Raw genomic sequence first — 72,089 nt, 5'->3', positions numbered from 1 at the left:
AGTCACCTATTTGATGTGCCGGTAAACCACACACGCTCCACCGAACTATGACAAACATTGAGTCACCTTTTGCTACCTTTGCTTAGAACCATTTAGTGTGCCGGTAAACCACACACGCTCCACTAACGTCTTCGCAAGGGCACAAAGTGTAATTTCATGGAATTGCATCAATTCACTTTTGCCTAAGTAACTAAGATTGGGAATTTTATGAAAACATTTAGTTACTTTTAGTAATTCATTATACTTATAATTGAAGGTATCGTCCTATCCTACCCATTCGGCTAACGACCCTCCACTAGTCAAGAGTGCGGTGGGTAAGAGTGGATACCCATTCAATCGTCATTTTATAGGCAATTTCCTTAAACACCCCTTATAGACCAGCTTCGTGAATGAGGCCTACTAACGGTAAGACTGACTTTTACTCATACATATATATAATGTTAGACTTTTAATGTTATATATATAGTATAGGGTGTATTTTACACTTTTAAAATACTAGGTGGTTTAATTTAACAATTATACTTTTAATTTAATTAAATTGTTAACCTAAACTTTTATGGATTTATTAAACCTCTTTTAATTATACACCTTAATTAATTAATAAAACCATAAGGGAGTGATTTGAACTTTTCAAAACATTACTAGGGTTTTTAGAATTTAACATTCCTAATTAAACTTTTAATCAACTTTTAAATTCCAAAACTTGAGGGCAAGTTTTGAAACATTTCAAAACATTAGGTTTAGAATTTAAATATACATCAAAATTAAACTATTAATCAAAATTTAAAATCCAAAACTTGAGGGCAAGTTTTGAACCATTTCAAAACATTAGGGTTTCAACTATTTAAAATTCAAAACAACAAAACTTTTGAGGTCAAATTTAAACTATAAAACCTAAAGGGGAAAATATGAAACATTTCATAACACAAGGATCAAATAACAAATAATATAAATTAACATTTAATCATACAATTATCCATATTTGATTTATTTAATGATTTCTTGCAAAACAATTTACCAATTTATCAAAATAATTAATCAATTATCACATAAGGAAACAAATATTTTATTAATTGATAAATATCTTTAATTAGATCAAGAATATACTCATATATATCATAAAATCGGATTTATATCGATCTAATGTGATAAAGGCAAGTATCTCAAAGATAAACAACAAGAAATCCCGAAAATAGCTCCTTCTGACGCTCGAACTCGCCGAGTTGAGGCCTACTCGTCGAGTACACTTTGGTACTTGCCGAGTTCATCAGGTAGATGGCTCAAAATTCGATTTTGCAACTTGAATAAACACATAATGCATCAATACAATAGAAACCAATCAAGGCTCTGATACCACTGATGGGTTTTAGTCATAAGACATCCTATGTGCTCATACAAACCCTAATGCTTGGATCTAGGTTTGTCTATTGTACATGCAAGTTATCCAAGACTATAAATCCTAATTCTAGCATACAAGTAATCATATTAACATAAGAATGGGTTAAAGATATTACCTTGATTGTTATGTAGCAATAACAATCCCAAATCTCCTTGTATTGACTTTAGAAAGCTTAGAGTCACAATTGTCACTCCTCTAATGGTTCACAAACACCATAAGCAAGAGGATGAAGAGGAGAGAGGATGGAGGCTGCCCAAAAACGTGTGAAACCCTAGAACAAAGCTTAGCCACGTTTTTGGTCCTTAAGGGGTCTATATATAGTGAGGCCATTAGGGTTATCTAACAAGGAAACCCTGATTTGGATGCTTAAGCCCTAAGCAACCCATAGACTCCTTTAATTAAGGCCTTAGACGATTTCTTATGGGCTTCCCCATAGTATTCGTCCACCCCTTAATACAAGGCAATCCATGGCCCAAATTGCAATTATCTTATAATTACAATTCCAGTCCCTTAAGTTTAATTAATCTCTTTTAGTCACAAAAATAATTACCAATTAATTATTGACTAATATTAATTAAACAATATGATTTCTCCTTTAATATATTATTCTCATAATATATTAATAATTCATATTTAATCTTTTCTCTCCATAATTCATCCTATCAAGTTGTTTTGGCGAAGGCAACCCAAAAGGACCATGCACCATCGGGTCAAGTACATACCAAAATAGTTATGGACTTAGACACTAATCCAACATGTTTCTCATCATATATAATGTCTATTGTTTGTTTCTCATCACTCTGTTTCATGTTTGATTCTCATCATAGTATGTATTGACTCATGTATGAACCGACTCATTGTATGTTTCATTGTTCTAGTAATAGTATCTTCCTAAACTACCCCTATGGTAGCTTACTAGTAAAGTATGAACATGTTTGTATACCCTTGCTACCCAAGGGCATGGAATTGAATGCAAGAAATAACCTTTTATATCTATATACATATACATAATATATAACTAGGATTCAAACGACCTTTGGACAACTAACCTTGATACCCTAAGACCACAATCCAACAAGAACAGGAAGCAGGGTAGACTAGCAGTCCTAAGTCCTTTCAATCCTACTTATATAACTATATCTATACAGATACATAGAATATAAGTTTAAAAGAGTTTAAGTAAATGTATTTGACAATTAAAGGAGTTTGTAAGACAGTTTGAGGTAAAACAGTTTGATAAATAGTTTGGAAAGTAAAAAAAACCATTTGTTTGGTAGTCATTAATCACATGTGATTGATATAATAACTATAATTGTTCAACTTGTATCCCCCCCCATAAGAGCATTTAAAAACATTTCAAAGGTTAATTTAGGGGTATGAACTCACCTGTAGTGAGTGGTTCTGATGAAAATGTTGGATAAGTTGCTAAGTGCCAAGTGGTGACTTGAGTACACACGTGAATCCTATTTAGAATATATTGATACATATATGAATATAATTAGTGTTATGAACAACTAATTATTGAATTGGGACCACCTTAGGGACTAGTAAACACTTATATTGAAGTGTTACAACCATATATGATTGTACTAAGGGTTATAAGGCTATACAAGAGAGTGTATGGCCAAAATACACACTATATATGTGTGTGCGGCCAGCACGTGTGTGCGGCCATGTGTGCGGCTAGAAGGCGTGTGTTGCCATAACACATGGTGTTCTTGGTGAAAGATGTTACCTTTCCGGATGATACTTGAGAGGATTTTCGGGTCCTTGCTTTGTAGAAGTGTAAGAAATGATCAAAATGACCAAGGATAGTATAGATAGGAGGGTGAGTGCGGCTGGAGGGGTGTGCGGTTGGCCTGTGTGCGGCTGGCTGGCCGCACACACCTGGTTTGGTGTGTTTGGCCCGTTTTTTCGATGCTACACCCAATCTAACCCATCCTCCGACACGTATCTCAATTATACTAAGCTTTAAGCACTCTTTTAGACCCAAAACTTCATTATAAAATAGCAAAACAAAGTTAACTTTGATAAAAATGAAGAATGTAAGCTAGAAATTTCGGGTTGTCACATCGTGGCACCTATAGCCACGTCGTAGCGGTTCATTACAAGCCCACAACCCATAAAATATTGTCACGCTGTGGTGAGGATCCACCACTCCGTGGCCACCCTGAATAACATTTGACGTTTGTAAATTAAATTCATACCTGGAAACGGGTGTTACAAAATGGTCAATGTGTAAGAAAACATTATAGCAATGATCGAAAATACATAATTAATAAATTGTCGCCGCAACACACAATCACACATACACCCACTAGTTTTAAACCAATACAAAGCAAAGTAAGGTTATAAGAATATAAGTAAAGACATAAACCGCATACATAAACTAGGGGTGAGCATAGGTAGGTCCCCGCCCTAATTGTCTGGAACCGGAACCGGCGGTTCTTGAAAATTTGGAACCGGAACCGGAATCGGCTACATTGGTTCCTTAGATTTTGGAACCGGAACCGGAACCGTCGGGACCGGTTCCGATACCGGGTACCCGGTTTCTAATTAAGTTTCATAAAATTCAATCATTACAATCCCTAAAACTAACCATCCTTTTAATTTTATTAATAATCATTATTATTCACGGACATAACATATTAAAATTTAAGTTTAGTATTATTGTTGTACTCGTTAATACGTCTCTTTTGGCAGCATACTTCAAATATGAAGTGTATGAGAAAGAAAGGTAATTGTTTAAAAACTTGCTGTAACGATTTGATGCTTAACGTCTAACATTAAGAATAATAACATAAGAACCAAGTACCATCCATTTTTTGAATTTTACACACGTGAATACGAATACAAAGTGTTAATTATTTAAATGTGGTTTATAACCCATTGAAATTAAATATATTATTTAACATAAATCCATGATTATACGAGTTAGTTTATATATAAATCGGTTCTGGCGGTTACCCGACGGGTAACAGTTCTGAAAAAACGAGAACCGGAACCGGAACCGCTTAAGGCGGTTCCAAAACTTTAGGAACCGGAACCGGCAGTTCCGATGCGGTTCCGGTTCCGAAAGCGGGTACCCTATTCCGATGCTCACCCCTAACATATACAGGGCCAACCCTGACGGTGGACAACCCGAGCTACCGTCCAGGGCCTACGACTCTAGGGGGATTTTTTTAGAATATGTAGTCTCTCCCTCTCTCTCTCTCTCTTTATATATATATATATATATATATATATATATATATATAATTTTTATATATCTAAATGTTTGTTTAGGGGTCCAAACATTAGTCTAAAATCCTATTAGCCCAAATTTTTTAACAAAATGGGCTATAGAGCCTGATTGCTAAACGTGTTGAGTCTGGAAAGTTAGGAAAGGTTAAGAAAAGAAGTGGGAATGTGGGAATTATAGCCGATTAGGGAGCCATACGAATCGATAATCGAATTGACACCTTGATATTCAAATCATCTCTCTTTATATCTCATTTTTATCTCACGATCTTCTTCAGTAACTTCACTTAATCGCTGGTGGCTACAGTTCTGCTTTTGTCTCGATTCCACATCTAAATTCCAAATCTCACTATTGCATATTAAGATTTAATGTCGATGATATAAAGATGTCAATGTTATGATAATGAGTCTAATATGAAAGGGAAACATCAAGATGTTTAAAAAAAGAATGCTTGAAATTACTCCTAGAGCTGTCTTGTGCTTGCCATAGTCTTAACCTTACAGTTAATGATATTGTATTTTCTTGTGAAAAATCCGTTTTGTTTTTTGGAATTGTGCAACACCTTTATACATTATTTTCTAGTTCTACTAAAAGATGAAAAATATTGTTAGATAATGTTCCAACTTTAACTTTAAAATCGCCATCTAATACTCGTCGGGAAAGTAAGATTTAAAGTATAAAAACAATTAGATTTCAAGCTCCTCAAATAAATTTTCTTTTGCAAGAATTAAGTAAAGTATGTGATGACCCAAAATCAAAAAGTGAAGCTGTAAGTTTACTTAAATATTTTATGAAATTTGGATTTTTAATTGGTATGGTTATTTGGTATGATGTTTTATTTGCTATTAATATGATATGTAAAAAGTTACAATTTAAATTTATGTGTATTAATACTACTATTAACCAAATAGAAAATATTATGAAACTTTAAAAAAATATAAAAATGAAGTTTTTCCATCAAGTATAAATATTGCTAAAACAATTGCACTTGATATGGATGTAAAACCTATATTTACATCAAAATGTAAAACCTATATTTACATCAAAATGTCATGTTATTAGAGAAAAACAATTTGACGAAAGTGATCATGAAGAAGAAACACAATCAGTTGAAGAGTATTTTAAAATTAATTATTTTTTGGTTTTTGTGGATATGACAATTATTTCATTAAAAAATAGATTTGAACAATTAAAAGAACTTTGAAAGTACTTTTGGGTTTGTAAATGATTAAAAGAAATTAAAATTGTTAAACCAAAGTGAACTTAAAGAAATTTGTATAAAATTTGCTATTACTTTTTTCTAAATATAATGTTTTCGATGTGAATTCAAATGAACTTCTTGCAAAATTAAAAGTTTTGAAAATGACTTTACCTAATAATATAGTTTATGTTGATGAATTTTGGACTTTGTTAAAGTTGTTGATTGTTACCCAAATATTTTTATTGCATATAATATTTTGTTAACCATTTCTGTCATTGTTGCATCTGCAGTGAGAAGTTTTTTAAAGTTGAAGTTTTGAAGAATTATCTAAAATGGTCGATGTCGCAAGAAAGGTTAAACGGTTTGACAGTATAATGGATAGAGAAAGATATGTTAGATAAAATTGACATTGATAGTATCACTAATGATATTGCATCTAAAAATGCTAGGAAAAATATTTTTCTTTAAATTGGTTGTTTTTGTAATGTTGTGGTCATATATGTGTTTTTTTTTTAATACTAATAGTGAATTTTGTGAGTTTATAACGGTGGGTCTATATCGAATTATTTTTGTTATATTTATGACCTTGGGAGTCAATTTTTTCTTTTCACTATGGCCTGCTATATCTTTGGACCAATCATATACATAAATTTATACAAAAATGTGAGCTGGCTTGAAAATGTAATTTGGACCAAACCAACATATAGTATTATATGAACCAAAATTTACAACTTGCTTTAATATTATTCATATACCAATATAATACTTACAATATTAATTTCTATAAAACCTAATTGACATACTCTCATTAAAATTTATTTTCTATTGGTATTAAAATATTTTATTTTTTAAAATATCCTAATATTTATTTTGGAATTGTTATAAATTAATTTCCTATATTGAAATTCCCAATATGTTCTCATATTCCCACTAGAGAGACTATCTCACATAGGAATTATTGTGAATTCGATCTTATGCCACATATGTTCCTGTACAGTTGAGACTACTAGGCACCTTTTTGCAGGTTGTACCGAGCTGATTGAGATCTGGGCGCATATTGCTATTTGTGGGTATTCAGATTCCGGATCAAATTTCTGTTCACTTTTTATTACGTGGTCAGACCATGTTACGTTGAGAGGTGTACAATGTAAGGCCTTTGATGCAGTGAAAACAACTTCCTTTTGGTTTCTTTGGAATCTCCGAAATTCCTTGATTTTTGGAACAACTACCCATAGGAAACTACTTTTTTTGATGATATTGTTTATAGAGTATTTTTTTTTGGATTTGTAATATGTAGTAAAATCAAGATTAGTTGGAGTTATTGACTTCATAACCTTATTCCGCTACAATTTTACTACAATGTGTCTTTTCTTGCTTATTTATTTTTTATAATAATATCTCCACCGTTTTAATTTTTTTTTTACTTATATTGAAAAACAATAAAATGAATATTTTTTTAATAAAACCCTAAAATCATGAACTAGGCATATCTCATTTCATCTGTGTTTTAATTCAGCCCACATGTGATTTCATGGCCTGTATCTTCTACAGCCCATTAAGCAAATTAGGTTTTCAGTTGCGGCTTTGTATAAAACCAGAACCCAAGAGCATCGCCCATTCTTCATAGCAAACTAGGTTTTACAGAGCTCATCTTCTCCCCTCCTCTACCACAAACTGAATAGAAGAGGTTAAAGAGACGGCGCCGCCGCTGTCCGCCTTGGCTTAGCACCATCACCGCTCTGTCTTGGCCCTCGGTTTTGTAAACCACTATCATCTCTTCCATTCATTTAGGGTTTAGTTTCTTTCTTCAGTTTCACTAAAATGGGCAAAGTTTCAAAAGCCGATAAGAAGATTGCTTACGATCAGAAGCTCTGCCAGCTTCTTGATGACTACACTCAAGTCCTTGTTTCTGCCGCCGATAATGTCGGTTCCAAGCAACTTCAGAACATTCGTCATGGTCTTCGAGGGGATTCTGTTATCCTGATGGGGAAGAATACCATGATGAAGCGTTCAATCAGGATGCATTCCGAGAAAACCGGAAACAAGGCCTACCTCAATCTCATCCCTCTCCTTATTGTAAGTTGAACCTCACTTGTCCCGATTTCTACTTCTGTATTGTTAATTGTGATTAAACTATCTGTTTAGTTAACAAATTCTGTAAATAAAACCTAATTAGATCTGTTTCAGTACTGATTAATCTCTGTAAAAAAACGATTGTATATTTCTCGAAATTATGTTTCCGATTTACATGATTAATGAACGTTCTTCTCCCAAAATAATCCGTTTCTAAATGCTTATGTTGTCCATTGCTCCAATCGATATCAATTGTTCTTTGATTTTAGGGAAATGTTATCGATTCACTTGTAACTTATATCTTCGTATTCACAATGTTAGGGAAATGTCGGTCTGATCTTCACAAAAGGTGACTTGAAGGAAGTCAGTGAAGAGGTTGCGAAGTACAAGGTCGGAGCTCCTGCTCGTGTTGGACTGGTGGCTCCGGTGGATGTGGTTGTTCCACCCGGCAACACTGGTCTCGATCCATCTCAGACTTCTTTCTTCCAGGTTACAACACATCGCAAACCCCTTCCATTATCATCATCATCGTTTCATCTTCAAAATGTTTCTAACTTCAAACCTTAACAACCTCTGTAGGTTCTTAACATTCCGACTAAGATTAACAAGGGAACTGTTGAAATCATCACCCCTGTTGAGCTCATCAAGAAGGGAGACAAGGTCGGATCTTCTGAAGCTGCACTTCTAGCCAAGCTTGGCATCAGGCCATTCTCATATGGGCTTGTTGTTCTTACTGTTTACGACAATGGATCTGTATTCAGTCCCGAGGTTCTTGATTTGACTGAAGAAGACTTGATTGAAAAGTTCGCTCTTGGTGTCTCCATGGTTACATCTCTTGCTTTGGCCATCCACTACCCCACCATTGCTGCAGCTCCACACATGCTCATCAATGGCTACAAGAATGCTTTGTCTATTGCTGTTGCAACTGACTACACTTTCCCACTTGCTGATAAAGTGAAGGAGTATCTTGCTGTATGTTCATGATTCCGGATTCTTGTTTTCTTTCTTCTCCTTAAATTTTGATATTTTTTAGTTTTGATTGAATTTTGTTTGGGAAATGTTTTAGGATCCGAGCAAGTTTGCTGTTGCTGCTCCGGCTGCTGCTGCTGCTTCTGGTGGTGCTCCGGCTGCTACTGCTGCTGCTCCGGTGGAAGAGAAGAAGGAAGAGGAGGCAGAGGCTAGTGATGATGACATGGGATTTGGACTTTTTGATTAGATGATTGAGGTTTGGGTGTTGAAACTTTATGGTGCTTTCTTTCTTTTTGGTGATATTTTGGTTGTTTGTTGCTATGGACAATAGTTTATGTTTTTTATATGGTTTTGTAATGGAGTTGTCTCACTGATATTTATATTTTTAGCGATTTTGTTTTATGTTTAAATGATAGTTTTTAATCTTCAATGCATGATTTAATAGCATTAGTGTCTCCTTTATTTTAATTTTTAGCATTGTAATTACAAAGCACACTCTTTTTTAGAGATAAACATAATATCCCATCATTGATATCATCAATACTCTATATAAAAACCGTAAAATCATGAAAATTTCAAACCGAATTTTCTTACTCGTCTCAAAATATAAACTTTCATTGTTTTACAAAATGTATTGCTCTTATTTTGAACTAGAGGACTAATCGAAAATACCTATTAGTTGAAGTTTGAGAACGGAAGAAGAAATTGCGAAGCAGATTTCCAATTTTCGTTTAAGAATCAACGAAAATTTCTTTTATGATAAAAGGATGAGTCCCAAAATTTTCTTTTATGATAAGCTGAAAAGCTAGCTGTTAAATAAAAAACTAGCTAATAGCTGAAAAGCTAGCTGATAAAAAATAACGTTTGGTAAAACTAGCTGATAAGCTAGTTGAAATATATAGAATTATATAAAAGGACATGTAAGAATATGTGTTTCTATAATTAATTAAAGCTAGTTGTGGCGTGCCAAACAATGCCTTAAATTAAATCCAATCAAGCTTGTCAATTTTAAATAAAATTTAAAATATTTTCTTTCACATCTATTTGGAGTGGCACTTAAATTAAATCCAATCAAAGGAGGCTTAACAACCATAAGGTCATCCAGAACCTCCCAATCACTAAGTTCTGAAAGAGGGTATACGGCATGTTCGTACGTTCTTCAATATGTATCAATTTTATAAGCATCTATAGTCATATGCCCACAATAATCGTTTTTCAAGTGCGTTAAAACCATTATCACATGACCACATGGCAAACCAGTTAGTTGCCAATATCTGCAAGAACAAGTCTTTTCCCTCAAATTCACTATGCCGCCACTTTTGAAGTCATGCACTTGATATGTTGTATTGTTAACACCGGATACCAACCATCCTTGAATCCCCTCTTTATTTTTTTTAACCATATCTTCAACCCATTTCGTAAGTATTGTTGTACTTTTTTCTGTTAAAGCAAACATATATTATTATATATGACATTTATCATATAATTTAAAATTTAACATAATCATACCTGCAGCCATCCGCCGTTTGTAAAGCCATTTCTGCATAAGTGCACGAAAGAACTCAAGAAGTGGTAATATAGATAACTTCCTTGCTTTATTTGATACAACATTCATGGACCCCGCACTATTTGAGGTCATATAATCATACCTCGTGGTAGGGCAATACGCTCTGGTCCATTTCTCACGTGGAATTTGACTGAGATATGTCGCTACATCATCTCTTATATTACGAAGTCTCCCCCAATAGAATTCAAACTTAGTGGTTTTGTAAGCTCTTACCAGCTTCCAAAACAAAATTGCTGTTTTTTTGTTTTTTCCAAAGGTTTGGACTATGTTTCCTATTAGATAAAAACCACACAATCCATGTTGAGCATTTGGAAAAACATTTTGAATACTTACAACAATTACGGGTGCTTTATCTCTGACCATTGTCAGACCTTCCACATCACCAATGCATTCATGTAGTTTTTCAAGAAACCATGTCCAAGAATCTGTAGTCTCTTTTGGGCAAATTCCATACCCAATAGGCAAGATCTGATTGTTGCCATCCATGGCTACTGCATGCAAGATGGTGCCTTAGTACTTTCCCTTCAAATGAGCACCATCCATAATAATAACTTTTCTACAACACTCTCTGAAAGCACGTATCTGCGACAACAATATAAAAACCATTAATATATCAACAATATAAATTGTTTATAAACATTTAAGATAATAGCAAATATATTTAAAAATATATTACCGCGCATCCAATAGCAAAAAAGCAATACTCAAAACGATCATCCGAATCAGTTTTTATGTACGCCACAGTACCAAGATTATGTTTCTTCAGATTGTGAAAATAAATTGGAAGTTTGGAGAAACTTTCTTCGGGGGTCCCCATCATCAATCCCAAAGCAAATTCTCTAGCATGTCACGCTTGTGAATAACTCATATTTATTTGTAGCAAAGCATTCATATCTCTATATATATCATTAGGCTTCCAAACTCTCAAACTTCCTTGACCCATAATGTTATGTATTATGGTTCCCACAACTTCGCTATTTGCTTGCCTATGATTTGGGTGTATAAGCAATGAAGAACATGTATGCTCGTCATTAAACGTCTTAATTTCAAATATTTCTGTTCCTTTAATGACACATGCGTATAAACACCAATGACAGTTTTCTTGCATACAAACAACCTGGTACCGAGATTTTGAAGATTTTTCAACCTTTATCTGAAACTTTTCTCTAACGGCTTTGAATTTAACAACAAATGCTAGCTCCTTTTTGGTGTTATAGGTTTGATTGACAAATAATTTATCATTCGGACCTAAACTGTGAAATGGTCTAGGTTCAAGAATAGGTCCTGGACAATCAGGAATAGAAGGAATACAATACCATGGATTAAAAGCAGTTTTTCGTTGCGTGTACTCATCATCCGACCACCCTTCATTTGATTTTTCCTCACATCTTCGATCATCAATTTCAGGAACTTTTCCAAACTCGAACAAATTTTCACGTTGTAATTTAGTCATGCCCACTTTTGGTTCTTTATCATTATCTGATACAAAAGTGTCATTTCCTCTTCCCCTTGAACGGTTTCCATCACACTGACTTTCTCTACGACCTCTATTAGTTTTTGTTGGATTAAACTGGTTGTTAACCACAACTTGTTCTTCATCTACCACCGTTAAATATAAATGCACCGTCTTCTTTGATTCAGACATTACATGTCTCAATTGAAATACATTAGTTTCATCTCCAAGCTCCATGACATATCCTAACTCCGGGTGTTTAAAAGACAAACATATATGACTATTTAACACATGCGCCTTACTTCTAATCATTTGTAATAACATTTCATGGTCAATGTTAGGATGAAGATTTAAACCATAGTTTTTCACATTATTTCTAACGTAAACCTCAACTCCATTAACTAACTGCCACGACCCTCCGTACACAAAATAACAAAACTCATTTTACAAATCACTCTCTACAAACACAACGAAAAAACAACTTTTACTAGTAATTGAAACTCACAAACTCACAAATAACCACTTAAATACGTCTATAACTTCTATAACTGATCCGCAGAGGTGTACACTGATCCTTAGAGGCGTGCACTGATCCTTAGAGGTGTACACCGATCCTTAGAGGTGTACACCGATCTTTAGAGGTGTGCACTGATCCGCTGAGGTGTACACCGATCCTTAGAGGTGTGCACTGATCCGCAAAGGTGTACATTGATTATTGTATTACGTTATTTATATGTATTTCGTTTGTATTAGGTTATTTACAAAACCAATTGAGTTAACTTTTACTTTATTCCATAGAACATAAAATACAAAATAGTACAAATACATGAAAAACATACATTAGCAGCAAACGTATTACATAAAACATTTCATTATTTTTAACCTTTTTTTTAGTCAATTTTTTACATAATAATCACATAAAGTATAAGTGTATTTAAAAAAATATATATATTAATAAACGAAAATGAACGCAAAAAAAACAAAAAAAATATTAAAAAAATTAAAAAACCAACATTCCGCAGAGCTGTAGCTAGATTCGCACATGCTTTAATGGATCTGCTGAGGGTGGATTCCCAAAGAGTTCTGTGGACTGATATCAAACATAAGTTTATTATTTTTAACCTTTTTTTTGTCAAATTATTTATATAATCACATAAGATATTAGTGTATTAAAAAAAATTAATATTAATAAACGAAAATGAACAAAAAAAAACGAAAAAACGAAAAGAAAAATCAAAAAACAGCAATTCCGCAGAGCTGTAGAGGATCCGCAGAGCATTTAATGGTTCCGCAGAGGGTGTACACTGATCTGTAGAGGTGTACACTGATCCACAGAGGTGTACACTGATCCATTGATAACGGTTCTGTGGATTCCCAAACATATGTGGACTGATATCGAACATAAGTTCATTATTTTTAACATTTTTTTGTCAAATTATTTATATAATCACATAAAGTATTAGTGTATATAAAAAAATATATTAATAAACGAAAATGAACGAAAAAAAAATGAAAAAACGAAAAAAAAAACCAGCAATTCCGCAGAGGTGTAGCGGATCCGCAGAGCAGCTAATAGATCAGCAGAGGGTGCTCTGCGGATCCTTTGGTCATTTTCCAAAATCCATTTTTCCTTGGTCATTTTCTTCAAACAACCTTTTCTTTTTGATTATATCACAAATTTTCTCTTTATTTAATTATCACATAAAGATTGAATTATTTTTTTTTCTTAATATATATATATATATATATATATATATATATATATATATATATAAAGGATTGACCAAAAAAACATCCTAATTTATAATTTAGACACGTGGGGTTGGCTAAACAAAGTCGTTTGATCCATCACTACATTTTATTTGCCTTCATCTCCAAGGACCTACTTTTTTATAATAGAAAAAGTGGTTTGAAATTTCAAAACGATTTTCAAACTTTTTAGTCAGAAAATATATTTCAAAAATCTCAAAATTCGAATTCGATGGTCATTTTTTTTTTGGAAAAATATAGTTATTATATGATATTGATTTAGGAAATATTGTATTTTAAAAGTAAATATCACTTAAAATAATAATATATATTGAATAAATAATAATAATAAAGTTATTTTACATGGTGGATGCCTGTGTTTGCAAAAAAAGATAGGAGTATGAAGGATGCCTGAATTCCGTTAAAATGTAGAGGACGTTGATAAGCTTCCATTTTTAACCACCATTCGCTTCCATTACAATTACAAATACCACAGACATTTTTACAGAAATTAACACAGAAACCAAAATGGAAAGAAGGGAAGATGGCGTTCATTTGGGAACCCACAGATTCAGGGACAGACGCCCACTCGGCACGGCGGCTCGAATTTACGACAAAGATTACAAAGAGCCGGAGGCCGTTCCGTTCTTCGAGGCGGCGGAGCTCTGCTGCTGGTCATTCTACAGAGCTGCCATAGCCGAATTCGTTGCCACTTTTCTGTTTCTATACATCTCCCTCATGACAGTCATCCAAGTCTCCAAATCCCAAAACAAATGCTCCTCCGTCGGCGTCCAAGGAATCGCCTGGGCCTTCGGTGGCATGATTTTCGCACTTGTCTATTGCACCTCCGGCATCTCAGGTCAGCTGCCCTAATTTCTACAATTAATTTCTCAAAATCGGTGTGTTTCAGATTGTCAAAACCATTTAATTTATAACGATTTGGGTCTCTAACAGGAGGTCATATCAATCCTTCGGTGACATTTGGGTTGTTTCTGGGTAGAAAGATGTCGTTTCCGAGGGCGTTGTTGTACATGGTGATGCAATGCGCCGGTGCAATATGTGGCGCCGGAGTTGTAAAGGGGTTTGAAGGGGAGAAAGTATTTGAGCTACACGGCGGTGGCGCCAACGTGGTTTCTGAAGGATACGGCAAAATCGACGGCCTTGGGGCGGAAATCGTCGGAACATTCATCCTTGTGTACACCGTCTTCTCCGCCACCGACGCCAAGTTCAGTGCTCGCGATTCCCGCGTTCCTGTACGTATTCATAAGATTGATTAATGTAATTTTATCGATTAATTTGTTGGAAAGAGACAAGATCATAGTTTTGTGTGGTTTGATTTGGCAGATTTTGGCGCCATTGCCAATTGGGTTTGCGGTGTTTTTGGTTCATTTGGCCACCATTCCGATCACCGGCACTGGGATTAATCCGGCGAGGAGTCTGGGAGCTGCCATTATCTATAACAAGGAGCAAGCATGGAATGAACATGTTAGTGTAGTCCACTATTATTATATATTTTCATCTTTTAATACAATTATTATATATATATATATATATATATATATATATATATATATATATATATATATATATATATATATATATATATATATATATATATATATATTATGGAAATTGTTTCATAAAGTTCTACAATTTTATTTTTGTCTATTTTAGTCCCTAGATTTTATGTTGTTTTTCTGGTAGAATTGGTCCCTGTATTTTGGTAACTTTAGTCCTATTTTTTAGCTATTTTGACACTTTTGGTCCTTGTAATCGATATTTTTATATTTTTTAGAAACCTTTTAATATTTAAAGTTTGGCCACAAAACTTTAATGGTTGATCTATTTTCTATTTAGGAACCTTTTAATATTTAAAGTTTGGCTACAAAACTTTAACTGTTTGATAACTTTAACGGTTTGACAACTTTGGTCCTCATTTTTTAGCCATTTTGACACTTTTGGTCACTGTACTCGATATTTTTACATTTTTTAGAAACCTTTTAATATTTAAAGTTTGACCACAAAATTTTAACGGTTTGACAACTTTGATCCCTTTTCTATTTAGGAACCTTTTAATATTTAAAGTTTGGCCACAAAACTTTAACGGTTCGACACTTTGATCCATTTTCTAAAAACTTGCTAATTCCTACCGCTTTCATTCTTTAGCCATTTTCACACTTGTGGTCCTTGCAGTCAAAACTTTTACATTTTTTTCATAAAAACATAAACAAAACGATCTAGGGCAAAGCCCGGGCTTGTCATCCTTGCACTTTCTATGTCTGTCATATTTATCGATTCGGAAACAACATTGAAAGTTTCTGGCCCCCACGTAGCGGGGTAACCTTTCTAGTTATATATTTTGATACTTTAATAAAATGTTTTGTTGATTTAATAAACCTCATTTCCTTTTTGCCATTTCTTGATTAATGATAAAATAGTAATAATTAATGAGTATGTTTTTGAACAGTGGATATTCTGGGCAGGACCAATGTCGGGGGCAACATTGGCGGCAGCCTACCACCAACTAATCATCAGAGCGTTTCCTTTCAAAGGAAGACCATCTTTGCCCCAGTAACTTTCACTTTTAGTCTAAAATACCCCCTTACCAAAATAAAGTTAATGGTTTGATCCATTCAGGTGTTTGAAAAGGCGTCCATTCCCTAAAGGGTTAAAGGGTTTAACTCCTTTGATGGACAAATTGTGTAGTTAGAAGTATAATCTAGAGGATGTATTTTAGCTCTTCTAAAAAGAAGACATGTAAATACAACGTGCATAAATCATTCTAACCACCATACATTTTGTATAATATCATTTTTGTTATGCATATACTTATCCTAAAAATGGTGTAACGCGTGTTATATTATGTTAACATTTTGGGTAACAGATCTCAATATGAACACAAACATCCAAACCCATATATACATATGTATTTTGTTATATATATAAAATATGTTTGTCCATCTTTTTAGAATCCTAAACAAACTACAGAACTTTATCACTATTCACCAACAAAATCTACCATCTAAGTTCGACTAGTTATAACTAATTGTTATATCATTCAAACCAACAATTTTGAAATCCAAGCAGCTATAGACCCGATTATGTGTACCTGGTTATCATACATGTGAAAAAAGACACGAGCACTTCTTTTTCTTTTTTAGTAAAAAAGTCTTATTCGTATTTTCTTTCGTTTCATTTTGTATTTTAGGATGAAATAAACAAATTTTTTTTGAAGGGAGTAAAATAATTGTTATGGATTTAATTAATCAATATCTTTTTTTTATTAAAGAGATTTTTAGAACAAAAAAACATTTTTTGTTTTGAAGCAGCCAACCATAAATATAATAAAAAGAGAGGACGGACGAGCGAAGAGTTAGAATGAGAATTACAAAAAGTTCAACGAGTTTTTAACAAAGTTAAAGCCTATCTATATTACATTTGGAATTCCTATATCTTTTATTTATTAAAGATATTTTCAGAAAAAAAAAACTTTTTTTTTGAAGTTTTTGAAACAGCCAACTATATAAGAGAGGACAAACTAGCAAAGAGCTAGAATGAGAATTACAAAGAGTTCAACGGTTTTTAACCAAATTAAGCTTATCTTTATTACATTTAGAATTCATATTTACATACCATTTAAAGAAAATTGACGAATATAATCAACAATCTCACATTGTTTCGACCTACCATCTCTGAAAACTTTATCTTTTCAAAATCTCCAAATATACAAAATGATAGTACACACAACCGCATCCACCATTTTTTTCCTAGAGATAGGTATAAGGTCGATCAACCCAAACATTTCATCGATGGATCCTACTTGAGAAAGAGAGATATCCAACCACTTGAGAATTGCATTCCAAGTTTGCGCATGTATAAATGCAGTTTGCTCACAACCCAAACATTTCGTTCAATAACATTTCTCAATGACGAGTGATATTAGGTGAATGTATATTTTGCATCTTTGGGAGCATGTATAAGTGCAGTTTGTCCACAACGAAAATCAAGGATATGATGATGAATGTTTGTTTCTTTGTACGGAATAAAATAACCTCTAGCTAGTATTTCACAATCCAGTAGGAGCAACGTAATACATATCTTTAATGAAAAATAAAACATGTTATTTTATTTTTTTAAATGGTTAGAAACATAGAAGTTTATGTTCAAGTCTACGCTCATGTACCCAGGTCATAAAGACGATCTTAACAAGCTCCTTAATAGATACGTATTATGTTGGCTACTTGGCTTTAACTTGTAACATGTAGCATGTAACAAGATTTGAACATAACATTTTAGATGTCGGGACGTGTAGTCTGAAATCCATGCAACATTTATCATGACAATAAAAAAGTTACGAAATGGCATGCATGTGTTTTTAAGTCTACAGGTTATTATTATTATTATCCAATGTTTAAGGTACTAATTATATGTGGATCCATATTTGATGATAAATGATAGGAATTAGATAGTTAAATACTTAAAGGGGTAAAGGGGTAATTCTTAAGAGAGGTTGTTAGAGATTATTGGCTCTTAGCTTTTAGCTAGAGAGAGAGGGAGATTTCCTGAGATTGTTTGAGGTTCTTACTTCATATAATATAGTTTGTAATTCATTTTATTAAATTCAGTGATATCATCTTCTTCTTCCCTAATTCTTCATGTTTTCCTTTAATTTCATTATCTATTGATTTCCGTTTCTCATCAATAACCCTTTAATAGATGATAAATTATGTTTTCTTTCTTTCCTTTTTTTTACTTACTTACTTAATTAATTTATTTATTATTTTTAATATAGTGTAGGAAATATCGATGGGACACATGTGAATATTGATGGGACACATGTGAGACAGTGAGAGCATGATGAAGCGAAATTTAGTGGTAGAAAATAATACGCGACTCATAACATTATTATAACTTGTGATTTTAACATGTGCTTTTTCATTTGCATGGGTTTGATCATGGATGGAGGGACCATACATTCCAATTCACACAAGAATATTATATGAAGACTTATGTAGACCTAAACTCAGTATCATTTTGTGTTATGGAAACTTCTACGGTTTCAAACATATTTTACGCTCGTGATGAAAGAAAAAATTGCTATTAAAATACACAAATGTCATTATTATTATTATTATTATTATTATTATTATTATTATTATTATTATTAACTCAATATGTGAAAGAAAATTACTTGTACTATTTTTTAAATATGATAGTTTTCATAAAAAAATTTGGGCTATGGACAGTCGTCCTTATCGTCCACCCTCTGAGAGACCCGGTCTGATTAATTGAGACGAATGATAGTAATTTGATTTAACTTGATAAAATGAAAAATACAATAACATGACAAGTGGAAAATAGAAAATTTAAAAATTCTAGAAAACGTCATGTGTCCAAATGAAAGAGAAGAGAGCATTTTCATTTATTATAGTAGATTAGTGATAAAGATTTCGTTGTTGATATCCTCAAAGTTATCTTATTGTGTACAAAGGAGGAAACATTTGTTATCATATACAGGTCTGACAAATTGCATTTATAATTATACATATATGCTCATAAAGGAGCAAATTAGACATTTAACTACTATCATTTGTAGGGTGAACTTTTTGAATATTAAAGGTTAGATAAACAATAATAAAATATATGCATGTCAGTTTCGTCTGCCCGTCACAAATAAATATTGTAGTAATGTTAATGACGATTCTTAATTGTATTAGGCTGTACGGTGTGGCTGCGGTTTGGGACCGCGGTTTGTGCTAGCTGGACCGTGCACACCGCCCTCAGACCGCGGTCTTGCGCGGTTTTGGCCGCAGTGCGGTCCTTTAAGGCCGCGTTTTGTGATTGGTTGAGGAGAATTGGGAAGGATTGACCGGTTGTTGGTTGTTGAGTTTATATATATATATATATATATATATATATATATATATATATATATATATATATATATAAACCGAGCTCTTTTGGCCCTCATGTGATGGTAGGAAGTTACGGGAATGGCTATTTCCAGCGGACATTGGGAGGCTGCCTTTTGGGGTGAAACTTCTTGGGGGAGCTGTTAGTAGAGATGCTAGTTTCATTCGCAGCCTAACCATAAAGAGAGCCGAAAACGCTGTGAATTTGATGCGCCTTCTTCCACAATTGTCTGACCCCCAGAGTGAGCTCCTTCTTCTTCGGTCTTGTATAGGTATTGCTAAGCTTTTCTTTGGGTTGAGGACGTGCCAACCCGTTCACATGGAGGAGACGACAATATTCTTTGACAATGGATTGCGCGCGGCGATTGAGGACATTGTGGTTTGTGGGGGCCCTTTCTTTGGTAACATACAATGGCGAATTGCTTCCTTACCCATTAGGTTTGGGGGTTTGGGTTTATACTCGACAGTAGAGGCTACCTCCTATGCTTTTGTTGCCTCAAGGGCCCAATCTTGGGTATTGCAAGACCATCTCTTACGGGATAGCGGTATACATGGCATGGATTCTGATTATGATTGTGTCTTGGCAGCCCTTCGCAACAAGCTTCCAGATTTTGACCTTAACAATTTTACTATTAAAGACACCGCCCCCCTAAATCCCAGAATACACAGGCGAGTGCTTTTTTTCTTAAAATTGTCCAAAATATGGAAATGCATTTCGACACGACGGCTCAGCAGAAAGCGGTTTTCCAGTGCTTACGTGCACCACATGCTCAAGATTTTCTTTTGGCTATCCCTATTGATGGGCTTGCCCAACACATGTCTCCCGTGGAGTATCGTACTATTCTCAAATATCGGCTCATCATTCCCCTTTTCCCAGCCGATGAGATATGTCCTGTGTGTCGCAAGGCATGTTTGGACTCTTTTGGAGAGCATGCAGTTCACTGTAAAGAACTCCCGGGGTTCAAATACAGGCACGATATGGTTAGGGATGTTTTGTTTGACATATTTAAGTGCGCCGGGGTTTCCGCTAAGAAAGAGGCACCTGTTAATTTCTTGACTGACCCGACAGAAGGAAGGTCAACCCTCAGACCGGCTGACATTTTGATTTTTGGATGGATCGGAGGGAAACACACATGTGTCGATCTTACAGGGGTATCCCCTCTCGTGGGCCTGAGGGCTGGGGGTTTCACAGTAGGACATGCTGCTTTAAAAGCAGCCACAAGCAAAGTCACCAAACATGAGAGATCGTGCATGGAAAATCAACACGTGTTCATACCATTTGCATTTGATACGTTTGGTTTCCTCGCACCGGATGCGGTAGAACTTCTTAAAAGAGTACAGCGAATCATGCATAGTAATGTTATATCTCCTAGATCTTCGGATGTAGTTTTTAAAAGAATTAGTTTTACCATTCAAAAAGGCTTAGCGGCACAACTTGTTGCCCGTTTGCCATCTCACTCATTGTACGATGACAATTGAACTTTTAATGAATATGAATCTACCATATATATATATATATATATATATATATATATATATATATATATATATATATATATATCAACTTCATTTTTTTTCACAACACAATCTCTTCTCTCTCTCAATTTTTTTTTTAAAAAAAATCACCACTCTCTCAAAAATGTCATCTTCTTAATCTTCTGAAGAATTTCAGACTATTTTTGATATCGCTATTGCGTGTGTTCAAATGGCGGAACAAACATACAACGTTGTATGTAACAACACAGCTACAAGTTCTCAAGAGAGAACACGCAGATATATTTGCAGAAATCATGAAGAAGCCAACCAACGTTTGGTGCAAGACTATTTTGTAGAGAATGCCACTTACCAAAGGTATTATTTTCGTAGGCGCTTCAGAATTCTCAAAGGTTTATTCGAACGTATAGTTGAAGATGTAACGAGGGAGTGCAGTTTTTTCCAACAACGCTACGATGCTAGAGGTACATCCGATTTCACTCCCTTACAAAAATATACGGTCGCACTTCGTCAGTTAGCATATGGCATTCCGCCTGATGCGTTAGATGAAAGTTTTAGGATGTCTGCTAGGATCAAGGTTCTAAATGGCGTGAGGCGTGGCGTGGCGGCAAGGCCAAGCCTCAAGCCTAACGAGCCATGGCGAGCAATGACGTTATTCAAGGCGTGATGTAAGGCGGCGATTTTGTATTAATTTAAAATTATATTAACACATAAATATAAATTTATATTAAATATAACTACTTTTTAGAAGTGCTAGATCAATAACTAATAACAAAAAGTTAACGAAAACCACAATACTTATATCTCCGATTTGAAAAGACATAACAAAGAGCAAAAAACTGTGTCTCAAACGAAAAAACATGCGCCATAACACGCCATAACGCGACATGGCGCGCCATATCACGCCTTGCCACGCGCCACGCCTAACAACAATGTTATGAAGCTTTTCGTAACTGCGAAGCCACGCCTCACGCCATGGCGCGCCTTTTAGAACATTGGCTAGGATCGCACAAGATAGTCTCCATTTTTTCTGCAAAACTGTGATTTAGTTTTATGGTCCAAAATATTTACGTAAGCCTACACGTAATGACATCCTGCAATTGCAAGCTCATCATGCTACTGTGCATGGATTTCTTGGAATGCTAGGAAGCTTAGATTGTCTGTAACAACATAAATTTTAAAACAAAATTTTCATTTTCAAAACATTCAATTACTCACAAAATAACACCAAACATATTGTTTCAAATGTATTTATCACAAAAACATTTCCCCAGAATCCAAAACATAAACTTCGCAAGTGTGTACGAATTATGCCGGCGCCTTCTCGCGCTCATCATTGGTACCTGAAACACATCACACAACAACTGTAAGCATAAATGCTTAGTGAGTTCGCCAAAATACCGCATACAACACATACGCCACTCAAGGCTATAATACGACCCTCCGGTCGATGTGTCTCAGCGGGACCCTCCAGTCCCGTAGCTCGTTGGACCCTCTGGTCCGGTCATAGCTCGTTGGGCCCTTCGGCCCGATCTGTATCATTGGACCCTTCGGTCTGGTCTATAACAACAAACAACATACACATAACACATAACACATAATCTCATACATAACACATAAGATCCTCTGGTCTACCCAATATACCACTCTAGGTAACGTATAGTGAGAAGACTCACCTCGATGTCTCGATAAATATCTGACTCGGAATAAATGTAATCTAGCCTCCGCCTAATCACACAAAGTAATACACTCATAAATACAACTGTACTCAACCCTAAAAGTCAACAAGGTCAATGGTCAACTTTGACTGGACTCGGCGAGTGCACTAGGGCGACTCAGCGAGTTTGCCCGTGTCCGCTGACTCTCTTAGATCCTCTCTTGACACGCCGAGTACCCCCCCTGACTCGACGAGTTCCTCCTGGCAAGAATCGCGGGGCCACCACGACTCAACTCGCCGAGTCTCAAGAACAACACGGCGAGTTCCGGCTTGAACTCAGTCCTCCCGACTCACCCTGACTCACTGAGTCATTCCCTCAACTCGACAAGTCCACTCACTGAGTGATTACGGGCAAACTTCATACTACTCGCCGAGTCTGTTCTTCGGACTCGGCGAGTTTGGGCCATGCATAAACTCAAAACCACTTCTGAGGTCAGATCTGTTCCATTCAATCATGGATCTGGCCTCCCCAAGCATGATAATCATGTAAAGTCCAAACCTTGATGCTCAAACAACATCTATTTGCTCCTATATGATGTTTTAGCCCCACATATCATAACCCATGGTCAAAACTCCCATGAATCCTCATAAAGCTTGAGGATTTTAGCTTCTCTGGACCTCTATGGATCCCATTCCAAGCCTCATCACAAATAGGGACGAAATGGACATCAAATCTAACCAACAAGGGGTCAAGAAACCCTAAACCTCCATGATTATCATAACAACAGAAAGGGAGCCAAAATATTACCTCCAAAGTGATCTTCTGAGCTCCCAATTCGAAGAATGTCCACCTCCCTTGCTTCCTCTTGGCTAGAATCTCCTTTGCCTTGCCGAAAAATGCTTCAAAGGTTAACAATGGCCTCCTCTCTCTCCCAAAACGCTCAAAATCTCTTTAGGGTTTCTCTCTGGGGTTGGTGGCCGCAAATGACGGCCATAAGGCCCTTTAAATAGGTCTCAAACCCTGGAAATTAGGGTTTCATTAAACAGCATGGACTCGCCGAGTCCAGACGCGAACCCGCGTGCAAAACCGCGATCCTACTCGGCGAGTTTAGGCTCCAACTCGCCGAGTCTCCTCACAACACCCAAAAATAAAAGAATAAAAAAATAATACCTGGGAATCCGGATGTTACATTGTCTCCATTGGGCATGGGAAAATTGCCCTACAACATATCATGGGCAATTTACCCGAGGTGATCATGGTCACCCAACAGTCATACTTGAAGCAGTTGCATCACAAGATATGTGGATTTGGCATGCTTTTTTTGGTTATCCTGTTTCGGTTAACGACATCAACGTTCTTAATCGTTCACCAATATTTAACAACATATACGATGGATTCGCACCAGATTCTTCTTTTCAAGTGCGTGGAACGCCATATAAGTATGGTTATTATCTGGTCGATGGAATCTATCATGAGTATGATGTGTTTGTTAAATCGTTTACAACTCCACATGGTTCTAGACGAAAGAAATTTAAGAGAACTCAAGAAAGAGCTAGGAAGGATGTTGAGCGTGCTTTTGGAGCTCTGAAGAAACGATGGTTCATATTGAAAAAACCACAAGCTTATTTAGGCGAGGAAAAACTTCAAGAAATCATGTATACATGTCTTATATTGCATAACATGATTATTGAAGACGAAAGAAGAGCGATATTTGCGTTTGACGAGGAAGAAACCATATCAGAGACACAACCAATAGAAATTGCTGGCGAAGAGTATATAAACAGGAGAGCAGAGATACGTTGCATTGAAACATTTCACAATCTTTGCAGTGATTTGGTGGAACACATTTACGGGGTTCAAAATATTAACCTTAATTTGGATCCACCGGATGACCCCGAAGACGAGTTCTTGGAGAATGACTTTATGTAGTTTGCCTTAGTTATTTTATTTGAGTTTTTTAAGTTTCCAGGATTATTTAAATGTCACACGTGTGGTTTTCGGTTTTTTTTTGGTTATGCAATGTAATGTTTTTATTTTTATTTTCAAGTAATGAAAAATTATGTTTTTTTAATTAAAATAGAAGTTTTATTAAATTAAAATAGTTAAAAAAAGAAGTTTTATTAAATTAAAATAGTTAAAAAAAAGTTTTATTAAATTAAAATAGTTAAAAAAAGAATATGTGGCACCACTCCCTTGGTGTGGCAAGAAACCGCACTTGAGTGGTAAAAAATGACATGACGCTTATGTGGCTGGGGAGGGAGTGTGGTTTCGGTGACACCACACCCTCCAACCTTAGAATGAAATGAAGTTTTGACGAAGCATTTGATAAGACAACAAGAATCATACATTTCTCACATTAGGGGTTAGTTTGTGTGATCCTAACACACAAATTAGCTTATTTGTACTAAATTGCAAAGCTAATAAACAGCTTTTAAAAATAAGCAATCTGAACGACCCAAAGATCAAACAACTTATCAAACAATGACAGAAAATAAGAACAATAAAGATTCACAAAGAAAAACTTTTCACTAAGAATGATAATCTCACAAAGAGATTATCGTATGCACAAAGCGACTATTAGGGTTTATGAAAACGCATAACCTATTACAAACTGATACAAAAGATTATATACTACTATTCTAGATAATCCCTATAAATCAGGGATATGCCAGCTAACTAATTTACGCTAACTATGGAAACAAGATAAATACAAAAACTGTTACAACGTGCTGAATAAAGATATATACTGATCAACTGAGATGCTGATGTTGATGCTAACGCTGAGTCATGCGCTGACGCTGATAGACTAATTTCAAACATCATCATATTTCAAGGTTTGACCTTACAATCTCCCCCAATATGATGATGTTCAAAACCAACTAGATTAGAACACCTCTGGACAAGAATTCTTCATACTCAGCTTCAGCTTCTACTTTTACTGGCCAGTAGGGACTGTCCAGCAGTTCCTGTCTTCTATTCAACAATTCCATAGCAATTAGAATATGAAATTCTCCATAAAGATCTTGATGGCTCATGCACATTTGTCTTAAGCCAACGAGATGAATTGTTGGAGCCCTTGGAATCTCAACATTTCGCTGAAAACACATTTTTCTGTTTTTGTCGAGATAGAACATTCCGTGTTCAGGAACAGAGATAAACTGATGTTGAACAGGATCAACACCAATGGGAAGAGATTTGTTTAATTCAATAGCACCAAAATTCAGAACCAACACATCTTCACCATCAACCTGAAACCTGGTTCTCCTGTTTCTTGGAATTGAAGAGCTTGAGCCTTGCTGCTGAGGACGTTCTTGGGGAACTAGGTCTAAACACTGAACTTTCTTAATCAGCAAGTGGAGAGCACAAGTCAATTCTGATGAAAGAGCTGAAGTTTGCTTGGATGCCAGCTCGAGCAATTCCATCCACTCAGAGAGACCATATTTAATCAGCTCGTCCCTCTTGACAACTTCAGTGTATGGGTGTTGAGGACCTTGACGAGTGATCAGTAAAGTGAGAACTTTCTCGTTACGAGGTTTTGATGCTTTGACTTTAATGATCTTATCACTGCTCACTCTTCGTTTATGAACATCTTGAAATCTTTTTCAATCAATCCTGTCGAGAACACTGTCAGTCTTAGACTTACTGCTGCTAGGAGGAGGCTGAGAAGATTTAGATTTGGACTGATATTCTAAGAATTTCTGCATCTGAGCTTCAAAGGATCCTTTGGCCTGAAGTTTATGCTGAATGAGAGATTCATCAGCTTGAGCAATATTCTTCAGAAGCTGAGCTTTATTGGCTTCATCAAGAATTTGCTTAACTTGATCAGGAGACATGTTCCATTCAGCAGCCAAATTGGATATGCTGACAATAGACTTCGGTTTCTTGCTGGGAGAAGGATTGTCAGCGTGTGAATCAGAACATACAGTATCAGCTGCTTTACGCTTTCGAGACAGAGGAAGAAGATCCTCACTAGCAACATCGGAGTCTTCACCTTGAACTGGTACTGTGGGATCGATGAAATTCATGTCCAACATCTGACACTCATCATCTTGTTCTTCTTCATCATTAGGCTCACTATTTTCAGTAGATTTTTCAGTTTCAGCTTCTATTTGTTTCTCAGACTCGTGCACAGGCTGTGGTGGCTCGGTCTGTTTCAGCACGTTCCCCTCAGATACATTCTTAACAGAATCAGTTTCTCCCCCTTTTTGAGCATCATCATCATTTGGGCCAGGGGTAGGAGTTGACAGAATAACTCCTTTCAGTTGTTGAACATCAGCTTCAATACGAAGGAGACGCTGACTCATGTCTCGAGTCAGTGTAAGAAGCTCATTAAAGGCTGAGGATGGGATTTGGATTAACTGAGTACCTGGAAGCTTTTGTGATTGATGCTGCTCCCCATGAGATGGTTGCTCCCCCTGAGCAGATGGCTCCCCATGAGCAGATGGTTCCCCATGAATCGAGTGAAGTTTTTCAGTGACATAGATGGTATGGTGAAAAAGCTGAGGAGAGATTTGACCATCTCTTGGACTAGGATCATCTGGAATGTCAGCATTAGTGTCGTTTATTGATGGGTTTTGGTCATAAGACATCCTATGTGCTCATACAAACCCTAATGCTTGGATCTAGGTTTCTCTATTGTACATGCTTTGAATCCAAGACTATAAACCCTAATTCTAGCATATGGAAATCAATATAAACATATAATTAGGTTTATGATATTACCTTGATTGTTATGTAGCAATAGCAATCCCAATTCCTCCTTTGAATTGACTTTGGAAGGCTTAGAGTCACAAGTGTCACTCCTCTAATGGTTCACAAACACCATAAGCAAGAGGATGAAGAGGAGAGAGGATGGAGGCTGCCCAAGTTCCCCACGTTTTTGAGCCTTAAGGGTTTTATATATAGTGAGGCTATTAGGGTTATCTAACAAGGAAACCCTAATTTGGTTGCTTAAGCCCTAAGCAACCCATAGACTCCTTTAATCAAGCCCATGGACGAAATTCTTATGGGTTTCCCCATAGAATTCGTCCACCTCTTGATTCAAGGCAATCCATGGCCCAAATTGCAATTATCCTATAATTACAATTCCAGTCCCTTAAGTTTAATTAATCTCTTTTAGTCACAAAACTAATTACTAATTAATTATTGACTAATATTAATTAAACAATATGATTTCTCTTTTAATATATTATTCTCATAATATATTAATAAATCATATTTAATCCTTTCTCTCCATAAATCATCCTATCAAGTTGCTTTGGTGAAGCCAACCCAAAAGGACCATGCACCATCGGGTCAAGTACATACCAAAATAGTTATGGACTTAGACACTAATCCAACAGTCTCCCACTTGGATAAGTCTAATAACTATTATGCGTATGACTTCATATCCTGATCTGCAATCGTAGCTTTCCAAAGCCGCTGTCAACTCTGATCCTATCAGATACGCGTGTCCTTAGATAAGGGATCATATATTCCTCCATTCTAGATATCATATAAGTTATGATTTCAAATCATTCTCTTTGTACTATATCTCGATTTCCGATTTATGACGACTGACTAACTGAACAAATCAAATTAGCCCTAGCCCGGCCGAGCATTTACGTTTGTCATCACTAAATCATCGAGGGGCCCAAAGATATCGCTTTTATCCTACTTTGGATAAAAGGAATGGATAAACTTTGATACAATGCTTGCTTGCACTCACTCACCGAATCACACACAACAATATGTTTTATAACACCAAGTTACTAGTGCGTTTACATATTATCAACGTGCAACCGATTTGCCAGATACAACTCACACATCTCAGTTTCAAGAATATAAGATGTTATCGTCTCACCAATCACTCGTGATACAATTCATGGAGTGATCCAAGTGAGCGTGGGTTTAATCCAATGCTCAAATCACATTCATAAGCACTCATGAACGTTGCAGCAAACATTTGCTTATGTCTAATACTCTTTTAGACAATCCACACACCAATTCACGACAGTCTTCATTCATATCTACTTCCAACATATGAACGACTGTGGCCCGTTTGAATAATTCGATTATTCTTAATAAACTCAATTATTCTGGAAGTCAAAACATGCAAATGTGAAACACAAGAATAATACTAATCCCATATGGCCTCAACCCTTTGAGCATAAATAAAACACCTTTTATTTATCACCATATTGATTACTCATTATTTGTAGTTTCGGGTAATCAACTTCTTACTTGAATTACAACACTTGTCCCATGCTCCTAGCATGCACACAATGTTTACCTATGGTTCTTACTTTGTGAAATAGATCATATTGAACACATTTCCAATCATTCTCATTTCACAAATCCAAATCCTTTTTCCATAAGTTAAAGAATATCAAATTCTTGCTACTTATAGAATATGCTAGATTCTAACATTCTATGCAACTTATCCTTTCGTAATGTCACTGCACCAAAGTCACAAAGACTATTGCCAATGATATTACAAAGTCCTCTATCAGAGATTGTTACAAGACAATTCCATAGACGTGATGTCTCTCACTCAAAGTACATTCTTTGAACATCCTTTTGCATAGAAGTTTCTAATCTAATCATAGATTTCTCAATATTCAATTCCCAATATGGACACACTTCCATATGTTCCATATGACAACTCATTCTTAATAGAATCTTATCTATTTGTAATGATGTCGATATGGTCCATCCAATATGGAAACATTTCCATATTTTCCAATACTATACTTCCAACTACTCACAAGCGACCAATCCTCGTCGAACTTGGATTGTCCTTTGATAGTTGTTTAATTATTTTAGTCTAAACCGATTCTAGTCCTTTTTCCCTCTAAATGTGCTCGACATTTGGAAAATTTTAGAATGGTCAAACATTAAAGCATTTGCAATCGATCCTATACCCGAAGCGTATGGGACATGACGCATAATGTTTTATTTGCTATGTTCTCTCCCTTAATTATAGCAAAACAACTCTTCAACTATTGCGACTTTGCAAAGTATGACTCTTGTTTTCTATAATTAATATTGCTAACCTTGCAATACTTTTCTTAATAATCATACAATCATAACTTTTATGCTCCCACTATCTTGATGATTATTATAAAACATAACACTTATGCTCCCACTAGCTTCGACATGTATTCATAAACATCTTAACTTTCAGAAAAACAATGCTTATTGAATTTCTTAAGTTTATGTTTCTAATACTTAGTGCTTTGATAATCTTTTATCAAGGTTTTTTGAACTTATACACATTTGCTTTCGATAGTTCATATGTGTGTCTAAACAATTAGGATTAATTGCCAAACCTCACAATTCAAATTATGGAAAGGGATGCCGTAACCATAATTGAATTCGAGAATGCAATTTTACAATCACTATCTTCTTAAAATCTGTCTTAGTGAAAACATTTCCTCACAATCATTTTCATGAAGGAGGAAATCTTATGACACTTAGATTTAAACAGTGTATTTGTTCCTATCCATGTGAATTTGTCAAAACCAAAGTTTACGACAAATTCAAACTCTTATGGATCGAACTTTCTTGATCTCGATTTCTTGCCTTTATGGTAGCACAGCTGCCCACCATGTCTTCCAAGTAGTTAAGCAGCTCACCCTTTCCTATCAATGTACCTTTCATTGATTAAGGTGCTTTGCCTTTTATGCGTTCAAAATGAGAACTCATAGAACTCACATGCATAATTAACTCGATTGGATTGGCACAAAATCAAAATAATGTCAACACGATAGGTTGTAAACCTCAACTCGTGTGCTAGTGATGATCGATAAGGTTTATTTGATTTGTTCTTGAAACCTTTCAAGACCATTAAGACTCCCACTGACTCCTTGACATATAAGATTCTCTTGTCAAAAACCATTTCTTGACAAACAAATATTCAAGAGTTAGTGTAGCTTTTATCAAAACACTTCATAAATTGGTCCTAGTTGGTCTTTGTCTTATCCAAGACATCACAACTTTCCACAACTGATGAATGTTATAAACCTTCTTAATACTTGTCACTCATTGTCACAATCTTAACTCTAAGACTTGTTTTGGAACGAAGTATGATTGACCTTTTGATTTAACCATTTCTTCAATTCTTGATTCCTCTTCTTAAACATACAATTGTACTAAGATTCACTTAGAGGAGCAATTGAGATATGGTTCTTAATCATTAAGACCTATCATAAAGCATAAAAGGTACTCTCCCTTCTTCTTAGAATGGAGAAACTTTTATATTTCTGCCTACTTGATTCTTCTTATTCGTTCTACTATTGATTTAAACTTTTTCAATCAATTCACAATTACACTTAATCTTATAAGTATAATCATATTTACTAAACATTTAATAAATCATGACGAATATCATTGTTACTTTTATGGTGGACTTGATCAATACGCAACTTTGTGTACTTGATCTCCTAGTCCTTCACTTGACACCTTGTCAATGAATTAGTCTAATTTCCAAATATGAAATTTCTCATTCATCGTGCAACCAAGTTGCTTGATTCCAAATTTCTATCCAATTGAAATTTGGGCGATGAGAAACTCTCCCTATTTGGTAAATTCTCGACTTTCCATAAATAACATAATAAGAATCAACTCCATTATTGCTAATAGAAACATTCAAACATCAATTTTTCATATACGCCATTGCAAGGATAAATAAATAATATAAAATCAAAATTTATTTTATTGCGGAAAAATTTTGTCCTTACAATGCAATTCATTGAAAACTATGCTAATACATCTTTCTTAGCAATCTAATTCTAACTCTAAGTAGTAGCTCAAGAATCTAATCTTCGAGAAATGCGATCGAAATCCATTCTTTCACGGTTAGATTTTGCTCACTTCTTCCCTTAAGCTTCCTTTCTTTTCTTCGATCCTACAAAACATCAATTGTAATCTTATCACATTATGTATTAAGAATCTAGAATAGAAGCTTAAAAGAGTTAGTCAATGGATTTTACCTAAAGCAAATCCATACGGATTGACTCTCCCATCTCTTAGATCTCTTAAGTAAATAGGGCAGCTTCGTCTCCAATGCCCCTTCTCTTGGCAATAAAAACAAATAGACTCTTTTGGAACAGCACATGGAACTACTTTAGACATTGCCTTTCTCTTATGATCAAACTTTTCGATCATAGCATGTCTTTCGTTGCCATTGTCTATATCCATAGAGGTCTCGAAGACAGATTCACCAATCAACTTTGCTTTTCTATTGCGCCAAATCATTGCTGATTCAGCAGCAATAAGCATATAGGTGAGATCTATAAGGGTCACATCGTAGTTCATCATATAGTACTCTCTTACGAACTCACTATATGAGTTAGGAAGTGACTGAAGAACCCAATCAACATCCATTTCCTCACAGACAACGGATCCCAACATTCTTAACCTATCAATGTGTGACTTCATCCCTAGGACGTGTGCACACACCGGCTTTCCTTCTTTATGTTTACTTGCCAAAAGGGCTTGAGTGATCTTGAACTTTTCAAGCTTTTGAACTTGTGGGTTAGGGAGAATAACTGGAGGAGGTAGAGGAAGTGAAGCATGATTTCTTGTTCCTCGAACGAATCGTGGAATATCATCTTCATGTGGAATGCTTGTTCCACGGGATTTGAGAAGACCATAGTTGTCGAACTTTGACATCTACAAAACGGGAGAAAAACGAATTCAAGTTAGTTGATAGATTGAGTCCTTAGTAAATCACCCAAATGAAATACTAAGGCTAGGACCCAACACAATATTCTACAACTCGGGAGAGGGATGCCGTAACCCTAATTGCATAATATTTGAAGGTAAGTGAATGACGATTCACTAATTTCCACCATGAAAAACAAAAAAGAAATTTAAGTTTTAAATCTATGAAAACTCCTAGATCCTTGGAGATTCATTGAACTTTCAATGGCATGTTTAAATCTCGATATGCCCCTCTTGTTTGTGACTGGGATGCCGAGGATCACAAAGCGGGTGTGAATAACGATGCAAACTTACATGGTGCCCTCACATGTTACAGTCACCTATTCGATGTTCCGGTAAACCACACACGCTCCACCGAACTATGACAAACATTGAGTCACCCTTTGCTACCTTTGCTTAGAACCTTTTAGTGTGCCGGTAAACCACACACGCTCCACTAACGTCTTCACAATGGCACAAAGTGTAATTTCATGGAATTGCATCAATTCACTTTTGCCTAAGTAACTAAGATTGGGAATTTTATGAAAACATTTAGTTACTTTAATAATTCATTATACTTATAATGGAAGGTTTCGTCCTATCCTACCCGTTCGGCTAACGACCCTCCACTAGTCAAGAGTGCGGTGGGTAAGAGTGGATACCCATTCAATCGCCATTTTATAGGCAATTTCCTTAAACACCCCTTATAGACCAGCTTCGTGAATGAGGCCTACTAACGGTAAGACTGACTTTTACTCATACATATATATAATGTTAGACTTTTAATGTTATATATAGTATAGGGTGTATTTTACACTTTTTAAAATACTAGGTGGTCTAATTTAACAATTATACTTTTAATTCAATTAAATTGTAAACCTAAACTTTTATGGATTTATTAAACCTCTTTTAATTATACACCTTAATTAATTAATAAAACCATGAGGGTGTGATTTGAACTTTTTCAAAACTATACTAGAGTTTTAGAATTTAACATTCCTAATTAAACTTTTAATCAACTTTTAAATTCCAAAACTTGAGGGCAAGTTTTGAAACATTTCAACACATTAGGGTTTAGAATTTAAATATACATCAAAATTAAACCATTTAATCAAAATTTAAATTCCAAAACTTGAGGGCAAGTTTTGAAACCTTTTTCAAAACATTAGGGTTTTAATTATTTAAATTTCAAAACAACAAAACTTTTGGGTTCAAATTTAAACTATAAAACCTAAAGGGCAAAATATGAAACTTTTCATAACAACAAGGATCAAATAACAAATAATCTAAATTAACAATTAATCACATAATTATCCATATTTGATTTATTTAATGATTTCTTGCAAAACAATTTATCAATTTACTCAAAATAATTAATCAATTATCACATAAGGAAACAATTATCTTATTAATTGATAAATATCTTCAATTAGATCAAAATTATAGTCAAATATATCATATAATCGGATTAATATTGATCTAACATGATAAGGTAACTATCCATAAGCAAAAACAGCAAGAAATCCCGAAGTACCCTCCATCTGACGGGTTGACTCGTCGAGCCAGGCTTGGACTCGTCGAGTCACCTTGGACTCGGCGAGTCCAGCCTCCAGAAACACAAAATTCGAAATTTTCAAACATATCAAGCATCAATACAATAGAAACCAGTCATGGCTCTGATACCACTGATGGGTTTTGGTCATAAGACATCCTATGTGCTCATACAAACCCTAATGCTTGGATCTAGGTTTCTCTATTGTACATGCTTTGAATCCAAGACTATAAACCCTAATTCTAGCATATGGAAATCAAGATAAACATATAATTAGGTTTATGATATTACCTTGATTGTTATGTAGCAATAACAATCCCAATTCCTCCTTTGAATTGACTTTGGAAGGCTTAGAGTCACAACTGTCACTCCTCTAATGGTTCACAAACACCATAAGCAAGAGGATGAAGAGGAGAGAGGATGGAGGCTGCCCAAAATGTGTTCTAACCCTAGAAAAGAAGTTCCCCACGTTTTTGAGCCTTAAGGGTTCTATATATAGTGAGGCTATTAGGGTTATCTAACAAGGAAACCCTAATTTGGTTGCTTAAGCCCTAAGCAACCCATAGACTCCTTTAATCTTGCCCATGGACGACATTCTTATGGGTTTCCCCATAGAACTCGTCCACCTCTTGATTCAAGGCAATCCATGGCCCAAATTGCAATTATCCTATAATTACAATTCCAGTCCCTTAAGTTTAATTAATCTCTTTTAGTCACAAAACTAATTACTAATTAATTATTGACTAATATTAATTAAACAATATGATTTCTCCTTTAATATATTATTCTCATAATATATTAATAAATCATATTTAATCCTTTCTCTCCATAAATCATCCTATCAAGTTGCTTTGGTGAAGGCAACCCAAAAGGACCATGCACCATCGGGTCAAGTACATACCAAAATAGTTATGGACTTAGACACTAATCCAACATTTATATCATCAGCTCCTTCGTCAGTGTCAGCGTTCAATGATGGAACTGTATAAGGATGTGCGATCCACTCTCGCATCCGATCAGAAATGCCGATGTCATTGGCTAGAGGATCATCTTGGTACATTCGAACTGACATTCGTGGGAGTGGGATGGGGTTTCCAGAGTGTGAGTAATAGGCCTCAACGAAAAATTTGTCCAGAACAAGAGCAATCCAACGAGGAAATGGAACATGATCAGCTCTTACATTGGCACGAAGAAGTTGAAGAAGCTGATCAAAGAAGAAGGCCCCATAATCAAGATGTTTGTTGAGAAGAAGAGAACATACCACTTGTTGCTCAAAAGCACTCAGTTGATCACCACTACGAGATTTGTGGCCCACGCACTTGCAAAGTGCTTCGGTGAAGAACTTCCATCCCGGAGTCATACACTGACGCATAATGAGATTTGATCGAGTACCAGCTTTGGAGTGATCGTATCCCAATTGATCGAAAAGGCGTCGACAACGTTCAATGGATGGGAGCTCAGAGAAAGGTTTAAAGATTGGCAACCTGAGAGCAACACTGAGAAGATCAGCAGTATGAATACTGAGTGACGGCCACGCCCAACGGTGCCGAAGATAGCGTTGTTGTCGTTATTGACTGATGCGGAGTAGTAGAACTCGCATATTTGTTCTGGAAAGAACTCTGATGGAACCTCACTGATAGCGTATCGAAGTCTGCAAGAAACTAGAAAGTTAACAAAATCTTCGAGTCCAAGACCTCGATGAACATCTGGTATATCAGGGTTGAAAACGACATTAGTGGCTTTGATGTATATGGGAAGAGGAGGAGAGTTTGGAGCAGGGATTACTCTTCGTGAAGTGGATGAGAAGGTAAATAGGGTTGCCGCCATTGAAGAAGGTTTGGATTCTAGGGTTTTGAAAAGAAACGAAGGAAATTTGGATAATGGAAGGAAGGTTTGAAAGAGAAGGGAAAGAGGTTTAAATATGGGACAAAACGGGTTTTAAAAGGTAATGATTATCTTCTTTAAAAATAACTGCGTATCGTAACAAACTATCAAATCAGAAAAATAGCCGTTGGGTAAAAAGAACCGTTGAACTGAAGATGAAACGACAATCAGTGTCTGCGGAAGCGTTGAGATCAGTGTTACGAAAGTTTCATGCTAAAAGATGGTTTACCGCCAATTCAAGGTACAACTTGCTTGTTTAAGGTTAGCAAGGTGGTTGGTGCGTGTGATAGATACTAGTTTGATTATCTAACCATCGGCACAAAGTGTTGTGTCTTTATCAATGAGTGGTTCGTCTTATTGAATCATTAGACACTGAGTGAGAAGAAGGTGAAGAGAGGATTATTGCGTGTGATAGACCTTGGTGTTTTGGTCTAACCATCGGCAAAGATTGTTAGACTCTCATCAGCGTGTGTTTTGTCACACTGAATCACAGAATCAGTGTAAGATTGGTAAGAAAATATAGTTGCGTGTGATAGACCTTGGTGCTTTAGTCTAACCATCGACAAAGAGTTTCAAGTTGTTATCAGTGTATGGTTTAATACAGTGAATCATTCAACTTTGGTTTAGAAGATTTGTAGAAGAGATAGAGATAAGAGATCAAACCAAGTACTCAGCATGAGAATATCATCAGTATATCATCATCAGCAAAATATACATCAGCTTATAAGACAATAGCAAACATTAGCAAAATTAATTACAAAGTAATCATTCCAAGTTCTCCAATAATGTGAGCAGTTGTTTGAGTGTCCAGGGCCTTGGTGAAAATATCAGCTAGTTGATCTGAAGTCTTGACATGTTCAAGAACAACCTTGCCCTTCTCAACATTATCCCTGATGAAGTGATGTCTGATCTCGATATGCTTTGTCTTTGAGTGCTGAATAGGGTTCTGTGTGATTTGAATGGCACTGGTGTTATCACAGTATATGGGAGTCTTAGTGAATTTGAGCCCATAGTCTAGAAGCTGATTCTGAATCCATAAGAGTTGAGCACAGCATCTTCCAGCTGCAACATACTCAGCTTCTGCAGTCGAAATAGCTACTGATGTTTGCTTCTTGCTAGACCAGCTGATAAGACGATTTCCAAGGAAATGACATCCACCTGATGTACTCTTTTTGTCTAAGTTGCATCTTGCATAGTCTGAATCAGTGTATCCAAAAAGTTCAAATGCTGAGTCAGGAGGATACCATAGTGCCAAGTTCTGAGTGCCCTTCAAGTATCGAAAAATGCGCTTGACTGCAATGAGATGAGACTCCTTGGGATTAGCTTGGAATCGAGCACAGAGAATAGGTCCAAACATGATATCAGGACGACTTGCAGTGAGATACAGAAGAGATCCAATCATTCCTCGATAAAGAGAGTGATTGACATCAGTGCCAGTGGGGTCAGCATGTAGCTTATTAGTCTTGGATACCGGAGTGGAGGCCGGTTTGCAGTCACTGAGAGAGTACTTAACAAGCAGGTCAGTAATATATTTACTTTGACAAATTGAAATACCTAATTTTTGTTGCTGAGAGTACGATGTTCTTGTCAGTGTTGATGACTCTACCTTCCTTCTTTGTAAAATGAACTTCATAATCAGCATCACACAATTGACTGATTGAGATAAGGTTATGTTTAAGCCCCTTTACATATGAAACATTCTGAAACACCACATTGTTGCATTTGATGTGCCCATATCCTTTAGTGAACCCCCTTCCATTGTCTCCGTATGTAACTGCAGGACCGCTTTTCTTGACATAGTCTTCCAGGAGAGACTTGGATCCTGTCATATGTCTTGAGCAACCACTATCTAAGTACCAAAGATGTTCTTGACCCTGCAGTGCTGAGAAACTAGTTAGAACACACTGACCCATTATAAAATGGGTCATTCACAAAGTTATTCGATAATAAATTATAACACTCTTTAGGAAGACAGTTTAAAGAATTTGACTTAAGAGTCCATTTTCATTTCTAACTTTGATGTTATCAGCTCTTAAAAATGTTTTTATCAAATGAGCATTCACTGATCTTATGAGAGGTATCACCACATCTGTAACAAACTCTAGTACCAAAGTTCTTCTTGGTGAGCATATTTCTAGACTTAACACATTTAGATTTGTAAGATCCACCAAGTGAACTTTGAGTCCTTTTGTTTGTCATTGAATTATGACTGAATTCAGTGTCAGATAAATTATGACCAGTGATAGATGAGGAGCTGACATCAGTATCTGATTTGGACTTATTCATAGGAGCATTACAATCAGGAAAATGCTTAAGTTGTTCATGAACAGCGTGAAACACTCCATTTGAGATAGGGAAGGCAATAATATTCTCAGTGAGAGGAGTTGGTCTCACAAGATGGGCAGGGTAAGAGGTAGGATCAATTCCGGTAATTTCAATATCACACTTAGTGACACCATTAGAATCAGTAACACAATATTCATCAATTAGACTCTGATTAATAAAAGTGTTACTGATAAAATTGTTTTTGAAATTATTTTTCAACTCATTCATGGAATAAAATTCAGATTCTTTTTCTTGAGATTTAAAAACCTTTTCAGCTTCTGCAAAATTACCCCCAAGAATTTTCTCACAAGAGTGTGGTATTTGAGCAGAAATAATATAATTAGAATTTTTGTGAGATTTAGCCCAAATTTGTAGCACAGTTTGTTCTTTGTTCAAGAGATCTTTAACATTATCAATTTTAGCAGACAAAGATGAGTTTGACAAACTAGTGATTCTAAGATTTTCCTGAGTAGAATCAATAATGTTATTTTTCATGGATAATTCAGTTTTAAGAAGATCAATTTGATTCTGCAAATCCCTTATTGTTTGATTCTTCTTAGAATTAAGAACACCCAAATACTCAAAAATTTTGATTTTTATCATTCATTGAATAGGAAACAAAGTTTTTAACCTGATACATTGAAGGAGAATCAGTGTTGTGCTTCCTGGAATTTTCAACCGCATCAGACATATCAGCATCAAATGAACTTGTGTTGTCTTCACATTCATCAGCAGCTTCTGTTTTAGCCATCAGACATTTAACTTCATCATCTGATGACTCCTCATCAGTCTTCCATTTTTCTTCTTCAGCAACAAGAACTTTATGTTCCAAGTTCTCTGCTTTCAGCTTTTCAACCAATTTGTTGTACTTCTGCTTCCAGTATTCGTCCGAGCTTTGGGTTCTTTGCTTGCATTCTTTTGCAAAATGGTCAGTGCTACCACAGTTAAAGCACTGAGCTTTCCCTTTCTTTTCAATAGCAGGTTTCTTGTCAGCATCTGACCTTTTGAAGGATTTCCCTTTCATCTTCTTCTGAAACTTTGAGAAATTACGGCCTGATTTCTCAAAAGTCTTCACAATGAACGCCGCACTAGCAACAACCTTTTCCAGACTATCAATATCACTTTTAGTAGAATCAGTGTTTGAAAAGGATTCAGTGTCTGACTCGGATTCTTGGCTTTTGGTTGAAAACAGTGCCACTGATGACTCATGTTGAGCATCTTTCATCAGCTCCTTTCTTTGGAGCTTTGATTCCTCATAGTATCGAAGATTTCCATAAAGACTTTGTAAATCCATTGTGCTGATTTTCTCACTATTTTTCAGCACATCAACATGATTTTCCCAACCTGCACCCAAAGAATCCAAAAACTTCTGCACTAGAACAGTTCGATGCTTTAACTGATCTTGTCTTCACAAATCATTAACAAGAGTATTAAATCTGTTAAAGGTTTGAGTCAGGGTTTCACCTTTCTTAGCAAAAAAAATGTTCATACCTTCTGTTTAGATCATTTATCTGGGTAGCCTTGACTTCCTCAGTACCTTCAAAAGACACAGTCAGTGTGTCCATCATTTCTTTTGCTGATATGCAGTTTTGAACCAGCCCAAAGATATTGTATGGAAAAGCATAGCTGATTGCTGCCCGAGCACGAACATCAAGCCCATTATTTCTTTTGTCATCAGATGTCCAGTTTTCTTTAGGTGTTTTCTTCATAACACCATCAGGAGCATTGTTTTTCAGAGGCTGATACATCGGAACATATGGACCATTATTGACAATGTCCAACATGTCTTCATCTACAGATTCTAAAGCATACAAAGCTTTGATTTTCCACATAGCAAAATTGTTTACATCAAATGGAGGAATTTTAGTAGAAGAATGATTTGAAGAGTTTATAGAAGATGATGATGAAGCCATTTGTTTGATAAGAGAACACTGCTCTGATACCAATTGAACGACCCAAAGATCAAACAACTTATCAAACAATGACAGAAAATAAGAACAATAAAGATTCACAAAGAAAAACTTTTCACTAAGAATGATAATCTCACAAAGAGATTATCGTATGCACAAAGCGGCTATTAGGGTTTATGAAAACGCATAACCTATTACAAACTGATACAAAAGATTATATACTACTATTCTAGATAATCCCTATAAATCAGGGATATGCCAGCTAACTAATTTACGCTAACTAATTTACGCTAACTATGGAAACAAGATAAATACAAAAACTGTTACAACGTGCTGAATAAAGATATATACTGATCAACTGAGATGCTGATGTTGATGCTGACGCCGAGTCATGCGCTGACGCTGATAGACTAATTTCAAACATCATCATATTTCAAGGTTTGACCTTACACAATCTTAAATGGCCATTTTACATATGTGTTTGATTCGTAGATTGTTTTCGAATGATTTGAAATTTGTTTAAAGAATTAGAGTGTATAAAGAATTGGAACCTTAAGAAATTTAATTCTTCGACACATTTGGTTGGCAAAAAATAAAAATGAAACTTAATTCCATTCTCATCATCTTATGTATAATTCCGTTTGGTTTGTAACTTTGAAAAAAGATTTGGACTGTATTTAGTGACAAATGACAAAACTACCATTATTCATTAAAAAATCATTTTCAAATGACACCATTTAAATGAGTTGCCATTCTTTTGTAGATTCCCGTGCCTCTCGATATTTTGTATTAGGGAAAATGACTTATATGGGTAAGTATGTTACAAAATCGTTCAAAAAATACGATTCAAGTTTGGTGTGTCCAAAAAACACCATCCAAGTAAGCATTTGTACAAAAAATACCAACGAAATACATTCTTTGTTCAAATTTGATCTTTGGTAACCGACAATTACCGATAAAAAAAGTAAAGGAAAAAAAACAATAGGAAAATTGTAACATCCCGGAATATCAAGAGTAGAGTTGAAGGGCTAAAAGTGTAAGTGTGAGAGGGCAACTCGGCGAGTCCATGAGTGCACTCGGCGAGTAGGGTCGTGACTCTAGTCGCGTGTTAAGTGACTGACTCGGCGAGTAGCATGGATGGACTCGGCGAGTTGGTGCTGAGTGGAGAAAACCCTAATTTCGGAGGTTGAGCCCTATATAAAGAACATAACACATCTTCCCCAGCCTCTTTACCTTCCCTTTGAGTTCCAGAAACCCTAAATTCGTGTGAGCCTTCCTTGGTGAGAGATTAGAGCCTTGGAGGAGGTAATCTTGGAAGGAAATTGAAGAGCAAGAAGAGTGGAGCAAGGGGCTTTGAAGAGAATTGGTTCATTCATCAGTGGGAGCCTTCATTTGAGGTAATAATCTTCTATTTGAGCTTTTGTGCATCTAGATCTATCATTTGTGGGGGTTTTGGGGCAGAAATGAGGTCCATCTCAATTTTGGTGTAAGATCTGAGGTTGCTACCTCAGATCTAGGTTGTTAATGATCCAGAAAGCCATAAAGTCTATGCTCAAGAGTTGTTGGTGAAGTCCTTTTGTCCTAAACCCTAGCCCTAGAGTGTAAAATGTCTAGATCTCTTTGGATTCACGTAAAGTTTGCCACTTTACGTGATGGATGGCTTGTAGAAGGGTAGATATGTGGTTTAGAGCTTATGCATGGCTTGGAAAGCCTCTGTATGGTTTCAGATCTAGGGGTACTCGGCGAGTCACAAGGGTGTACTCAGCGAGTTGCTTGAAGATAGACTGAAACTCGACGAGTTGGAAGAACAACTCGGCGAGTTGGTTGAAGAGGGGCAGGAACTCGGCGAGTTGCTTGCAGATAGCCTTGGACTCGGCGAGTCTGTTCTTGGACTCAGCGAGTCTGGTCGTGAGGTCCTAACCTTTCTTCTGGTTGAGCTGAATCAGTGAATCAAGGGATGACTTGGTGAGTCGAGTGTGAAAGGACTCAGAGTTGTTGGACTCGGCGAGTCTCGGGGTAACTCGGCAAGTTGAGTCGCGAATTAGGGAAAGTTCTGAGCATGGGGAATCGGCGAGTCATCGGGTTGACTCGGCGAGTAGAGTCAGTCAGGGGTTGACTTTGACTTTGACTTTGACCAAGGGTTGACCAGTTGATTTCCAGGGGCATTTTGGTAATTGTTGGCATTTGTTTTGAGTTCAGTGTTTTGGTGGTTGGCCAGTGGTGGAGATCGTATCAGTGGTCGGAGCAGCTTGGGTTTATCTGTTCAGTCGGCAGTTGCGAGGTGAGTTATCCTCACTATATCAACAGGGTCTGCGGCACCAAGGTCGGCCCTTTATCGGATTGTGATCCGGGTATCATTGTTATGTTATTGCTTTGCTATGATGCATCCTGGTAGTTAGGATGGTATATGTTAGAGACCTGGTTAAGGTTGGAATCCTGGTATATAGGATGATGTTATGCTAGTGACCGGTTAGGTCGGTATCCTGGTTAGGATGATGTTATGCTATGTGATCTGTTAGATCGTTTGATTTGATGTGATATGTTATATGATTGAATGTTTATGTGCACATGGTTGTTGGACTGGGGTTGGGTTGAGGCGGGACCTGCTTTGTGCTGTAGGCCAACATACCCAGGGAGGACCGGTTATCCCGAAGGCCCAGCGAGTTGTCCGGATAGGCTGTAGGCCCCAAGAGGGCGGACCAGACATGCCAAGGCTCGGAGAGTGGACCAGGCCGACTGAAGGCCTAGTGCGGGCGGACCAGTCATACTGTAGACTCAGAGAGTGGACCAGGTGGATTGAAGGACCAGTGCGGGCGGACCAATCACACTGTAGAATCGATGTATGTGGTTAGACTCGGAGGGTGGACCAGGTGGACTGAAGGTCGGTGCGGTGGACCAGTCACACAGTAGACCCGAAGTGCATGGTTGTTCTGTGTTCTGTTATGATATGGCATGTTATGCGTGTATGGTATATGTGGTTGGTATTTTGGGGATATCTCACTAAGCTTTCGGGCTTACAGTTGTGGTTTAATGTTTTTCATGTTCTTCAGGAGACCGTGGCAAGGCAAAGGCATGATCGTATCGCTCCTCATGATTATGTTTTGTGATGTGATTCTGGGAAGACTCTAAAATAATTTTATTGAAAACCTTTTTGTAATAATTTTATGAAATCGGGTTGTTTTTGAAAAGTTTAAATTTGTTGGAATTTTATGGTTGTTACAAGTTGGTATCAGAGCCTTGGTTTGTGTGAATTGGAGGAACATTCGTGTGAATCCAGTCTCAAATCGAGGAGGGTTTTCAAAAGAGAATTTAAAATGGTTTTCAAAATGAGTAAAGGAGGACGCGGAGGTACGATCAGCCGGAGACAGTAAGTAACCCCACAATACCATACATGATATTTGTTTTGAGCTTTGATAGAACAACATGCTAGTACTAGGCTAGGGATCTTCAGGATTTCATGATAATGTTGCCTGATTTATGATGCCTGTTAGCCTAGGGTTTCCTTTGTGGGAGATTTCCAGTGTTCCTCTAGGAGTGAGGGTTGAGTGCTTGTTATGTATGTTCTTCACTAGGGTGTTGTGGTATAATTGATACAAATATGGGTAGGTGTGGAAGGTAGTATGGGCCCGTACTACTGAAATCATAGGACCCATACGTGTATCAAAGAAACCATAACCTCTAGGGATGGGTTGGGGTTGGTTCCCGGGTTAGTGGGAAGTATCTGATATCTTGCGATGTTTTCAGTATGGAGGTTTCGAGGCATGCTGGGAGCAGATCCGGGTCAGGATCGGGAGCAGGAGAGGGAGGTCAGGGCGGGTCAGTACCGCCCGAGGTTATTAGTCAGATGAGCACATGCGAGTTGGATGCTAGGATTCGTGAGATCCTGCATGATGAGGTTGTTGCGTTGTTTCGGGATGAGGTACCGGAACTGTTTGGGTCGATCAAGACCTCCATGGTTGAGTAATTTGATGAGCGCTATGCAGCTCTCACAGAGACGGCTGCCGCGGCGGCTACAGTGGCTGTAGCAGCGGCAGGGGGAGGAGCTGGTCGGGGTTTTCAGTATCGGGACTTCGATAATACGAAGCCTCCTACCTTCGATGGAGTTCAGGACCCGATTGTTGCTATGAGATGGTTCTCGGACGTGGATGGGTGTTTCTTCACGTGTTCGTGCCCTGCTGATCAAAGGGTGAGGTGTGCTCTGAACCTGTTGAGGTTCAGGGTGAAGGATTGGTGGAGATTGACCACGGGGTCATATTCGGATGCGCAGAGGGCTGTGGTTTCATGGGATTAGTTCCGGGAGATGTTCAGCACTCGTTATGTTCCGCGGGTTGAGAGAGAGAGAGAGAAACTGGCTCAGGAGTTCCTGGAGCTGAAGCAGGATTCAGAGTCGGTGACGGAGATCACCAGGATGTTTACTGAGAGGGCAATGTTTTGCCTGGAGTTCGCTTCAGAGCAGGCTCAGATGTACCGATATCTGAGTATGCTCAAGAGGGATATCAGGAAGTTTGTATCTACGCAGAGGTGCGAGACCTTGTTGGAGTTGCAGGAGGCCGCCAGGCGGCGTGAGCTGGAGATTGAGTTGCAGTTGCGAGAGCAGAGGCAGGCTCCGGTGCAGTGACAGCCGGCGCTGAAACGGTCAAAGACCGTTGATTCTAGATTGGGAGATCAGAGCAGCCACACTTGTGGGAAGTGTAGGAAGGGTCACACCGGGGTTTGTAGGTCCGGTGGTGCATGCCGCAAGTGCAGAAAGGAGGGGCATTATGCGAGGGATTTTCGGCAGGCAGCCCCGGATAGGGATTTGAGGATTTGTTATCATTGTCATCAAGTTGGACACTTGAGGGTCAACTATCCACAGCTTGCTGTAGGACCGGTGCAGGCTCCATCACCGGCCACTTTGAGGATTACGTGTGGAGGTCAGGGTGGAGCGGAGCCCCCAAGGGCTCAAGGTCGTGCTTTTCAGCTTACAACAGAGGAGGTCAGGGCAGTGCCGGATGCAGCTGCGGGTATGTTTCTTTCTTGATGTCTTGTTGTCTTGTGATTATTTTGGAGTATTGTATAATTGCTAGTCTCGTTGTGTGGTTTCTGGTATTGTATTCGTTGTTCCTTGAGGGTTATGGTATGGTTAAGGTTTTGGTGTTGGGAATTTCGTTGGTTATCTTTCATGAGGGTTATTAGTGGGAATCTGGCATTTGGTCTGAATGTTGGGCAACATCTGCAGTCTGAGGAGTGGTTGCCTGAAGGTCGGGTTTCTTTCGAGCCGTGATGATCCGTGATAATATGTGATTTTGTGAAGGTTGCTCGTTCTAGTGGGAACCAGATCGTGTGTAAGGGATTGTGTTGTGTAGGGTTGATAAGGGAGGTCGGTGATGGCGACCGGTGGTTGATAGTCAGTGCTTTAAGTGGGGGAGAATTGGAAAATTCTCCGAAAGATCGATGGGCATGAGAGGTTGTTTAGCTGCTTGAGATTCAGCAGTGGTTCTGTCAGCCAAGAGTGTAGGCTGGTATGAGTAAGTGGCAGGCATGCAGGGCGGGATACAGACCAAGGGTGATTGATTGTGGAAGGCCTGGGATCGGGCCGGGAATTGAGTATGAAGGGTGGAGATAGAGTTCGGAACCCCTAGAGGGCTAGAACAATATGCATGGGAGAGTTTTACTGGAGGGATAATTCGGGATGTTGGATGTTGGTTGAGCGGTCCGGATAGACTGAAGGCCGGTGGGCGTACCAGTCAGGCCGAAGGCTCGGAGAACGGTCCAGACAAGCTGAAGGCCCTGGAGGGCGGTCCAGACCTGCTGAAGGTTCCGAGAGTGGTCCAGATGGGCTGAAGGCCTGGAAAGGCGGTCCAGTCATGCTGAAGACTCTGCATGTGTTGATAGATCGGTAAGAGGAAATGAATTGAGTATGTCGCGACGTGTTAGCATCAGAAGGTCTGGCCCCGGGTATTGATCATGGTGAGTGGAAGGTAGAGCATGAACTTGAGAGTCCTTGCGAGCAGATCCAGAGCATGTGTGGTGCATGGGATAGCGGTTATGCTATAAGAGAATGGTGTAGTATTGGGTGAGCACCGTGGCACTTGTTGTAGTGACAAGACGGCCAAGTGGATTTCCTTGGTAAGGAAAGGGAAAGGAATGTAGCTCCGAGATGGAGTGTAAGTTCATGGAAGTGAAAGCAGTAGTGCAGAGTTATGATTGGGGTGTCCCAATCATGGTTGATGAACAGTGTGTCTGCGACTGTGGTATGAGATCACATCCGGGTTGGATGTTTGCTGAGGTCACGGAAGGAATTTACGAGGGTAGAGCCAAAATGCTCGGAAGGAATGCAGGGATGGAATCTTGGATTTCCAGTTTGATTTTGATCAAGGATTTATGTATGTGGTGGAAATTCATCCTGGGGGATGTTTGGAGGTGTCGTCAGTGTATCGGGTTTTCCCAACCCGAAGATGCTAGAACCAGTTCAACATGGGTATAAGATTGCGGTGGAGAAACTCATGGGAGTTTCTCTGAGGCTGAAGGATGTGTCATCCTGTCAGCATGAAATGGATAAAGTTGGGCTCAGACTGGGAATTCCGGTGGTTCATGGTTATTTCTAGCTCATATGAGTCGAGTGATTGTTGTGATTTAGAGCGAGTGATGCGTCATGGGGTGGTACTCAGTTGATAAGTGTGGTTATCAGAGGATGCGGCTGATGGCCGGCTTGAAGCGGTGGTCAGAACACCGCGGGAAGGAAAATTGGGTTTGGGTTTCGGTGGTTGTGCTTTGAGGAACCTGATCTGGTCAACGCCAGGTGGTGCATTGCGAGAGTAGTTCTGGAGTTGTGTTGCCGCAGGCTTCGAGGACGAAGCCTAATTTAAGTGGGGGATAATTGTAACATCCCAGAATATCAAGAGTAGAGTTGAAGGGCTAAAAGTGTAAGTGTGAGAGGGCAACCCGGCGAGTCCACGAGTGGACTCGGCGAGTAGGGTCGCGACTTTAGTCGCGTGTTAAGTGACCGACTCGGCGAGTAGCATGGATGGACTCGGCGACTTGGTGCTGAGTGGAGAAAACCCTAATTTCGGAGGTTGAGCCCTATATAAAGAACATAACACGTCTTCCCCAGCCTTTTTACCTTCCCTTTGAGTTCCAAAAACCCTAAATTCATGTGAGCCTTCCTTGGTGAGAGATTAGAGCCTTGGAGGAGGTAATCTTGGAAGGAAATTGAAGAGAAAGAAGAGTGGAGCAAGGGGCTTTGCAGAGAATTGGTTTATTCATCAGTAGGAGCCTTCATTTGATGTAATAATCTTCTGTTTGAGCTTTTGTGCATCTAGATCTATCATTTGTGGGGGGGTTTGGGGGCATGAATGAGGTCCATCTCAAGTTTGGTGTAAGATCTGAGGTTGCTACCTCAGATCTAGGTTGTTAATGATCCAGAAAGCCATAAAGTCTATGCTCAAGAGTTGTTGGTGAAGTCCTTTTGTCCTAAACCCTAGCCCTAGAGTGTAAAATGTCTAGATCTCTTTGGATTCACGTAAAGTTTGCCACTTTACGTGATGGATGGCTTGTAGAAGGGTAGATCTGTGGTTTAGAGCTTCTGCATGGCTTGGAAAGCCTCTGTATGGTTTCAGATCTAGGGGTACTCGGCGAGTCACAAGGGTGTACTCGGCGAGTTGCTTGAAGATAGACTGAAACTCGACGAGTTGGAAGAACAACTCGGCGAGTTGGTTGAAGAGGGGCAGGAACTCGGCGAGTTGGAAGAACAACTCGGCGAGTTGGTTGCAGATAGCCTTGGACTCGGCGAGTCTGGTCGTGAGGTCCTAACCTTTCTTCTGGTTGAACTGAATCAGTGAGTCAAGGGATGACTCGGTGAGTCGAGTGTGAAAGGACTCAGAGTTGTTGGACTCGACGAGTCTCGGGGTGACTCAGCGAGTTGAGTCGCGAATTGGGGAAAGTTCTGAGCATGGGGACTCGGCGAGTCATCGGGTTGACTCGGCGAGTAGAGTCAGTCAGGGGTTGACTTTGACTTTGACTTTGACCAGTTGATTTCCAGGGGCATTTTGGTAATTGTTGGCATTTGTTTTGAGTTCAGTGTTTTGGTGGTTGGCCAGTGGTGGAGATCGTATCAGTGGTCGGAGCAGCTTGGGTTTATCTATTCAGTCGGCAGTTGCGAGGTGAGTTATCCTCACTATATCAACAGGGTTTGCGGCACCAAGGCCGGCCCTTTATCGGATTGTGATCCGGGTATCATTGTTATGTTATTGCTTTGCTATGATGCATCCTGGTAGTTAGGATGGTATATGTTAGAGACCTGGTTAAGGTTGGAATCCTGGTATATAGGATGATGTTATGCTAGTGACCGGTTAGGTCGGTATCCTGGTTAGGATGATGTTATGCTATGTGATCTGTTAGATCGTTTGATTTGATGTGATATGTTATATGATTGAATGTTTATGTGCACATGGTTGTTGGACTGGGGTTGGGTTGAGGCGGGACCTGCTTTGTGCTGTAGGCCAACATACCCAGGGAGGACCGGTTATCCCGAAGGCCCAGCGAGCGGTCCAGATAGGCTGTAGGCCCCAAGAGGGCGGACCAGACGTGTTGAGGCTCGGAGAGTGGACCAGGTCGACTGAAGGCCTAGTGCAGGCGGACCAGTCATACTGTAGACTCAGAGAGTGGACCAGGTGGATTGAAGGCCCGGGGCGGGCGGACCAATCACACTATAGACTCGATGTATGTGGTTAGACTCGGAGGGTGGACCAAGTGGACTGAAGGCCGATGCGGCAGACTAGTCACACAGTAGACCCGAAGTGCATGGCTGTTCTGTGTTCTGTTATGATATGGCATGTTATGCGTGTATGGTATATGTGGTTGGTATTTTGGGGATATCTCACTAAGCTTTCGGGGTTACAGTTATGGTTTAATGTTTTTCAGGTTCTTCAGGAGACCGTGGCAAGGGAAAGGCATGATCGTACCGCTCCTCATGATTATGTTTTGAGATATGATTCTGGGAAGACTCTGAAATAATTTTATTGAAAACCTTTTTGTAATAATTTTATGAAATCAGGATGTTTTTGAAAAGTTTAAATTGGTTGGAATTTTATGGTTGTTACAAAAATGACTCAAAGAGGTAACTATGTTTCAAAATCGTTCAAAAAACACCATCCAAGTTTGGTATGTTCAGAACACCATCCAAGTAAACTTTTTGTATAAAAAATGTAACGCCCGTGTTTCTGGGCTTGCCATTTTTTAGCAATGTAATAGTCTAGGTTAACCTTTGTAACCCAATTTGAAATAATAAAAATGTATTATTTGTGAATTATGTGAATTATGTGTTTATTTTCTTAATTATTATAATTTAATGAATTAAGAATAAAATGAGCGTCAAATTTTAAGTGTAAAATAAACTCAATATCTTTGCATAAAGTTGTAGTGGCCGAAACGAGGTTTTCGAATATATATAGAACGCCTAAATTTGTCTTCGAATGAGGAAGTTTTGATTTTTCGAAGTTTCAGCTTAGCAGTAGACAACCCAAAAGTTCGAATTGAGATCAAACGAGTTTTAGCCAAAACAATCTAAACGAGAATCGAAGATCTCGTTGATAGTAGTTCGTTGGTGAAAAGACAAACGGAAATGGACGACAGACGAAGAAGTTATGAGTTTCTAACGAAGTTTTTCTGTCTCAGCCTTCTAAAAATAAATAATAAAAATAAAATTCAAAATTAGCCGATGGAGTCTAAATGAAAGTTGTAGAGTATGGTCTGACCTACGTGTGGATATAAAGAACGTCAAAAACGGAGCTCGTATGTGAAAGTTACGCAATTTAGAAGTTTGACAAATCAAATTACGCCGAGCGTAATTTGAGTACGCCCAACATACTCAGAGGGGTGCAACTTGTCTGACCAATACTCGAGTGCCACCAAATGACGCATCCAGTGACGTCGAAGTACGCCCAGCGTAACCAAATTACGCCCAACGTAATCCCAAACCCAGCAACCTATAAATAGAAACCGAGATCAGCCATTTTCTCTTGTTCAAACTCTTTCTTCTCTCTATTTTTTTCCTCGATTTGCGTGCCAATCATATCCCGAAGCCCCTATCATTCCCGAGCCCCGAAGCAAGTTCCGAAGTCCCGAGGATCCCGAGAAGTGAGATTTCCGAGCCGAAGCCCTGCCCGCGAGAAGCCCGGTTTTTGTGAAGATCTTCCAGATCTACCGAAGAATACTACTTCTGCAAGCCGTAGTGCTGCCCGATCATCTTCTGATCAAGTGAGTGTGTAGTCATTTTCTTCTAACACATTATTATGAAGTATTTTATACGAAATACGTGTTACGTGTATACTTTGTTGATTATATGTGTGAATGTATATTTACTTTCTTCTATCTCATAGATCTGATTTTTTCTCTATGAAATACGTGTTATGTGTGTGTGCCTCATCTGTTATGTGGAAAAATGTATTGATCGAGCATGCTATACAGGTTTTAAACTATGTATAAAAATGTATATTTTTATCTACTAATATGTTGGGTAGAACATGGGTAGATAGTTGGTGTGTAATAAACAGATGAGAGGCCTCGATGTTGTTGGTGTTATTCTAGTCATTCAACAGAGTATGGATGACGACTACGGACTATTCTAGACAGTCCTGTGGAACACTAGCAGGCTCATAACCTGTAAGTGTTGTGAACGATGTGTTCACCGGTGTACTCTATCCCCCACATGGTTGCCTTAGGACACTTATTGTTGAGGAAGCCCCTCTGCAGTAATGTTCGTCCCAATGAAAATCCTAAATTAAGTTCCTTATAATAGATGTTGTTTTAGGGATGTAAAGTGAGGATAACGGGAATGGGTAATCGGGTTATTGTTGATTGCTGAAATTAAATATAATTATTTATTGTGGGTTGAAAACCCTATATGCTCACCAGGCTCCCAAGCCTGACCCACTCAGTTTATTTGTATTACAGGAAGTGTCGCAAGGGCATAAGATGGATGAATCATCAAGTTGTTTTGTTTACAAGTTTGTATATGTATATATTTGTTGAATGACTTGTAATGTTATCGTTTATGCTTTGTGATCTGCATCGGAACATGACATCCCGATTTTTTATTATGAAATGAAATCATATTTCTTTATGAAATGTTTTGATAAAAATCTATTTTATCATGTTTTGTTTTTAGGTACAAATTCTGCATCCCTTTTAAAAATCAAAAGGATTTACTCTGAAAATGTTTAAAAAGCATAAATGAAACCGGTCTTTTCTGGCCGAGATTTTGGGGATGTCACAAAAAACACCAACAAACTATATGTTTTGTTCAAATATTATCCATCGGTAACTGGTTCTTACAGGTTAAATGATAACTCCGCTTAACTATTATGACATGGCATAATAATGATTAACAAAACAATAAATGATATACTCCTCCTTTAAAAACCGATTTAGGGTTTCTTCATGAACGAATGACTTATTCTTCTCCTATGATTGTTCGTCTTCTTCTAAAGTGATGATCTCGAACTCAAGTCCAAAACCCTAATTCTTAACTTAAGGCAAAAAGGGCTCCTTTACCCTTGCCTCAATGGACCTCCCTCCCCCTAAGGCCCAAATCCATAAAAGCCCAAAAAGGCATCCAAGCCCAACTATAAGGCATCTAAGGCCTAATATGGCCCAAGAACCCCTAACATGGCCTTAAGCCCAAAAAATGACCTGCTACAATCAGGTGGGCCCGAGGCCTAACTTAAATAAGTCTATGCATAGCCCCATCATATGTTGAAGCCTCTGCGATCCGGATGTTGAGTTAGTACGCCCGACGTACTCGGATAGGGTCAAGAACCACCAATCTTCTGAAGGCCATAAATTCATTATTTTAAGTGTGATTTCGTCATTCTTTATATCTACGGGAGCTAATTTAGGCATCAGACAGCCATACCGAGGGTTATGGCCTTCAGATTGCAATTCTTAGTGTTACCTTAATGCTAAATTAGATTTCGTCATTCCAAGGTCCAACCGAGGATAGGGACCGAGTGTTCGGTTTGTGTTTGAGCCCAAGGGCATATCAGTAAGTATCAGTTCGAGCCTTTAGGAAGTTTGGGTTTATGTTAGAAAAGTTTTATGGCAAGGGAGAGTTGACAGTATTGTAGAGCTTCTCGTTTCCTTCACGTGGATATAAAGAACGAAATCTAGTTGAGTACGATGGGCGTACGTAGGAGTACACCGGGCGTACTTGCATAAAATCCAGATCGCAAAGGCTTCAACATATGTTGGGTGTATGAATGGACTTGTTTAAGTTAGGCATCAGGCCCACCTGATTGTAGCAGGTCATTTTTTGGGCTTAAGGCCATGTTGGGGGTTCTTGGGCCATATTAGGCCTTAGATGTCTTGTAGTTGGTCTTGGATGCCTTTTTGGGCTTTTTGTGGATTTGAGCCTTAGGGGGAGGGAGGCCCATTGAGGTGGGGGTAAAGGAGCCCTTTTTGCCTTAAGTTAAGAGTTAGGGTTTTAGACTTAAGTTCGAGATCATCACTTTAGAAGAAGAAGAGCAATTATAGGAGAAGAAGAAGTCATTCGTTCATGAAGAAACCCTAAATCGGTTTTTAAAGGAGGAATATATCATTTATTGTTTTGTCAATCATTATTATGTCATGTCATAATAGTTAAGCCAAGTTATCATTTAACCTGTACGAACCAATTACCGGTGGGTAATATTTGAACAAAACATATAGTTTGTTGGTGTTTTTTGTACAAAAAGTTAATTGGATGGTGTTTTTTGAGCATACCAAACTTGGATGGTGTTTTTTGAACTATTTTGAAACATAGTTACCTCTTTGAGTCATTTTCTATTGTTTTTTTTCCTCTACTTATTTTTTACCGGTAATTGCCGGTTACCAAATGTCAAATTTGAACAAAGAATGTACTTCGTTGGTGTTTTTTGTACAAATGCTTTACTTGGATGGTGTTTTTTAGACACACCAAACTTGAATGATATTTTTTGAACTATTTTGAAACATAGTTACCCATATAAGTCATTTTCCCTTTGTATTAGGGAAATTCTCTTTATGCTTTCAATTTATTTCAAAACTTGTGTATATAATTAAAAATATTGAAGCTTAATATCTTTGTAAATATATTGTCTTGTCCGGTTGTCGTTTTGGTAATGTTGGTGAATGAGAAAACTACCATTTACCCTTAAAGAATTTTTTCACGAATTAAACAAAAACCATATAATAATGTTGTTAAATATAAAGATAAAATGTACCAAAAATATCACACTCAATAAGTTTTACAACTACATTCAGTCATTCACAATTAGAGACAAGTAAAACCAAGTGCTAATCAAGAAAGATAAAGTAATTACAGCAACTAGGGTTTCAATACTTGAGTTGATTTTAAGGTAATCCAAAAAAAAAAAATTACACTAGCAAGAGGAAATAAAGTATTTATACCAACAGTACTTTTTCTTCGATCCAAGTGACTATAATTTCTTATTATGGAACTATTAAGTGGTTTACCAAACAATCTTTTAATCATACAACCATAAGGAGTTGTATATTAATAATTTTTTTTACGTAACATAAGTACTTTTGTTCCATATACCACAAGTACTTTCTTTTCTTGTAACCCTCTTTCTTTTCTTTGGTTTTTATTAGATATTGTATCGAATGTATGCAACATTAGGGAGGATGGTTAGATACTAAATTCCTAATTACTCAAAACTTATAGATGCTTTAGTGAATATGGCGAAGTATGGATGGTTTAAAGCCGATAATGACTTTAAATTTGGCTATTTAAACCTTCTTCAACATGTATGGTGATTATGACTAGACTATCTTTCATCATCTTATTTTAACATACAATATACACCCAAAGTGTTGTGTTTTTTTTTTCTATGTTTGCGTTTTTTTTTATCTAAACAAAATCTCCTATTGTGGATGCTTGAGAGGTTTTTTTTTTTTTTTGATCGTGACTGCAAAAGCAGATGTTAAACAAAATCTCCTATTATTTTTTTTAATTTTTGGTAAAATGTTTATTAGTTTATGTAGCAACAAAACTCAATATGGATTCTGTTTATATATATATATATATATATATATATATATATATATATATATATATATATATATATATATATATATAATGAACAAAAAAAAATATAGGGTGAAAGGGTAAATTGATTTTGGCATAACTAGTCATGAAAAAAGTAAAATTAAAAATTAGACTATGATCCATATAGTTTTTAGAGTTAAAACAATGATAAAATAATAAATTGGTTTATATATATATATATATATATATATATATATATATATATATATATATATATATATATATATATATATATATATATATATATAATAAATAAGTTGGAACAAAACAAATTTTCAAAAATTGTTAATTTGAATTGACATGCATAATTTTATATTTTATCTTTTTAGGTTTGTATTGTATGTTAAGAAAATATTGTTTGAAGATGGAGAGGGATAGAGTTGATGATAAGGCAAGCATGGTGATTGATTGGGCTTGCAATGAATAGATATTATAGACAGGTTCATTGCATCTTAAGGCTTGAGGCATATGAGCCACTAGCCTACCAAGAGTGGGCATTCCTCGCCCATGACCACCATTATCATAAACCCAAGTTGACATTGCTAATGCCTAGTGGTGGCCATATGGTAATTTGTTCCAATTTTTCACCTACACAAAACAATAAGGGTAAGTTATGTATGCTTTGAGTGTTTAAAAAAATATTTGAATTTATAACCAATATTGTTATTCTTATCAAAAGCTACAAATTCATGATAGTTTGTCGAAATACATGACTTTAAGTAATTGTGTAAAGGCTATTTGATTATTTTAAGTAGAGAGACTGTTTTAAGTAGAGAGGTAAAACATACATTCAATTCGTCAATTCAATTCAATAATTAATGAGTTGGGTTAAAGTTTTCAATCCGTTTAATCAAATATGTTACCCTTTTGATTAAATAGGTTGACTTAGGGTTGAAATTTTCAATATTATTTTAACTTGCAAACGTGTTTAAAAGTTATATTTATATGTATTTGTATTTATTAAATATTAATATTTTTAATGTTAGACATTTCTAGTATTATTTGAACACATGATTTTTATTTATGTTTGTATCTTTTTTTTTCAAAGTTTGAACAATTTATAGAGTTTGTAATTTTTTCAAAATTTTATTTGAATAATGGTTGGAGTATGTCACATATTTAATTAGATATAAGACGATCCTTGCAATGACATTGATATTTCAAACGTACCAGTATAGTTTTTGCAATAATCCCAACATAAGTGCAATAATAACTCTTTCAAAAATAGACCCAGTAACACATCCATAACTAATTTTTATATATTTAAAGTATCTTCATTATATATAACAAAATATTCCTCAATAAAATATTAGCAGGGATATAATTTTTTATAATTAACTAGTTAATAATATATATATATATATATATATATATATATATATATATATATATATTGTATTTATTTTTGTATTAATATCAATGTCTACGTTTTAAAGCATGTCAAATTAATATTATTTAATTTCTATTATTTTGTTTTATAATATATAAGATACATAAAAATAGTAACAAAATATAAGTTTAATAATTTATAATATATAAATATATATACATATAAAAACAAATTAATATAAGTTAAACTACATAATAAGATTATCGCAAAAAGATTTTGGAGATTGTGGCCCACTAAAAAATGATGTGTCATTGCAACTTAACTTTAAGTATTGAAAGAACATTGAAACGTTGCATAGTATATCACATAGCATTCACTATTCAACCATATTACTCTCTATCAATCAAAGTCATTAGCCCAACTTGATCAATTTAAATTTCAATAATTATATAAATAACGTTAGAAGTGATAACATTGTCATATGATTATATCAAAGAGAAATTACAAGGGTTTTTAAAGAAAAACATTAAGACTACAAGGAATAAATCGGATATAAATACTAGCTAGACAGAAACCCTAATAGCTAAAGACAAAAAAGGCCCATAAACAAGCGGACTAATAATATAGACTAACAAGAAGTTTTTTTGATAACGGAATTTGGAAGAAGTTGTGATGATGTTTCAATAAATATATAAATAAAGTTAGAAGTTTTTTTGATAATGGAATTTGGAAGTTGTGATGATGTGGAGAATGGAAATCAATTCTTATCAAGGATACAAGGAAGAATCCCATAGTAACCATTTACGGGGTGCATTTTGTTTTTAGTGCAATTATGTCATCACTCATGGGACAAACTTCGCTTCAAACACCACTTCATTCTCCACCATTTGCAACTAGATTTCCTTGAACTTTAGATTAATAATCCATCTCGGACTTCCTTTTTGTTCAGAGCTCATTTCAATCCAAACGTTGTTTACTGAAAGTAGTTATTTTCAATTAGAGAGTCAATCTTCCTCTACATGCGTTCCAAATAAAAACTTTAGGGTAGAACCAACTTTTACTGACATTGAAACATCGATACACTTGTAGCAGGGCCGGTCCTAAAAAATAAAATATTCTTAAAGACCCAGGACGAACAAGAAAAAAAGGCCCTTATTTTTATTATAATTTTGTATTTTTAAATAAAAATATATAATGAAAAAAATTGGGCCCTATACTGCTGTCCACTTTGCCCCCCTCTAAGCCCCAGTCTTGAAGCCCTCCCTTTTGCTTGGAAAAGACAATCATACATAGGAAGGACAATGTTAGAGGTGTTTTAGCTGCTATTGTTAGAGTCTTATGAGGACGAATACATGTTGGATGTTCCGATTTGGGTTTTGATCGAAGGAGCGTATGCTTTAGGATAATCAGATTATAGAATATGGTTCCATTTAGGATTCTAGAGAGTTATTAAATAAGCTTCTAATGTTTTTCGTTCGCCATGGCAATGCTTACATGTCTACCTCCATTAAGTAGCAATCGATGGAACTAGGTAAATTTGGGTTTCTTTCTTTTTCTAGTAGGTAATTTGCAAGTTTAAGCATTCAAACTACAAAAAATAACATAGAAAACCTTTTAGAATAAAAACCTACAAATCGATTGGTCATAATGACATTAACCCTACCAAAAACAAACATGTGGAGGTTACAAAAAATCCAAATATTGTTATTCAAAAAGTTACTTGTACTTCATATGTTGAAAAGCTCCTTTATGAATTTATGTTATGTGGTCGGAATCTCATGTGTGGTTAGAATGTGAGACTCCGTGGTTGATTATCGTTCGCCCAAATTCGTTGAATATTTGCTTATAATTTAAAATAAAACATGGCAAACACTCGGTCCAAACATAGTACGTCACTCATATACTAGAAGCCAAAAATAAAACAACATCATCAAACAATAATCATCGGACTTTTTTATCGTTTATAGGACGAGATATTTAAGATTTTTTTTTTTTTTTTTGGTTGCTATCATTTTTCAACTTTTTATAATAATTAACATAGATTTTTCTATACTTTTATGCAACTTGTTATATAATCTTACGAATTTAAATTGGTAAAATCTTGAATAGTACGGAAATACAAAAAGGAAGCTAAAAATTAATCTAAAATTTAGGATTTCCACAACTAGAACTTACTAAATTACAAAAGTACAACAGTACTTCACATACTGACAAATTTATCAACAACCACCAGAAACATATTGCATGAACTCGGGGTCCGACTCAATACCCGCCATTGTTTCCGGCGACAGCACCACCTCAAGATCAACGCTACCACCGCCTTCCCTCCCCGGAAACGCTGAAATTTTACCGTCAAACTTATTAGCTCTTCCGCTCCGAACTGCCACCGGCTTCCCCCACCCAAAATCGTTATCGAACATCGGAAACCTCGGCGAACTCCCCATCGTCAGCATTGCTCCGTCGAAGTTTCCCAACGGAAAACACCGTGGGTCGCTCTCCCAGTTCTTCACAAAACGACAGACCATCGTGTCGTCGTGGGACAACACGTTTTTGTTCAGCTGCTCGGCGCACCATTTCAGATCATGCGATAATACGTCGCCGGCGGTGGCGTATGTCGGAATGCTCTGAATTGCATTCCCGAAGTAAAACGTTTCCAGTTCCGGCTTCAGTCTGTGGCGGCAGTTCACCGCCATTCGGAACGTTGTCGTTTTGGAATTCGGGAATTTCCGTGCACGTGTCACTGCCCGCCATAGCAATGCGCATAGCGATTGGAAGGAAGATATCTCCGGCTCCGGTACCGTTTCCTCCTTCAAAACGACTGCGTTTCGTAACAATTTGCCAAACAATGCTGTTACTCTGTCGTCGGAGATTTTAATTCGATCTTTCATTTGCTTGACGTTAATTTCACAATCACCATAAAAATTCAACCTTTTCCGATTATTCGTCCTGCTTTTCAATTTCAAAATTGACTCCCTGCTGAAACTAAAAATCCTCTCACTCAGCGGCGCGTGTTCGTCAAACGTCACTTTTGGACCACCGGCGGGGAGTTTCAGACATGCAGACGAAATCAAGGCGGAGTCACGAACGAAAGACGGGGGTTTCGAGACAAGTTTTGCTCCTCTGCAAACCTCCGCGAAAGTATTGATAAAATTCCACAACGAAGTGCCATCAACGACGGCGTGGTTGACGGAAAACCCGATGAAAACACCGTCTTTAAGCTCAGTCACCTGAACAGCCAAATTGGGCTTAAAATGACCGTCGTAGCTCACCGTTCTGTCGAAGGTGAAAAACCCCTTGACGCAATCAGGAACATGAACAGGAGAAGTAACATCAGAGACAGATAAATGAGAGGCATTGGCATGGACGAATTTAACGCCGGCGTCGTTACAGGTGATGTAGACGTAGCCATGGGAGTCGGTGGTGAGACGGCCGGCGAGAGGAGGGAAATGGGTGAGGACACGAGAAAGACCGCATTTGAGAAGAAAGATAAGGTCGGGAATGGAGATTGGAGGGCGAGTGAAGAGGTTGCCTTTCTGAATGTAGTGGCAGGAGAGCATCGGGAGGTCGGAGACGGAGAGTTTGAGGTCCGGGAGGGTGGATTTCGTGGCGGGGAAGACGGTGGTTTTGGAGAGGATTTGAATTGAAGAAGCCATTGTTGATTGATCACAAGGCATTGTGAATTTATGAAGGATTATGAGTGTGTGGCGGAGTGTGGTGGTGATTAGTGGTTTATATAAGGGATTTGGGTTCATGCATTTGTTTGTTTTTGTCTGTGTGTGTAATGAAGAACAGAGTTGACAATGGTGACTGGTGAGATACGTTGAAGGAGAATGAATATGACTGGCTGGCACGTGCCAATCCACACGAATTCTAGCTGTTAATTTTTTATATTACTCCATCATAAATAAATAATTCTAATATAATTTACTTATTATTTACTTACAACACGTTTTATACAGCTATTTGATTTAACCATTGTTTGGTAAAATAGAATATTGTATTTTAGCTTTTTAAGACGGTGTTTACAAATATTTTATAAAAAGCCTAATTTTTTTTAAAGTAATGACATACTCGAATTTATTTGGATAAACTTAGATATGATGTGTTGAATAAAATCATTTAATTATGATGCAAAGAATCAAGGTTCAGAGGTGTTGGTTGTTGACAAACCTTGTACATCTACTTGTAGGAATAATCATGGTATCAAAATTTGTATTTCCTTTGTAGAGTAGGTATAATATCTTATCATTTCATGTTTTTATTCATATAAGGAAAATATTATAAGATACTCATAGAAATTCACAAAAATAACTTAATTTTGTAATTATTTAGTAAAAAATAGGATTTATCTAAAAATAGCCAACAAGACTACAGATGACGTAAACATGCATTTTGTTTTGTCAACTTGTCTGCGAAATCGTCTTCTCACCTGCGATTTTTAAATACACGACATTGCAAATGACATATACGAATGTACAAGTTGTTGATGCACCAAAAATTAGGGTTTATTCAAGTCGTCTGTTTTTTCCTCTAAAGTCGTCTTCATTTTTTTGGATTTTCGGACAAAATTCAATACATTACTTCTAAATTTCAGCGTACATGATAAAAACATTTATATATAAAATAACCTAAAATATTGTTTTGCGAAATCTCTTTTTCAACCATGGAGAGAATTTTTGTATCATTGAGTATGGAAAATGAGCTAGAACTATTTTAGGGTTTAATTATACTCGGCTATTGGGCTACGAAACCACAACCCATTTGACAAACCCGGAGACGACTTACCGTGTCAAACGACGAAACTAAAAGTGTTGAAACCACATGCATGTTAGCCTCTTCCGTGGTTTCGTTGGCCTTTTTTGGCTAAATATTAATTTTTGACTATTTTTGGACAAGTCATCAAAAAATTAAGCTAATTTTGTAAATTTCTTATATTTTATTTATAACCAATAAACAAAGGTTTAAGAGGCTTTAAGCTGAGATAAGCTAATTTTGCAAATTTCTCATATTATTTATAGCGAAAAAAATAGTTTATTTACCTTAAGACTTAAGAGTAAGTTAAAAAAAATGTTTGTTGTTTACTGGTTGGGTACTTGGTATTATCAAACATTTTTTTAAGGTATAAAAATGGTCGGTGAGGTTAAGGTTAGGAATGTAAGCAACGCCTTTTATGTGATTAGTCGGCGGCAACTATTTATTTATTTATTATTTATTTTATTTTTTTTTAAATTGCAAGTGGCGAGGTTGATTGGTTTTAGAAAGTAATTTAGTATATATTGTATTTCCTTCTTATTTTTTTCCCACCTCAGACATTCCTCTAAGAGGGGTATTATTCAGTTATTTTCTTTTTGGTTTTGGTTACATCGAATTGAATTAATAGAGTAATAGGTGTGCACTTGTGTAAAGTGGTGATAATAATTATCACTGTTTTAATGAATAATTTTTTTTCTCCTTTGATCGTGTTTCAATGGCTATAATCTTTTTTTGCTGATATGTAGAAAATTTCATGTACAAACTTTGGACAAACATCATGTCTAAGCTAAGATAATATAAACCGTTTCTCACATTGAATCCTAAGAAGATGATTAATAGTTAATATAAAATAAAATTTCAAAAAATTGAAAGTTTTTCAGAAAATGTTTTGAAAGTTTCATCTATGACAAATTATCTTTAGACTATTTTCAATAATAAAGATGAGGAGGCAAATCATATCTCTTGGAACAATGAGAGATAGAAAAAAATGGACAGAACAAAAGAAAATAAATTTTTGTCTAATACCATTAGTCTACACACTAAGCATAATTCATTTTTTGTTGTCGTGTACTACTTAACAAAGTACTGATCCTAAGTAAATTTTGTTATCTAGAGGAAGAAAACACGAGAGATGGTTCGGAAACTGATTTTCAACCTGAGAAAATAAGCTTTCAAAGAATACATAGACTTAAATGTATCAACGGTGAATAATTATATTTTATAAGCGAGAAAAAACTTCATTGACATAGATCATTTTTCTTGAGGAGTTTGAACCGACTAACCCATCAAAAAGTTGGATGGATGAACGACCCGTAATAGCTCTCCAGTAATACTTTGGAGAATATAATAAATGCATAGTTTTTTTCGTGTCAAAACTTTACCATATACATAGATATATATAGAAAATCACGAATAAAAAGAATGCATAGTCATGATAGAAGCAATTAATAGAAAATGAGAGATATAAAGGCCAACCATTGTGTGATAATCGCACCACTAAAACCAAAAATATCCCCGGAAAACCACAAAAATTTCTTCCTATATAAAGTATCGATATGAAACATGAATAAAGAAAGAAAAATAAACTAAAAGATTAAACCCGAAGCTAAAATATGTTAAAAGAACGCGAAATCGTGAACACTGGTGAATAAAGTGACAGTAATGTGAAACGATAACATATCTCATATTTTTTACTTTTTATTATTAATCTTCTAATCCAAGTTAAAAAAGAAACAAAATTTAATTGATATTTCATTTCTTAAATATTTTCGGTGATTATTATTTATTATAATTAGTTTTTGTTCATAAAATGACGAGTGATTTGTGCATAACAAATTTGTACATTAATATTTCAATCATGTACCTCTTAAATTTCAAGAAAAGATCAATATGCTTTATAATATAGTTAAAATTTTGTTTCTAAAAATATAAACGACTTCTGAACTAAATTACAATTCATATATTCGACTTTCAGGTTGGGTTGGATATTTTGTATATACTCGAAATTGCTACTATGTTTCAAGTTTTGCATGTTTGGATTTGATTTATTTTCGTTTGTTAAGAAAATAACACGGAATTTATGAAATCTTTCAATTTCTTGATTTCAGAGGTGATTATCAATTATTTTTATTTGAAATAAATTTTGTTTAAACATAAAAACAATGAAAATGGTTTTTTTTATAAGGGGTTGTTTGACAAGATTTTTGATTAAGATATGAATTGGACACTCAAACTAAAAAAATAACAATTTTAACTTTCTTAACTATTTTTTTTTTCAAAACATCAAATAAGAGAAATCTACACAATCGTCCCAAATTTTTGGGAAAAATTTATATGTTGGGATAATGACTTAAAAAGGATAATAACTTAAAAGGGTAATATGTTCCAAATAAGAGAAATCTATAGAAAAGTTTCCATCAAATAACATCATATATCATCAAATTTAGTCAATTTCTATGTTGGGATAATGACTTAAAATGGTAATATGTTTTTCAATTTATACATATAAAAAGTGTTTATGGCAAGGAATTCTCTATGATTTCATTAAACGAACAACCCCTATGTATAGGGTGAGAGATAAAATGTATGCCTTGATTTTAAGAAGAGGACATATACAAACCATAAATATACTAAATATAATCCTATGCAAATATATATACTCTAATATTCCCCTGCAGTTGGAGTGGGAGAACAAACGCTCAAACTGGACCTAAATGAGTGAAACAGTTGTCGTGGTAGGCCTTTGGTGAAGATGTCGGCATACTGTGAAGAGGATGGAACATGAAGGACTCGAATGTGTCCGCTTTGAACCTTTTCCCTAACAAAGTGTATATCTATTTCCATATGCTTGGTGCGTTGATGTTGGATGGGGTTCCCGGATAGGTATACAACTGAAACATTATCACAGTAAACAATAGTTGCTTTCTGGACTGGAACTTGTAATTCAAGGAGCATGTTCCGGAGCCAACTTGTTTCAGCTACGACATTGGCTACCCCCTCCTATATTCTGCCCCGGCACTAGACCGAGAGACAGTGTTGTAACGTGCCATTTTCACAACAAAAAATTTTCATTTTTATTAAGGTAAAAATTCCCAATTTATTAACCCATTATTTAAGAAAAACCATTGTAACATCCTAAAAATTCAAGGCAATTTAAAACTTTTTAAAACATTTAAAACCATTAAGTTATTACAGTTTGTTTTCAAAATAGTTTAATCATCAAAGTATCCCCAAAATCAAATCATAAAATCATGAGATATGAGGAGCTATACGATCACGTCTTTGCCTTCCCGTGATCATTAGAAGTACCTGAAACATAATCAACAACTTTAAGCCTGAAACTTAGTGAGTTACCCCAAACTACCAACGTCATACAAATACAACCATATCATATAACAAATACAAATAACATGCATAACGAGCCTCCAGCCTGACTGGGCCGCCTCGCAGGGCCTACAGCCTATCTGGACCGCTCCCGAGCCTTCAGCATGACTGGACCGCCTCGTAGGGCCTACAGCCTATCCGGACTGCTCACCGGGTATGTTGGCATATAGCACAAAGCAGGACCGCCTCAATCCAACCCCTAATCAAACAAACATGTGCACATAAATATCATACGCTAGCTCATGTCATATAACAGTCAAACCGATCTAACATATCACTAATCATAGCAACATCCCAATAACCGGGATACAGACCTAACCGGTCACTAACATAGCATCATCCTATAACCAGGACACGGACCTAACCAGGTCACTACGCATAAGCATATCACCATCCTAACTACTAGGATGTAATCAATAAACATATCATGCCATAACCGTATACTAAGATTCTTCTATTTAACTGATTACCCGTGATTACAACTGAACTTTGAAACATAAACGAAAATTTATAAATGAATACCGATACTAATCCAAATGCTAAAAGAAAAACTGACAATATCAGCTCTCGGTCTCTAGTAATTCAACCGTCCCATGACGATCATCAGCCAACTTCCAAGCTAAGGGTGTAGGATTCAACACCTTACCGAATGCAAGAAAAGGACAACTAGCTATGAAGTGGCCCTCATAGCTACAATGGAAACAAACTCAAGCACCCTGCTTGCAATCTCTGCCCAAATGGCTCTTCCCGCCACACATGTGACACACAAGAGATCTGCACTTACTTCCAAACGACCCTAAACTCTAGCCGACAGGATTGAACCGCTTCGCCGCCGGCTGTGGCTGCAACGAGTCCTGCCTTTACTCACTTGCCTAGATCTCCATCTCAATCTCTCGCTGGCTAGCGGCCTCTTGTAAATACACCGATGAACCATAGCGCTAAGAAGATACAAACTACCGAATGTCCGACTTGAGCATCCCTATATACCGGACCATCTAAGATTTCTGAGAAGCAGCAACCTCGGGGCAAAACATAGCTCTCTTTTTGAACTTCTTGGTGATCTCCGTCACCGACTCTGACCCCTCCCTCAAATCCAAAAACTCATGGGCTAGCTTCTCCCACTCTACCAATGGAACATATCTCGAGCGGAACATTCCAGAGAGCTTCTCCCATGACACTGAAGCTCGTTGCTCTGGGGTGTATGAACTAATAACCAACGTCCACCAATCCTTCACTCCAAACCGAAGAAGGTTCAAGGCACACTTGACCTTCTGGTTAGCTGGACCAGAGCATGTAAATAAACATCCCTCCATATCTGACATCCACCTCTTGGAAATGATCGAATCCTAAACTCCTTCAAACACCGGGGGATTCGTATCGTTGAAGTCCCGGTACTGGAAATCTCTTTCGCCTCGAACCCCAACGACAACAACAATAGCGGTAGCTGCAACAATAACAACCTCAGAAAGGGTAGCATATGAGTCATCAAATTACTCCGCCATAACTACTTGGACAGGCCCAACCAGCTCCGATATCTGCTCCAGGACAAAAGAAACAACCTCCTCACGAATGATCTCCCTGACCCGGTCCTCAGACAATCCTGGCCCATCCTGGCCACCTGCTCCGACTCCTGATCCTGAACCTCCAATAGCTGCCATACTGAAATATACCAAGAAAAGATCAAACACCACAATACAAAGCTCAGCACGCCAAGCCCTACTCCTATTAGTCACTTAGTAGCCTCAAGATTCCTCTTGAATCTCATACATATCCTATGCTTTCAGTAGTACAAGACCATACTACCTTCCACACCTATCCGTAGTCGATTCAGAATTCCTTCCAAGGTCCTAAGTCACTGCACCAAACCACCCCTAGACATGCTAGCACCACTTTCGCTACGAGCTACAACAGAGTTCCAAGGTATTCTTCCTAGGATCACCCCTGCTATTGCACCACTGGTTATGTAACATCCCGACTCCCAGGTATAATGTAAAACTAATTTACATTCATAATGTTAGAGCAACTCGACAAGTTGGATGCCCCAACTCGACGAGTAAATGAGTTAATGGCCGCATGATTTTTAGAGTCTACTCGACGAGTTGGAGGACCCCAACTCACCGAGTAGGTGCTAAGTGAGAAAACTCTAATTTTCAGGGTCCGTGTCCTATTTAAAGGACCTTAAGCCTTCATTTCTGTCTCCCTTATCACCCTAGCACTCTGTGAGAAACCCTAATCGAGCTATAACCTTGTGTGAGAGAAAGAGATGATAATACTGTGTGTTTTAGTGCATTTTTGGAGGAAAGTTGAGGAACAAAAGGCATGAGACGAGAGGGAGCTTATGGATCTGGAGTTCCTTCATTCCTAACTTCTGTTGAAGGTAAAAAGTCACCGCCTTGCTCTTTGTTTGGTTAGATCTCGTTTCTAGGGAGTTTTGGGCCTTTTCCATCCCTCTTTGAGTTCTTGAAGTGTTTTGAGCTTGCCATGTAGTTGAGACTTTAGATCTGGTCCATGTGTAGTCCATTGAGCCCAAAGATCCAAGATTTATCAAGTTGGTGGCAAGTTTTTATGCATTAAACCCTATATATAGCTTGTTTTGGCATTTCAAGCCCAGAATGTCGTGCATGGACGTAAAGCTTGCAAATTTACGTGTTATTTCAGCCTTGGGAGGCTAGATCTAGAGTTTGGGACATTAATTCTTCTTAGAATCGTCTGAATTAGAATTTGTCTAGGACTCGATGAGTGCATAAGCCAAATCGACGAGACAGCTAGGGTTTTCCCCCATAGACTAGACGCACTACAACTTGGCGAGTTGATGAGACAACTCGACAAGTTGAGTTGGATTTTCCCGATACTTCAGAGAAAGTGAAGGAACTCGACAAGTCTATAGATGTACTCGACGAGTTTAGTCAACATGGACTGTTGACTTGAGCGTTGACTTTTAAAGTTTGGTCAACTGTAGACCTTAGATACCATGGAGGGGTAAAATGGTCTTTTCACCCTTTTAAGATTTAGTGGAGGAGTTAGCTTAGCATCCCGGAGTGGTTTTTACAAATTGCTTATTAGGAATAATTATATTATGTAGGATGTAACACCTCGACTCCAGGTATTAATTTTACAGCTTTATTTTCATATTGAAATGTCTACTTGACGAGTTGGATGCCCTGACTCGTCAAGTAGGAACGTTTTGGCCATGTGCTTAAGTGACCAACTCACCGAGTTGGAGGCATGACTCGATAAGTTGGAGCTAGAGGATGAAACCCTAATTTCCGGGGTTTTGCATCATATTTAAAGGGTCATTAGCCCCCCTTACAGCCTCCTTTGGAAGGTGGATCTTCATGAGAGGAGCTTGAGGATCAAGAAGCTTTGAGAAAGGAACAGTTGGGGACCTGAACTCTACTCTATTTTAGCATCTCTTGAAGGTAACAAGTCATTACCTTGACTTTCCTCCTTCTAGATCTCTTCATGTTTAAGATTAGGGTTTTTCTAGCATGTATGATAACCATTTTCGGGTATGGGTTAGGATTTGAAGTTGCAACTTCAGATCTGAACTTATCTTGGCCTCTATAACTGTAAAGTTTCCAGCTTTTGAAAGTATGAATTATTCCCTTTTAGTTAAACCCCATTTTAAGCTTGGATTTGGTATTCTAAGCCTTTAGATCCTTGCATGCACGTAAAGTTTGCAACTTTACGTGATAAGCATGCCTTAGGAAGCTAGATCTACCATTTGGAGCCTTGGAATGGATCAAAATAATTTGGAAAATAAATGGACTTAATGAACTCGACGAGTAGGATAAGGAACTCGACGAGTTGGGAAGGTATTTCCCATTGTTTGGCTTCAGCATGGACTCAGCGAGTCAGCAGAGGACTCGGCGAGTCAATTAGGGTTTTCCCCGAACTCTGGACACACATAGACTCGACGAGTCGTTCGGAAACTCGGCGAGTCGGTAGGGTTTTATGACCTTCTGAACTCTTAAAGAACTCGGCGAATTGCTATCTGCACTTGACGAGTTGAGTCAACCTGTACTGTTGACTTTGACCGTTGACTTTGACTTAGACCAAGGGTTGGCCAGTTGACTTTTGGGGATATTTTAGTAAATTGGAAATTTATGGAAATGGTCCTATGGTAACTATAGGTGGTAGGGTCCGTGTCGGTGATTTGAGAGATTGAGCTTAAGGCTTCCGTTCGACAGTTGTGAGGTGAGTTTTCCTCACTATACTCAAGGGTCTAAGACACCAAGGCCGGCCCTTTTGGATTGCTATCCTGATACGTTATATGCTCGAGTATTGTATGATCCATTATATCAGTATCCTGGTAGATAGGATGTTATATATTTTTATGATCCGTTAGATAGGACGTTATATGTTGCTATGATCTGTTAGATCGGTTTGTCTGTCTATAGACTGTTATGTGATTAGCCGATATATGTGCACATGCTTGATTGGTGGTTGAGGCTTATCTGCTTTGTGAGAAAGCCAATAGACCTGGGCATTCCAACCTGATGGTTGTGGGTCGTGAGTATTCCATCTCGAGGATGATTGGACTCGTAGTATGTTGGCATTCCAACCTGTTGGTTGGGTATTCCATCCCGAGGATGATTGGACCCATATTATGTTGGCATTCCAACCGAATGGTTGAGGGCCTGGGGTATTCCAGCCCGATGGTTGACTGGACCCATAGTATGTTGTTCGTGATTATATGTATATTTTTGTGTGTATGGGTATTTTGGGGGAACTCACTAAGCTTTGGGCTTACAGTTTCAGTTTTTGTTTCAGGTGCCTTAGATGATCGCGGGAAGGCAAATGCGTGATCGTACAACTCCTCACATTTTATGACTTTGTTTCTGGGATACTTTGATAATGGAACTCGTTTGAAAACATATTTGTAATAACTATTGGTTTCTAAATGTTTCAAAAAGTTTTAAATTGGGTTGAATTTTTTTATGGTTGTTACATAGGCGGAGTCTAGACTGTTCGTGGGGTACAAGATCTACTTGCTTACTTCCGAGGTGAGTCTTCTCACTATACTTACTCGAGCAATAATACTGTGTAACGGGAGGGTCTTATTTGAGTTATCGACCAGAGGATCCTATGTGCTTAAACTGAGTTATTTGATATTATGCATTTGTGATATATGTTATATTATTCTGTGTTTTACTTAGTTAGGGCCGGAAGGTCCAAACCGAGTTGTGAGACCGGAGGGTCTTCGCTGAGATATAGGACTGGATGGTCCAACCTGAGCTGTGATACCAGAGGGTCCTCACTGACTCAAACTGAGGATCAGAGTTAGTATCAGAGTCTTGGTTTAACGGAGTCGGATGTGCTATCGGGTATGTCTTGACTCAAACTGAGGATTTAATAAATTTTTTCTAAAAAGAAATGATTTTTCTAAAACGAGTAAGAGTTTTAAAGAGAAAATGAGACGGAGCAGTGTGTACAATCAGCCAGAGCCCAAACGGTGATTTCCTAAAATACCATTACTTGTTCATATTATGAGATACTTATGAGATATTAGAAATGCGTGCTAGAGGATGGGCTAGGTATTTCAGAAATTAGGGCTAGATTTTCCTGATTCATGATGCCTTAGCCTAGGGTATGCTATTGATTGATATTATATGCTATTTGCTCTGTGTGTAGTGAGTAGGTAGAAACATAGCAGGAATCTTTTAGAGAGAGTTCTGGGTAATCTAGGAGAGATACCTAGATGAGCATTGAGGAATCTACCGAGAGAGTAGTTTGATATCCGTGAGGGATAGAGTACTGTGAATTAGGATCATAGGAGGAGGACTTAGGACGACTACAGGTTGGTGTGGAAGGTAGTATTGGGCCCGTACTACTAAAAGCACCAGATCTGTATGCGACCCATGTAAGAATCTTAGGATGCTAAGGAGCGTGTAGGGGTGGGTCATCGAGTGTGTGTGTGTATAATGAACTAGTCTCTGATGATTTTTTGTTTGCGTTTCAGAGACACTATGGTGATTTTGTGTTTGTGTATAATCGGGGGCAGTGGTACCAGTGACGAGGAGATCCGCATGATTATTCATGTGGAGGTGGCCGCAGCTATCAGAGAGGCCATACCAGAGATGTTCAGGTCTATTAAGACCACGTTGATTGATACATTCGATGCGATACGCTGCTATTATGGAGGCTACTATTGCTGCAGCCACCACGGCCATAGTTACAGCCATGCCACAGGGAGGTGACTCGTTGTTGTCCCGTGAGTTCAGCAACACGAAGCCACCAGAGTTTGATGGGACGTAGGATCTGTTCGCTGCCATGAGATGGATCTCCAACATTGAGGGGTGTTTCTATACGTGTTCATGTCTAGAGCATCTGAGAGTCCGGTTCACACTGAACCAGCTTTGCTTGGGAGCGAATGACTGGTGGAAGTTCGTGACAACTGATTTTAACCTTGCAGATCTTGCTGCAGTAACTTAGGAGAGGTTCACAAAGTTATTCCGAGATGAGTATGTTCCTCAGGTGGAGAGGGAACGTTTGGCACAAGATTTTCTGTCTCTCACGCAGAAGACAGACTCTGTGACAGATATTACGAGGATGTTTCATGAGAGGGCACTGTCTACCCTGAGCACGTGTCCACTGAGCAGGAACGCGTGAGTCGGTATTTAAGCATATTGAGGAGAGATATTCGGGAGTTCGTGGCGAACTCATCTTATCGGACATTGGATGAGTTGTAGACCAATGCTAGGAGGAGAAAGATTGAGCTCGAGATTCAAACCAGGGAGGAGGGAGAGCAGCAGGGGAGAGATAGGAGACCGATACAGTTGCAACTGGCGACAAACGGACTAAGCTTGCTGATTCAAGAGCTGGAGGTCAGAAGGGCCAAACTTGTAGCATGTGCAGAAAGAGCCATGAGGGGTCTTGCCGAGCGGGGATTTGCTACAAATATGGCAAGGATGGGCATATGGCGAGGGAATGCCCCAAGGGATTTTCAGTTTGCTTTCACTGCAACTAGAAGGGCCATTAGAAGGCCGAGTGTCCCCAGCTCACTCAGGGATCAACCCAGGCTGCTGCTCCTACTGCTTTACGTGTTACTGATGGTCGTCTGGGGAAAACTGAGCCTCCGAGGGCTCGTGGGAGAGGATTTCAGTTGACCGCGGAGGAGGTCCGCACAACACCTGATGTCGTTGCTGGTACGTATTTCCTTATTTATATTGTTTTGAGATTTGTTTATGCTTATATGGTGTTGTATATAGGTACTTTTCTTATGAGTTATGTGTCTGCTTTGGTGTTATTTGACTCGGGTGTGAGTTGATCTTTTGTGTCCTTATCCTTTAATCATCACATTAGTGTTAGACGCGAGGCATTGAGTCGACCACGGAGGGTTTCTATAGCCGACGAGCATACGGTTTTTGCCACTGATGTATTCTGGGGATGTGTATTAGAGATTTTTGGTGTTGAGTTCCCGATAGATCTGGTGCCGACAGCGATGGGTGATGTCTGTGTCATAATAGGAATAGACTCGTTGAGCCGGTTTGGAGATGTGACTGACTGTGAGCGTCAGATGGTGACCATACAAGACCTTAGTGGGGGAGTGCTTATTGTGTATGGCAAGGGGACCAGATATGGATCAGCTTTCTGTTCTGCCGCCAGGGCGAGACAAAGTTTACAACAGGGATGTATGGGCTTTCTCGCATATATGATGGATACAAGAGTTGCCACTGAGAGGCCGAGTTATATCTCTGATGTTCCGGTTGTGTACGAGTTCCCGAATGTTTTCCCTGAGGACTCGAGGAGTTACCAGGTGTGCCTCCCGAGACAGAGGTGGAGTTCCGAATCGATTTGGTTTCGGGTGCGGCGCCTATTTCCGAAGTACCTTATTGCCTTGCGCTGCCCGAGATGTAGGAGTTATCCTCGCAGCTCTGGGAGCTGCTGGGAAAGGGTTTTATTAGACCCATTAGCTCACCGTGGGGAGCACCGATCCGTTTTGTCAAGAAAAAGGATGGTTCACACCGGATGTGCATCGACTACCGGGATTTGAAAAAGCTGACGGTCAAGAACCGTTATCCACTACCGAGGATCGATGATTTATTCGATCAGTTGCAGGGGCGTATGGGTTTCCAAGATTGATTTGAGATCTGGGTATCATCAGATGAGAGTTTGCGAGGACGATATCCAGAAGACATCCTTTAGGACTCGTTATGGGCACTACGAGTTTGTGGTGATGCCTTTCGGACTCACCAACGCACCGAAAACATTCATGGATCTCATGAACCGGGTGTGTAGGCTCATGTTGGACCGGTCGTTGATCGTGTTCATCGATGACATTTTGGTATACTCGAGGTCCAGAGAGCAGCACGAGGAACATCTCTAGGAGATTCTTGGAGTATTAAGGACGAAGAGGCTTTATGCCAAATTCCCCAAGTGTGATTTCTGGCTACGAGAGGTCTAGTTGTTAGGTCACCTCGTTAACCAGAATGAGATTTTGGTCGACTCATCCAAGGTTGAGGCAGTTATGTGATGGGAGGTCCC

The 72,089-nt window shown here is 37.5% G+C and overlaps 5 protein-coding genes across 6 annotated transcripts; 3 read left to right on the top strand and 2 right to left on the bottom strand.

The window, feature by feature from the left end:
- The first annotated feature begins 7,464 nt into the window (after positions 1 to 7,464).
- On the top strand, positions 7,465 to 9,293 carry LOC145072085 (large ribosomal subunit protein uL10-like). Its single transcript, XM_079018453.1, has 4 exons — positions 7,465 to 7,917; positions 8,236 to 8,403; positions 8,494 to 8,886; positions 8,981 to 9,293. The coding sequence occupies exons 1-4, from the start codon at positions 7,663 to 7,665 to the stop codon at positions 9,128 to 9,130; spliced, it is 966 nt and encodes a 321-aa protein (XP_078874579.1). The 5' UTR covers positions 7,465 to 7,662; the 3' UTR covers positions 9,131 to 9,293.
- Positions 9,294 to 10,042: 749 nt separating this feature from the next.
- Positions 10,043 to 10,936, bottom strand: LOC145075923 (uncharacterized). The gene is made up of 2 exons (XM_079021989.1): positions 10,393 to 10,936; positions 10,043 to 10,323 (listed from the first exon to the last, which is right to left on the bottom strand). Exons 1-2 carry the CDS (start codon positions 10,934 to 10,936, stop codon positions 10,043 to 10,045), a joined length of 825 nt encoding a protein of 274 aa, XP_078878115.1.
- Positions 10,937 to 14,031: 3,095 nt separating this feature from the next.
- Positions 14,032 to 16,562, top strand: LOC145074274 (aquaporin PIP1-2-like). Of its 2 annotated transcripts, none has more exons than XM_079020682.1 (4): positions 14,032 to 14,511; positions 14,607 to 14,905; positions 14,997 to 15,137; positions 16,136 to 16,562. In XM_079020682.1, exons 1-4 carry the CDS (start codon positions 14,181 to 14,183, stop codon positions 16,178 to 16,180), a joined length of 816 nt encoding a protein of 271 aa, XP_078876808.1. In that variant the 5' UTR covers positions 14,032 to 14,180; the 3' UTR covers positions 16,181 to 16,562. The 2 variants fall into 2 exon arrangements, with proteins under 2 accessions (XP_078876808.1, XP_078876807.1); XM_079020681.1 differs by having other exon boundaries at positions 16,120 to 16,562.
- Positions 16,563 to 23,898: 7,336 nt separating this feature from the next.
- LOC145075922 (uncharacterized) lies at positions 23,899 to 24,645 on the top strand. Its single transcript, XM_079021988.1, has one exon. The coding sequence runs from the start codon at positions 23,899 to 23,901 to the stop codon at positions 24,643 to 24,645; it is 747 nt and encodes a 248-aa protein (XP_078878114.1).
- A 32,952-nt stretch (positions 24,646 to 57,597) lies between these two features.
- On the bottom strand, positions 57,598 to 59,221 carry LOC145074317 (uncharacterized). Its single transcript, XM_079020717.1, has one exon. The coding sequence runs from the start codon at positions 59,216 to 59,218 to the stop codon at positions 57,686 to 57,688; it is 1,533 nt and encodes a 510-aa protein (XP_078876843.1). The 5' UTR covers positions 59,219 to 59,221; the 3' UTR covers positions 57,598 to 57,685.
- Between the last annotated feature and the right edge of the window lie 12,868 nt (positions 59,222 to 72,089).

Source organism: Lactuca serriola, chromosome 9 (genome assembly GCF_051521515.1).
Source record: "Lactuca serriola cultivar US96UC23 chromosome 9, Lser_US96UC23_V15, whole genome shotgun sequence".
Lineage (NCBI taxonomy): Eukaryota > Viridiplantae > Streptophyta > Magnoliopsida > Asterales > Asteraceae > Lactuca > Lactuca serriola.
Note: the sequence above shows the minus strand (reverse complement) of the source record. Positions and strands in the feature narration are given on the sequence as shown.

Coding starts and splice junctions, on each gene's coding strand:
- LOC145074274 (XM_079020681.1), top strand. CDS start 14,181: ATGGAAAGAAGGGAAGATGGCGTTCATTTGGGAACCCACAGATTCAGG. Junction 14,906..14,996: donor CTCGCGATTCCCGCGTTCCT/GTACGTATTCAT, acceptor TTGATTTGGCAG/ATTTTGGCGCCATTGCCAAT. Junction 15,138..16,119: donor AGCAAGCATGGAATGAACAT/GTTAGTGTAGTC, acceptor GTTTTTGAACAG/TGGATATTCTGGGCAGGACC.
- LOC145072085 (XM_079018453.1), top strand. CDS start 7,663: ATGGGCAAAGTTTCAAAAGCCGATAAGAAGATTGCTTACGATCAGAAG. Junction 7,918..8,235: donor ATCTCATCCCTCTCCTTATT/GTAAGTTGAACC, acceptor TCACAATGTTAG/GGAAATGTCGGTCTGATCTT. Junction 8,887..8,980: donor AAGTGAAGGAGTATCTTGCT/GTATGTTCATGA, acceptor GAAATGTTTTAG/GATCCGAGCAAGTTTGCTGT.
- LOC145074317 (XM_079020717.1), bottom strand. CDS start 59,218: ATGAACCCAAATCCCTTATATAAACCACTAATCACCACCACACTCCGC.
- LOC145075923 (XM_079021989.1), bottom strand. CDS start 10,936: ATGGATGGCAACAATCAGATCTTGCCTATTGGGTATGGAATTTGCCCA. Junction 10,324..10,392: donor CAAACGGCGGATGGCTGCAG/GTATGATTATGT, acceptor TTGCTTTAACAG/AAAAAAGTACAACAATACTT.
- LOC145075922 (XM_079021988.1), top strand. CDS start 23,899: ATGTTACATTGTCTCCATTGGGCATGGGAAAATTGCCCTACAACATAT.